Here is a 72089-nt window from a genome sequence, read left to right on the forward strand (position 1 = left end):
CCAAGTATAGAAGCTTGTAAGCTTCCCAGAACACTGTTCAGTGCCCTGAATTAAGAACAGAATTTGATGAGCTGGTGGATCTTGGAAACTGTGACTCAGAAACACCTGAAGGAAGATTCCATCCTCTTTCTTCCAGGGATTACAGATTGGGAACAATCAGGGCTGCACAGTTTGCATTTAAACAAACACAAACCATCCAAATTCAGGTTTAAGGGAAGCCAAACTCTGCAATGTGAATAAAAAAATTCAGATTAATCTCCTCTTTGTATACTTCTTTAGCATCACTTCTTTTGTTTCCCTTGCTTGCTACAACTTTGCACTGCTGTAACAAGAGTTTAGGCTCCTTCCTCTTGGGGATCCTTTGTATGAGTCTTATTATATTATCTGAAAGTTTTACTGTTCTTGAGGGAACAGTAGGGATGAGGGAGGAATTAATTCAGTTTGCATTCGGGTGCAAACACATCCAATTCACACTTCGCGTACCAATGCGCAAATTGAAACACAGCTCCCCTTTGAAATTTGCATTTCTCTGAATACTGTGATGGCATTTTGCCAGCAAAAATGTGTACAAAAAAGGGGGAAAGCATATATTAGGAGGAAGTGTGCACAAAAACGCAATAACAATGTCATACATGGATATATAAGGAAAAATGCACGCAAACGTGCATACAATTTTTCTTGAGGACTTCTTTCTTTTGAAAAGAAGTTTGCAAATGGATCAAGAAATGGAGTGAACTGAATTTAAGACTGGTAAAGTGAGAAACTGAGAGAAAGCAAAACTGACAGATTTATCCAGGAAACAGGGAAGGGGGTCTCTAAATGCTGCTCTCAGGTCCAAGTGAGATGTTCACAGGATACATAGTCTACAGTTACACACCTAGGTTCCCCCTCCGCCGACTTAATTACAAGCAGTGGAGCATGACCCCCAACATGTTCAGAAACTTCCCTTGTGGTAGGAACCTTATTTTAAAAGTCCCCGTTATCTCTTAGCCACATGCATGGGGGAGAGTTTCATTCCAGTTGTGCTGGGGAGGGAAGAGATAAGCTTCTCCTCTCTCTGTAGTATTTATTTATTTTTCAGTAGTAATTTATAAGAGTATTTAGAAACCAGCTCATGAAAAATATCATGGAAGGGTACAATAAAATAATCAACACAGAGTTATAAAAGCCTAAAATACAGAAGACCTGGCCAACATTGAATCAAATTAATGCACAGCTACAGGCCACATATCTAGCAAGTTGCAGCTGACAATGTGGTACCACTGATATGTATTTTATTGCTCATGAAGTATACAATTAAAAGAGTTTAATTTTTCTCTCTACCACCCCTCCATCCTTCATGCCCAGCTCTGTTGTGATCTAAGGCAGAGAGTTCAGGATGCTTGAGAATTCATGGCAGGAGATGGATGGGGGGGGGAAATGCCTTCATCTGCTGGGAACATTTATGCCCGTAAATATCAATTAAAGGGCACAACATTCACATTGTATCCTCTTTTCCCAAATCCAGAACCTCCAGAGCAAGCGGGCATAATGTTTTGTGGTACGAATGAATATATTCGCAATTTGATTGTACAGCTTTATATAGTAAGTGCTATAATAATATAGCATTACTATATATTACATAGTGTATGGTCTCAAATGCAGCAGTCCAGAGATCCACCCAGGGTGGAGAATGTGAAACAGATACATTTTCAAGGGAAAGAATGCATGTTGGTGACCTGACATTTATCAGTGACCCAAGCTCTCAAAACCAAATCCTTCCTATCATGTCATCGAATTAGATGGATGGCTTCGTATTTATGGACTGTGAGTGATTTCTGTTGAGACATAAAGGAGATTGTGGGACAGCTTTATTTTGTCTTAGGGTTAGAAGTTAATTACATACCATACACACACACACACACACACACACATTTCTTGTACGTCTTCTTTCTTTCTTTCTTTCTTTCTTTCTTTCTTTCTTTCTCTCTTTCTCTGAACTTTAGAGCTCTGGTGACAGTAGAAAAGCAAGTCATATTTGTTCAAAAAAGGGGAATGGTGGGGAATAAGTTGGGTTTGTTACTGACTCTTAATTTTCTCTTCTTTCTTTTGACTAACAGCAGGCAAAACATAAACATGTTACAGGCCAGACTAAAAATATAAGATTAATTGAGAGTGTAGCCAAGCCACTGAATGGCAGGAAGACACTAAAAGTTATTTGCAGCAGTTGCTTAAAAGCATGGAATTCCCTTGTCTGTGGCAGTTATCAAAGTCCAAGCCTGAGTATTTTTTGGCTAATACCTTGTTTGGTCTTTTTTCTAATGACTGGGGTAAAGCAGAGGAGGAGGAAGAGTGTTTGGAAATGCAATTGAAATAATTGGCCTGAACATCCCATCCTCTCTGTCTCTTGCTAAAAGGTTAAAAAGGTCCACTACTGGTCTCTGCAAAATCCTGAAGCGAGCTGTTTTTTGTTGGAACCAGCCCTAAATACAACAGTGTGACTTGAGGAAGTTTGATTTGAGAAAAATCCATGTTTTCCCCCAGACCCTAATGTCAGAGTGCATGGAATTTGGTTTGCACAAAGGAAAACTTGTTATGTCAGAACTATTATGTGAAAAAATATGCTTCATTTGCTTGATCATTTCATGAAATATGGAAATGTTCCCTGGGTGATTCTGCAAAACAGTATAGCAGATGTTGAAGTCATGATTACTAAGTGTCCTGTGCTCTTGTACATTCAGAAACAGCTGCCATACCTGCTCATATTAGACAGATGCGAGAAAAGCTTTCCACCTAGCATAAAAACACTGCTTGTTGACATATGGCCTGATCCTATGCAGTGCCACTCTGTGAAATAAGCACATAGGCTGAAGCATGGAGGATTTCATGGCGGACATTACAGTGTTGCAAGGCAATGGCGGATGTTACTTTGGCTGTTACTTTGGATATTACTTCTGGTTCTGAACATGAGCCACAGAGCAGCGGGGGGGGGGGGGCATCGCAGCACCACGGACAGCTCCTAATGAACAACTTGATCTGACATCATCTGGGACCAGGCTGAAGCCTTTTATGCATCGACATCTGAAACCCATTCTCAGGCTCTGCCCCCTTCCTTGAAAAGCGGCAGTCCTTCAAGGGGCAGGCTTCTATCCTGGAGCCCAACACCCCATTGTCCTTCTAGGTGTTTGTGCCAGGCACATTGTCTACCTTGTCCTCTACCTCTATAGAGTGTGATGTCCTTGGCATCTCACCAACGTGGTTTCAGGGACTGCACTCTCTCATCCAGGTTCAGGAGTGGTGTGGGATGGTTCCTCAGGCTTGCCCTAGCCAATGTGATGTTCAGTGTCAGGGACTAAACAAATGGTAGCTGCAAGTCATCCTAGAAATGGGGACCCAAGGTGTTACATTCATGGCACAATATTAACCATATCTACTCAGAAGTATGCCCTATCCACTAGTCGATTCAGTGGGGCTTTCTTCCTGGTAAGTACAGCCTGGATGGAAGCCTTAGTTCCAAATGATTTCTGTACCTAAGAACACTTGAATCCTGACTCTCCATGACACGTCCATCAATGAAAAGGAGTGTGCTTTTATGTTTCAAAATAATGGTGGGAATAAATGGGGCTTATGTCCTCTTATTTTACTTTTGCATAATCCCCTTTGCTATGCCCTGCTCACAGAGTTTGCTTCAAGTCTTCAGTCTGTTTATATAAGCACCTTGTTAAAACATGATAAAGTTGGCTCCCAGTCAGCCATTTCTGAACAATTTGTTTTCAATCGGTTATGATGACAGGGAAATCAAAATATTTCCTGACCAGGAGGGTGGGTAGTTTATCATACCACCAAAACATTACATTTCAAAGTAAGATCAACTGCATTCCTAATTAATCTGAATGCCCTTTCCTCAAACAGTCTGCAGTGTTGTTTGCTCTGTGGTTTAAGGAAGCTGGCAACTGGGTCATTATTGGATTACCCTATTACGTTCACTTTTAATTAACATTTGGAGGAAATCTGATAACAGTAGAAGAAAAAGCTGCCATTATATGAGCCACTGAACTGCTTAGTTTCTTATCTATAATAGCTGTGTTTGGGTTGTTTGGGTTCTCTCTCTCTCTGTATGTGTGTATATATATATATATATATATATATATATATATATATATATTCCAGATTCCCCCCACTATGGTAAAATAGGGGAAAAGGGAATTTGTGCTTTGATTAAACGTAGGCTGTTTCATTGCCGACAAAAACATTGTTTTGTGATTTATTTTTTTAAAAGTATCTAATTTATATTCATTCACAGTATTTTACAGCCCATTCAAAAGCAAAGAAAAATAATGAAATATGAAAGCTTGTGCTAAGTGAACCACTTTGCCGCTAAGGTAACTTAGCCTGGTGGAAGCCAACTTGCTATGGAAGTACTTGAAGGACTGAGGGTAACACTATTCAGTTTTTGAAGGCCAGACTTTTTTAATTGTTAAAAATAAAATAGACTATTACAGCGTGAGCCCTTTGTGCAACATAAGGAAAGGTTCAGCGGATATGAAACTTGATCAGAGCTGCAACTGAAGGACTCATGTGCCTATGGACGTATAATGCTATGCTATGCTATGGTACATAGAGCTCTGGGACATTGTGTTACAGAATCACATAGCAGCCTGCAGACTTGTACCACTTGATTGCAGCCTTTGGCCACAAACCAGATTGGAGCATATGTGCAGAGTCCTTTTATGTATATCCTCCTCAACAGCTAGCCCCACTTCCACTAGGGTCAAATCTGGCCATTTGAGAGGTACTCCTTTTCATTGTTGTTGTTGTTTAGTCGTTTAGTCATGTCTGACTCTTCGTGACCCCATGGACCAGAGCATGCCAGGCACTCCTATCTTCCACTGCCTCCCGCAGTTTGGTCAGACTCATGTTTGTGGCTTCGAGAACCCTGTCCAACCATCTTGTCCTCTGTCGTCCCCTTCTCCTTGTGCCCTCAATCTTTCCCAACATCAGGGTCTTTTCCAGGGAGTCTTCTCTTCTTATGAGGTGGCCAAAGTATTGGAGCCTCAGCTTCATGCATGAGTTTGACCAAACTGCGGGAGGCAGTGGAAGACAGGAGTGCCTGGCATGCTCTGGTCCATGGGGTCACGAAGAGTCGGACACGACTAAACGACTAAACAACAACAACAACAACAACAACAACAAACAAGATCCTGTGACTGGATCTCCAAACATGACATCTTCCCACTACCAAAAATGGGGAGAGGAGTGAGACCCTGCCAGCCAGTTTGTTACCAGGCCATGTAATAAATCAGTGTTTTAGTGTGGCAGCGCCTGCACTCTTGACACCAGGCAGGAGGAGTCTCTGCTGTACTTTCTTCAGGGCCTGCTTAAAACATTTTTGTTTAGGCAAGTCTATCCAGACGCCTAGATATGGGTGTGTTTTAATCTCTTTTTAGTCTACTGTTGATTTTAATTACCTTATCTACACGAATGTAAGGCACACATATGTTGGGTAAATTGCTTTGTGAAAATTAGGGTGCACATTAGATCTGATGGTGCATTTACATTCGCCAGCAAATACTTATTTGGTTTCAAGGTTTTTGAAAATTGAGGTGCTCATTAGATTGGATGGGACATTAGATTCATGTAAATACGGTAACCTTTGTTTATAATTACTTGCTTTTAACTGTTTTTATCGATAATTTTAGTATTTCTTGTAAACTACTTAGAGGTTTTCTTGTAGTCAAGTGGTATATGACTATTGTTAAATAAGTGAATTAAGAAGAGAATGGCTGAAATCAAAACAGGTGGGGTTTTTTATATAAAAAAAACACTTGTCCTGGTAGACTTTGAAGACGCAGTATCACTGTAGAGAGGGACCCCTGCTTGCATGGACCGAAGGAGTGTGAGGGGCAACATCCAAGGCATATTCTTCTGCCACCCAGCTCTCTTGGCATATTGGCTGCTCATTTGTATATGAGTTGTATCTTTTTTGATCTGAGCAGGATACCGTTTGTCATGTCCTGATTTGCCAGGTGCCATCCCAAGGCAAAGTGAATTGCGAAAAATTCTACACGGGATGAATAAAGCCTTTTGTTTCCTCAAAGGATTTTCAAAAAGTGACCTTTACTCTCAGATGTGGACATCTTGTCATTTCAATTCCAGCAATTACGTTAATGTGCCAAGGGAAGCTGAGTCTCAACGTGAAACAAACATTCTCCAGTACACATGAATAGCCTGTTAAGTCACACTTCCGTTCCACCACCGGTGACTCAAACAGAACACAAAATATTGCATATTTGTAATTGTCTAAGTGAAACGAGATTGTGGACATCCTCTTCAGTGAAATCCATCAAACATTTATTGTTGCAATAAAACAGAGAGCAGGAGAGAGAGAGAGAGGAAGAAGGGATTAATGGCCCATATGCACCAACGAATTCTTCCTCTCTTGAATTCTTAATCTATGTTATACTGCACATGTTTATGTCATATGAATGTCACTGTGTCTTGTCAACTTCATAATGCACACGGCTGCAGCATTTATGCTGGTTCTCTGTTCACCATGCATGGTTTTGCGTGAATTGTCCACACACATGAGAAATAGCCACCATTTTGTATATTACTGTAAAAAATCGCAGTATGGGTTCAGAAGTGAGGTGCAGTACTTCAGTTTCTCCCCAAGGCAAATGAATCAGATATCCTGTTTGCTACGAAGGAGTAAAAGGCTATTGGCTGTCCAAATGACTATAAAACAGTCTGAGAGATGTTCATTAGATCTTTTACAATATCATGCAGGAAGTAGATACACCTTCTGGACAGCAGAGTGCTGCTTCTGTGCCCCCAGAAAGGGATGCCTTGCTTGGCAGTGCCATCACCCTATGAAGTCTGAGGAACAGCAGACACTTTCTCTAATCAGATTAATTTCCTCGCTTTGTAGTGCCTTTTGTTTTGTTAAAGCAAAGTAACATTGCTTTTTAAAAACACATATGAAGTTTTCAACTACAGTCATGCCTTGGATCTCAAACACCTTGGCTCCCAAACAAATCAGCTCCTGAATGATCAAAACCTGGAAGTGAGTGTTCCAGTTTCCGAACGATTTTCAGAAGCCAAATGTCTGGTGTGGCTTCCGTGGCTTCTGATTGGCTGAAGGATGCTCCAGCAGCCAATTGGAAGCTGCTCCTTGGTTTTTGAACAGTTCCGGGAGTCGAACGGACTCCCAGAATGCATTCTGTTTGAGAACCAAGGTACCACTGTATTTTAAAAATCTTCCCTTGCTATGTTTTAACAACAACAACAACAAAACATCCTGAGCTCTGCAGACAGCATTTGAGACAGCTTCACTTCTTGGAAAGTCCATTGGGCTAGAGAAACACAGAGATACAGGAAAGGTAGACCTGTGTTGGTACAGAATCAATAGAGCAACAGAGTGACACAAACTTTTGTGGACCCATGATCTAACTTGAGGAGCGGGGGAGATTCTTGCATTTGGAATTGGCAGAAGGGAAAGCACACTGAAGTGTCCTAATTTGCCTTAGTATTTGGCTCCCACAAAAAGCCAATGCACACCCCATGTAATTATTAGTATAAATAAATGAATCCACATGCTTTTAGGTGTCCATTTGAAAAAAGAAAAAAACAATTATGTGTATGCCTTAAAAAGTAATAATATGCGAAGCGATTTTCAGTGCACCAGTGCAGACTTTAAAGACTGCATCTGTTCAAAGGACCCAGAAATGTGCATCCAACAAATCATTAAAATGCAATGAGTATTAAATCTCTTTGGAGAGAAAGTGACAGAGCTTTCCCATTTGGAGATCTTCCTGGGAGGCAATATAATTTCCCCATTCCTTTTGAAATGGGAGAAAGGTTCCTTTCTGGGCCCTGGTATGATCTTCCTTCATCTCCAAATGCCTGGTGTGATTGGAAAAAAGTGTAAAGCATGCATAACTTTCAAATGATGCATATGAATGAAGTGCTAAAGCAGGCTTCTGCTTTACTCTGGCTACTCATTCCCTAACAGGTGCCAAACGGAGCTGGGGAGCTCATATTTGAGTAAGCTGGAAAAAAAAATCTCATCCAAGACAAGTAGACCTCACTTTGTATTTATTATTTCCCTACGCTAGTCCACCTCTTTAGTCAACATGTAATAGCCAAGTCTAACAGTCTGCATTTTGACATATTTACAGAGAAGATTGGCAGCCAAATCAACCTTGCTATCTCCCCATCCCAAGATGGAATGACAAAAAGCTCACCGAACAGAGGCATTTAGTTTTATCTGGGAATGGAGAAGGCCAGGATCTTACACGTTTTGCAAATATAGTCAGCTCCGGTTTATAAGTAATTCCTGACAAGCAAGCAACACATAATTTGCCTGAATTATGTCCTTGTATACGGTGGGTGACTAAACTAAATTCTCATATAAATCTATGCTGTCTTTTCTAAAACCTTTTCAGTAAATGCAATGTTCTTGCTAGGAGTGGCCAAATTCATCAAAGCTGAGCCCAAAATCCATGTAGTTTTTATTAGCAGGCTTCCGAGCAGTTTTATGTCCCATGTATTTCAATGGGAAAGACTTCAGCACATCCTTAACTCTCCTGTTGAAATTAATGGGGCTTAGAAGTGTGCAGCTCGTGGCCTATGTGGTCACAGACCAAAGAAGGACAGCGCCTGCCATTTGTCTCCCTCCCTCTGCTGGCACCGTTCCCACCTTTAACCACACTTGCTGTTGCCACTTCTTGCTCTCTGCCTCCAGCCAGGCCTCTGATACACTACAGGGATTACATCTGGTCACTGAAAGCCAACAGGAAATTTATTAGAACTGCCAGGAAGTCTGCTGGCTGGCCCGAAAATGATTTGTTTTCAGAAATTCTACAAAATGTTCCTTTTGTAACTTTTTTTTTTTTTGCTGTTGAATATTCTTCAGATATTGTTTCTGTGCCCAGATAGTCGCTGACATATTGCTTCACTGTCCCTAGGTAGAAATAAGCTTCAGAGAGAGAGTGCTTATCTAGACTGGGTTCCTTTCAGCAAGAAGGGTCACTGGAGAGCTGCAGCAGTTTTTCATGCTTGGATTTACTGTATTCAAAAATATGGAAGGTAAGCATGGCAGAGGCACATAGCACTGCTGTCCACAACAAATCCTGCCAAAATCAGAAGTCCTTTCCCAAGCTCTAAGCTGGCCCTCTGCTCTTTCTTAATTCACACATTAAGTAGGAGAAACACATTACAAAATTCAGAGAGGTCTGAATTTTAAAGGATTGGGGCACTTTTTCAGGAAGGGTGAATTTGGCAAATCTGCATAAAAATACAAGCTAAATTAATTTCCATGCCATCCCTATGCCTTCAGCAAAAAAAGAAGAAGAAAAAGGGGTCTGGCCTTCCACAGGTGTTTCATTTCCTGGCCATTGCCTGTAATGTGCATAGAAAACTACCTTGTCCGATATACTCTCTTGGCTAAACTTCCAAACTTTTAAAAGTCTGGTGGCCTGAAAGTTCTTTCTTATTTACAGCTACAGGGCAGAACGAAGTGTAAACATTTTAAAACAATAACTTAAAGAAGCATTATTTAAATTGAGCATATTTCCTTAGCTTCAGCATCGTCTAGTTATTTAAGAACTGCTTAAGGTTTAATTTCTTCTGCAACATGCTTTCTTTTTCCATCCCACTGTTCATCATGGGTCAAAGTCTAACTGCACATTTCAGCTGGATTGCACAGTTTAGGGGAAACCTTCCCTTCATGCCATCTCTGGCAATTTCCAGGTGCTCTGGTGGGCTCTGATGTGGCTCTGTTTGAACCTGAAGGCTTGTGGCTTTGGACACCTTGATGAAAACACCTCTAAGCATTAGACTGCTAAATGCTCAGAGCGAAGGACAGAAATTGGAACATGCTGGTTTTTTTATTGCATGCTTCCTCTCAGCAACCAGTATTCTCAGTTTTGGATGACAGGATTTTGGTTGACCCAATCAAGTTGATATTATATTCCTATGTAAAGACTGGGATCCTAATCTGTGTTACCTTAGAAGTTTCTAGTAAGCTTGGGAAATCAGGAAGAAACTTCAGCCTCATAAAGGATAGGACAGCACATGAGCTTCTTGTACTGCCAGTTTGATTCTTCCATGCATTAGTGTGCATTCTGAAGTGGTGGGAGTCATTCTCATTGGCTCCAGCCATACTCTAATGACTACAACATACTTTCCTCTGTTGTGGAACCAGCCTGAAAATGGGGGATGATTCTCTACCATGAGCAGAAGCTGAATGTTGCATACAACTGCAGAAGAAAGTTGGACAAGCCCAATGCCATCATATACTGCCATAAGCAAGGAGAACAAAATGGCGCACACAGCCAGTGGTAGTGCACACTAGCCATTAGAGCTCCATTGTATGGGAAGATGGAAGTCTCTGTGCTGACACTGCTAAAAATCAAATGCCAGAATAGTTTTGGTCTGCAATTGGGTTTACCCTTTCATACCTGCATCAGCTGAAATTTAGTATACTGAAATACAAAATTATACAAATGTATAATAATAATAATAATAATAATAATAATAATAATACAATCCCATTCATTTTTACTTAGAATGAAATCTTAATGTATTAAATTGGGCTTACTCCCAATAAATATGTTCAGGACTGCAGCCTGAATGGTGCAGCAAGATCTTTTAAAGCATTTTCCATAGCAGGGAATTAGCATTTGGTTTCTGTTTCAGGCATGTGTGTATGTTTGACTGCATACAATTTAGGATCCATTTCAGGAAGCAAAAAGCTGAAACTATTATTATTATTATTATTATTATTATTATTATTATTATATTTTGTATACCACCCTATACCTGCAGGTCTCAGGACGATTTACAGGACAAAATAACAATATAAAAACACAAAATACATAATAAAAACAAAAACAAGAACAACCCAGTAAACCCCACCAAACACATTTTGAAAGGGCATTGAATCGAAAACACATCTGTTTTTTTATTATTTATTTTTAGGTTAATCCTCCTGTCTCACTATCTTCTCTTTCTTCTGTTGCACTTGCATTGTTTGCAAAGTTAGTCACATTCAGAGTTTACCCATTGAAATTAATGGCTATAACTAACTAAGATCCTTTAATTTCAATGGGTCTACTTCTGAGTAGAAGCTAATTGGAGCCAACCCGTTGTGAGTCTAAGAGGTACTGAAATGGAAGGACTAAGCTCCATAATTAGAGCTGTGTGACAATTACTTTGAACATTTTAGGAAGTCCCACCAACCCTATGCAAACTGGCAGGAAGTGACATATACACCCTCCTAACAGTGACTGGCCCAACTGGCTGGCAGTGCTTCCAGTCATGTCAAAAACCACTTTGGCTGTACCCTAAATCTGTAGTCAATGGGAACAGATCTACCAGCTTTCGATTACAATGGTGCTGGAAATGAACAGGTAGCTCTACCCAGTATTAAAAAAACCCGGTTTGCTTATATTACTGCATAATCTTCCCTAATCTCCACTTGAAGAAAGGAAAAAGAACACATCAGCAAACAGTATAATACAATTCTAAATGATTAATTTCTGATTCTGAGCTGTAACAGGAAGGAAGTTGAAGAGGACTGTGGCTGTGTGTGGGTGGGTGGACAAATATTATCTAGCACCTGCCTATGGGATGACCTTGCAATCAAACAGCATTAATCCTTGCTGTCCTGATTATAATATAGTTTGAAAAAATAACAGTAGTGCTGGAGGGTCATCTTTGGTAGTAGAATGAATAATGGTTGGCGTCAGCTGTACACCTGCAGCTGGTCGTTTCCTTTCAAATGTCAGAGTTCCTCTTCTTTCATGGGTGTCATAACGTGAAAGGTTGCAACAGCAGTGCTTTAACATATTGCAGTGCTTTGTAATGGACATTAGACTGACATTGTTTTCCCCCTCCAAATATTATAAATAATCAAATGCCAGAATCATTCATTTTTATAGATGCAATGTCATTTTTTAAATGATTGGCATGACGTAGGTTTTTTGGAATTATCCTTTGGGGCAGATCATGCAAAGTCATTAAAACTGGCTGTGCGTACAACTCCTTGGCCTTACTCGGCCTTACTCTGCTAAAAGATCACACTAATTAATGGATCCCCCTAAGCCATTTGGTTACTGTATTCTGGCAGACATGTGTATGAAACCGCACAGACCAACAGAAGCCTAGGCAGGCAAAGTGATTAATTAAACACTTCATTGCAGGGATCACCAACCTATTTAGGCCTGTGGATGTTTTTGGATTTTTGAGGAAGTGCTGCTGGTCACTTCTATTCCTCATAGAGAGACAGAAATAGTGCACACACAGATTTAACTTTTCTAAAGGACCTTTATCAAAAGTGGTTATAGTAGAATTAATCAAAGTTTTGAAAAGCACATAGAGCTGGAAGAGGAAATAGTAATCCAAGTTACAGATACATTCTTGTGGTTGTTATTACTACTACTACTACCCCAATCACTGCTACCACTACTGTTATATTTATTTAATAAATTAATTAATATAAATATGTTATGTTGGTCACATCTTCTAAAACACATTATCATCATCATCATTATAAAACACATCATCATCATCATTATAAAACACATTATCATCATCATCATCATCATCATCATCATCATCATGTCTTTCCCACAGATAAAACAGAACAAGCTAAAAACATAGAAAAGGTGTAATTAAACACTAATAGAATTAAAATAGTATAAAAAATCCATTAAACACAGGCAAAGCAAGCTCTTTGGCAGACTTATTGAAGCTCAGGCCTATTAAAACACAAATAGTGTAATGTTAATTGGAGTGTGATGGACGGACCTTGGGTCTGCCTCTTGAAGACCCAGAAGCGATCAGACCCAGGTGGTGTGTCATCCATTCTGGAGGCAGTTAAAAGTTAGAGCCTGACAGTTAAACTGTCAGATGGAGCTTAGAAAGTGCCTAGGCAGGGCTTAGGCAGGGCAAACCAGATGACTAGCCTGAGGGGAAAGTAAAGACCCTAGAAGGGACTGGGAGTGCTTTACTGTCTTAGCAGAACAAAACAGCCATTCTAGGAGGCAACAGTTTATTCAGAAGCAGGTTAAAGTGAGAGATTTAAGTAAAGTTTTTAATTATCTCTGTGAAAAGTTTTGACTGAAACACAATGTTGTTCCTTATCAGAGTCATCATTAAGCTGGAACCCTCAATGAGTGTGTTTAGATACCTCTCAAGTGTTACTGACAAGGAAATGTCTAAATCTTAAAATGCCCAAATCCAGTCATGTTAACTAGCTCCCTCCTTTCTTGAGGGAGGTTGCCACATGGAGTTCAGATAGCACTAGGCAAAGCACAAAATTTGAAGTAACAGAGCTTACAAATGTAACTTTGGTTACTACAGAATTCCCCAATCACGCAATACATAAATTGTGTGATTAGCTATCATGTGGTGCAAAGGTGGGTAGCCTCAGGCCCAGTATGGGTGTCAAATGTGGCCCCCGGCACATCTCTTTGGCCCTCAGGACTCTTCCCAGGCCATTCCCATCCCTAGGCCATTTTTCTCCCTGGGCTGTATCCCTCACCAGCACTGCATACCCTTCTTGAGTGCTTTTCTGTGGTAGGACTGTGTCCTTGAACTGTGACCATTTTAGTTATTTATTTCATAACATCTATACGCCGCTTGATTGTCAAAGAACCTCAAGGCCTCTTGCTTGCTTTGGAAGACGTTCTTAGAGGGTGTGTGCGTGCGTGTAGAAAAATCTGACTTTGTGTGACCAGAATATAGCCTGCTGCACAGAACTAAGAATCATGTTCATTGCTATGCCAACTTTTGCCTTTGACTCCGCCCACCACAGCCATGTGACCCTTGAAATTTTTTCCCCACACAGGAGCGTGGTCCTTGGGAACTTGTGAGAGTCAGAAGGTGTGAGTCATTTGTGCTGTGGCATATGGAGAGGTGAGTTTTAAGGCAGGGTCTTAGTAACTCCTCCCTCCTTGCATGTCAATTAGTATTAGGGTGGAGGGGGGGCTTCTATTGGTGGAGGAGGCACTAACAGGAATTGCATGCTCCTCTTCTGTCTGGAAGGCGTTTGCTGCAAATTCAGATGGGGCACAAGCTTCTGTCCTTTCTCTTTTGCTTTTTAAAATTATTATTATTGAAAGCTATCTCTGTGGTATTACAGCTTAATGTGCTTGACCACACATTTCTTCCTTATCTCTGTCTTTCTCTGACTCATCTCACATATATAGATGGTTTTGTGTTGAATAGCAAAATATTTCAAGGAAGGGGGCTAAAATGTTTAAAATAACTTTCTGTCTGTTTCCCTCATACACACACACACAAAGTATGCTCCTTTTTTAGCCAGCCTTTATATGATTTGCCATTGACTAGATCTTCCCAATTTCCATTTCCATTTCTCCATCAAACATTCATGATGAAAAATTGCTTCCTACTGAGTATCCATTAGTTACTGACGCTGAGGCTAATAAGCAAACTGTGAGTGCACTAGATAGCAAATTGAAATGAGTCACAAAATACACTTAGCATGCCTTTCCTGTTGGTGGTGGTGCGTCATTGGTAGAATGCTTGTTCCTTAACAACACGCATATAAAGATCAGCAACATGGCCTTTTTAAAAAAAGCACACACACAACGCACAATGGTCAACAGAACCTCCATTAACAAGGCTAACTGATTTGTTTATTCTCAAATGAATAATCTCAGTACAGGATGAACCATATCAGATATTACTTTTTACCTAAGATGTTTTCAAGGTCTGCCTACAAATATACAGTAGTTGTGTGAATGCAATGGGTATCATAAAGTTATGGTCACCTGGGAATAAGAATTCATTGTAGTTCTCTGCTGAATGCAGTCCAGACCTACGGTGCTAGCTTTGTTTTTTATGCAATAGCCTTTAGGTTATAATCCTGGGCACAATACTGAGAAGCAAGACTGAATGCATAGTGGATCAATCAAAATGGAGAATGAGGTGAAAAACCAACTTAATATTTAAGACTAGGAATGGGGAAGAAATTTGACTTGGTTCACATTTAAAGGGGAAGCTATGCACCTAATTCATAATTTCCATTACAATGCAAGGACTGAAACACAATTATTGGTTGAACTTGAGAGTTCAATGAAGTTTGCAATGCAATTCAGCAAAGTAATAAGTACAAAAATGCAGAATAAAACACACACAAAATCTGAAAGTAACTTAGAACAATGTGTTGTACTGTGGAGAAATTGGGTTGCTCAAAATAAAAATAAAAATGGGTATATTGGGCAGAATTGCATGCAAAAGTGTACATTAGAGGAAAATCCATGCAAAAATGCTGGTTAAGTTTCATGATACTTAAAAAATAAAATAAAATGCAAACTCATGTGGAAATGTGAAGAACTGAACTTCTCCACTGGAAAAATGAGAAATGGAGAGGTAGAAAAATTGTCCTATTTGCCAATCCCTACTTTGGGTAAATGTGTTGCAGACTTGGCTGTAATTTATTACTTGGAAACTTAGTGATGGTTGGAGTCATTTAACCCTAATCATCCCCTTCCTAAACACATTTGTCCAGATGTTTGTGGTATTCCCACTGTCACTGAACAGATGATTGTCAAGAAGGAAAAGGGGATTCTGCCGGGAACCTCTGACCCCTCTGGACGACACGCTTCAGGCCAGCGGTGTCAGGTAGAGGGGAAGGAGGGGGCTTCAGCTCCCCCAATATTTTTGGGCAGGGGGCAGCACCCCCCATATTGAGGGGGCCGGCCACCCCCTGCTGGGCACCCTCTGCATGCCCCAGCCCCAACCTCCACCTGGCAGCCCAGGGGCCAGGCAGTGGCTGGGATGAGCGCAGGAGATATTTGCTTTGCTCGTTCCAGCCACAGCCCAGCAGCCTGGCAGCCCGGCGGGGGCTGGGACGAGCCTCCGCGCATCCCACCCTTGCCCACCACACGCTGGGTGGCATCATATGATGCATCACATGACACATCACATGATCACGCCCCCTCAAGGGGCAAGTTTAGGCTACCTCATATTACACCCTGCACATTTCTGCAAAGCAACTTCTTACATCTATAGTCATGGCAAACCACTTCAGGAAAGCCTTTTGCCCCATTCAAATTACTATTCACTTGACTGTGGTGCTCAGATGCAGTCTCAAGAATGTTATGTATAACTATGCCCCTTTTTAACTTGAATTCAAGTCCTATAGATTTTCTCTGGATGCAAGCATACCCATCTTCCCATTATATCAACATAACACCCCGTATATGGCTGTAATATGGACTGCATTGACTTCTTCTTCAGGCTTCAATGTGTTTAGACTGCAGTCTTAATAAACTTCTTTTTCTCTTATCTATGTATCATTAAGAAGCAATGACACCTTTATTGCTTTTTGCAACTCAGAAGCATTATGATTTATCATAGTTCAGTGTTGGGCTTTGTGATGTTTGCTCTTTAGTTTCTTACACCATGCTAATTGCAGGGGGAACTGGAGCAAAGCACATTTGCCTTCTTTTATAGTGGCAGTGGCTAGGTAGAGCCTCTTAATATTCAACAAGGAACAGATGGGTGAAGCAAAATATACTGATTAGTATCTCATGGAAAAGAAAATCCGTGTGCATGCAAACAATGCCTCTGTGTGCCATCTGTATGATCTAAATTTGTGGGAAGTCATGAGTGCTAAGAAAATGAAGCATTTTCCCATGAATAGAACCTGGATTGAGATTTGAATATGCATCAAGGAGAAAATGTATAATTTCCAACATCTATTGTAATCAACCAAAAAAGCATGCTGCAATGTCTTTGAATGTACTTTTTACCCCTGTGACCTGAAATGCCTACCCTGTAAAAGAATTGGTTTTCCTTTTCCAACTGGAATTGTAGATTGTAGGAGATGTAGAAAACTCTCCACTCCTACCCCATAGCACCTTAAGAGTATTTATTTTATTTAAAAGCAACTATAAGCATTTTAATGAGGGTGAAAGAGGAGAGTGCAAAATATGGTCTGAAGCTCAACATCAAAAAAACGAAGATCATGGCCACTGGGCCCATCACCTCCTGGCAAATAAAAGGAGAAGAAATGGAGGCAGTGAGAGATTTTACTTTCTTGGGCTCCATGAACACTGCAGATGGTGACAGCAGTCACGAAATTAAAAGACACCTGCCTAGCAATGACAAACCTAGACAGCATCTTAAAAAGCAGAGACATCACCTTGCCAACAAAGGTCCGTATAGTTAAAGCTATGGTTTTCCCAGTAGTGATGTATGGAAGTGAGAGCTGGACCATAAAGAAGACTGATCGCCAAAGAATTGATGCTTTTGAATTATGCTGCTGGAGGAGACTCTTGAGAGTCCCATGGACTGCAAGAAGAACAAACCTATCCATTCTTAAGGAAATCAGCCCTGAGTGCTCACTGGAAGGACAGATCATGAAGCTGAGGCACCAATACTTTGGCCACCTCATGAGAAGAGAAGACTCCTTGGAAAAGACCCTGATGTTGGGAAAGATTGAGGGCACAAGCAGAAGGGGACGACAGAGGACGAGATGGTTGGATAGTGTTCTCGCAGCTACCAGCATGATTTTGACCAAACTGCAGGAGGCAGTGGAAGACAAGAGGGCCTGGCGTCCATGGGGTCACGAAGCGTCGGACATGACTAAATGACTAAACAACAAGAACAACATAAACATTTCAATATCTCTAAGCTGTAGTAGTGGCACAGTGGTGGAACTCTGAGAATCTCTTTGCTCAGAATTGTTCTACTAACCTTCCTACATCAGTGGTAGCAGCTTAGAACCATGTGGAATTGGTTGCATGCCTGTGTGAATGGTATATTTAACGCTTCTGCCCCACAGGATCTAACAAGTGCCCCTTACCACCACTATATTTTAATCAGTGGACCACTTAAATGAAGCTTTGATTGATTAATAGGTGGGTACAAATTTCAATCCATGAGTTAAGGGAACACTTTGAGGCTACTTTAGTTTTCATGTGTCATTGGGTACATTTGGGCATCACAGTATACCATAAACCATGGCTTACTGTGAATGAGCAGGGTGTGGCATATGATGTCCAATAGCCAGCACGGTGTAGTGGTTAAGAGCGGTGGACTCGTAATCTGGTGAACTGGGTTCACTTCCCCGCTCCTCCACATGCAGCTGCTGGGTGACTTTGGGCTAGTCACACTTCTCTGAAGTATCTCAGCCTCACTCACCTCACAGAGTGTCTGTTGTGGGGGAGGAAGGGAAAGGAGATTGTTAGCCGCTTTGAGACTCCTTGGGGGGGGGGTGAAAGGTGGGATATCAAGTCCGAACTTCTCCTCCTCCTCTTCTTCTCTTCTTCTTCTAGCTCCCATTGGCTCCCACAACCCTTGGCTTACCATGATGTCCAAAGCAGCACTTGTGGTTTGTTTCACTCGACCCACAATCAAGAAGCCAAGAACAAACCTTGGCTTCAGATCATGGTTTGTTTGGAGAGAACCAAATCCATTAGCACCTTTTTCAGCTGCCAAGATAAGTGAAGTGTTGTGGTATGTTGCTCCCACTCATGCTAGTGAAGAAGCACTGTTGAGTAATCAGGCTGCATGCACTTGAACACTGCTGATACACAGTAAACCAAGGACTATATGATCTGAAAACAGAGATGATGTATGTGCTTTCGTAACCCATGAATTATTATTATTTAAATAACAGCTTGTCATGCCATCCAAACCTGACAAACAGTGGTTAATATTAACTCTGGTTCATTTGAAGCAAGCCAACTTCAAACTTTGGCTTATGAAGTTGGCATGCTTCAAAGAACTATAGTTAAGATGAACCACAATTAAGGGTTCAGATTTAATGCTTACCTGTGATTAATCAAAATCAGAATGAGAAGCTTCCACACTCTTCCTTGTGGCCATCCCTGAAGGAGGAGAGGGGAGAACAAGGCTCACCTTGGCTCATTTTCTTCATGCTAAACTATCATTTAACAAGGTGTTGAAATGCAGGTATAGTAAGTAACTTAAGAACAATGGATGAGCTTCAAATGGGAATATTAGCCTCATTCTCCATTGTTGAAACTTAACATTTCATGCACTATAGCAAAATGGCTTTCATTGGGGTTATTATTTTTTAAAAGTTTATGGCAAGTAACAATACTCCTGAACTCCTTGCCTCTGCTTATGGTAATAATGGGCAGCCAGTTTTATGTATTTTAAATAGGATATACATGTCCTGTATATGTTTAAGTACTGGTGCTTGTTGTTGCTGTTACATAGGATCATATTATTATTATTTTGGGTCATACGTGGATACAAAAATGCTAAGAAATGTGAAAACGAAAGAAAAATGCTCCGCAAACAGTTTTTGCTCTCAGGAACGTTAATGTACGTTGCTCTAAATGAAGAATCTGGTTTGTTCTAATTTTAGTTAACACTTAGTTAACATCTGAAGCATTTTTAACATTTGTTCACCTCTCCCAGAGGGCCACATGATATGCTTACAGCTCTTTGCCAGGAAATTTCATGAGAGACTAGGTCTGCAGCAGAGCCCATTTCTAGCCCACATTTATATACTTCTGTTTCCAACTCATGTGTCCGGCCAGGTCATTGGACAGGAAGATGATGTTGGCTGGAGGTTTCTGGGAGGCATCCTGCTACTGTTTTCATAATAACCCACAACCCTTGCAGCACTGCCAGTGGAGTTCCCAGCTGTAAGCAGCTGCAGAATTGGAACAATGTAGGCAACTATGCTGAAAACTAATATATATTTAGCAATTGCACTGGTGATGTTGAAGCTGTGGCCCTTCGGATATTGCCGATACACAGCTCTCATTATTCCTGACCGTTGGCTGGGGTGTAATGGGAGTTGAAGTCCAACAATATCTAGAGGGCCACAGAGTCCCCATCCATGGGTTACACTGAATTGAGTGACAAAACACTTTGGTTTAGCTGTTCGTGAGCTGCTGAAATGCCTTTAGCAGTTCTGAAGGGCAGCAACCAAGAAATCTCTCTGCAGCAGTCTGAATTTGACAAAGGTAAGCATAAGATGGTGCTCTTGATTGACTTTTTAGAAATTGTAATGGGACATAGGAGTGAAAGCTGTCTCTCAACAGCGGCCATTTGGGGTTATAGCCAGCACCTTTATTTGAACCTTGGTGATATAGCAGGTATATTTGTGATGTAGATGAATTATGCATCTGGTGATCTGCCACTATACTATTCACAAGTGGATATTCACAAGATTACAAATACATAATGAACAGTACCCACAAAATATGCTGATCTCTAGTGATAACGGAAGGCCATTTTTCTCTGTCTCTCACAAGTTTTGCAAACCACCATTTGTTTCAAAGTGCCCAGTCACTAAACAAGGTAAGGTTTGGGACCAAAGGGTAAAGGGTGACTAACAATTTGTAACAACAACAACAACAACAACAACAACAACAACACCCTGGGTAAGCTCTAGAGTCTAAGGCATCAGGATAGGGGTCAGATGGAAGAACTGGGTGTTGCCAGTATACAGTACAGGCAAATGGCAATTATCCATGCTATGTAGCCCAGTGGCCTCATTGAATGAATATGGGATGGAATGAAGACCTTGATGACCTCAGCAGAGGGATTAATGAGCAACTGACTCATCAATATTTTGGGGGGTGTTGCTTGCAGCTAGAAATAGGAGAACAGTTACCTGGACACCTGCCAGATCTTGTAATAATGACATCAGTGCATGTGGCACCTTCATCATGTAGTTTCTGTCATATGCTGAAGATGTGTCTCTTCGCTGTGTTGACAACTAAGACACATGTTTTCAGGACCCATTTCCTGTGACTGTAAATTGTTTTTTTTAATAGATTTTACATTGTTGTAACTTGTCCTGGGACCTGATGGTGAAGGACAGGTAATAAATTGAAATAATAATAATAATAATAATAATAATAATAATAATACAGTGTGTAGACCCAATAATATGTGTGTTGACCCAATTTTGGGATTGGTAATAGTGAAACTATTCACATCAATGAACTGTAGCAGGGATGCAGAACAATATTAGCAGAGTCTGAAGCAGTGGGAAAGTTTGCACAAGAATTTCCAGTGCTCTGGGGGAATATTTTAACAAGTCACATGAATTGACTAGACTAGAGGGAAAATCAAGGTTGGAAGAGAACACAGCATTTTAGGATAATGAACTTGTGCTACCAAGACCTCTTGTCCTTACATATGATTTGGGAAAGTGTGATGTCTTGAAGATGACTCACGGAATATGGATTTTGAATAATCTTTAAGTAATTTCTCACAGACGTAAAATACATTTTCATCAGGAAAAGGGACACAGAGGCAGATGTAATCATCATGATTAGGAGCTTCTTCTTCTTCTTCTTCTTCTTCTTCTTCTTCTTCTTCTTCTTCTCCTTCTTCTTCTTCTTCTTCTTCTTCACACCACCAAGTTCTACTGGAGCTCATTAAACTGTGATGAGCAGACCAACAAGGATGTCGCTGCAGCAGAAGAATAATGCTCTGCTTGTTAAGGGGGGGGGGGGAACATGGCAGTTAATAAACCCACACTAAAAAGCAAGTTTTGTTCCAATGGCTCTCAACATTCAGTCAAGTATATTTTTTAAAAAATCAACTGCTGATTCCTGTTGGAAAAAATATATACAAATGCTGCTTTGAAGAGAGGATTATGCAGGATTCAACTTGTTTTGTTAATTAATTTTCCCTAGGTAACAGCAGAAAATCACTGGTAGGGAACTTTTAGTAAACTAAGAGCACAGACCATTAAGACTGGATTAAATTTAGATTTTAAACCCACATGATTCTCGGCCTGCCTCCCTCCTCTTCTGCATCATGTTGACTCACAAATCTTTTTTTTAAAAATCCCTTCCAGGAGTGAACAGCCAAGAACAAAAGTAACACCCCCCCTTTTCTTGGTTCCTTGTTCTTTACAATGAAACGTATAAATTGACAAGATGGACATGATGTACATATAAAATGACAGTAGGTCATTTAGTGCCATTGCACATATTTCAAACTATGACCTTGTAATTAATAAAACCGGCTTGCACCTGATTTTGAGCTGCTGTTATTTGGATTAATTAAGAAAATGAAAACAAACCTTTGGACCAGAAAATGGCATCCTACTGAAAGATTAGTAGCATTCACTGAAGATTAATATGGGATGGAAAGTGAAGTTCCTACAGAGAACAAAAATGAGGATATTTTCGAACAAAATTCTCCCATAAACCAGACAGTCTTTGTGAATGTACTAACAACGCCATCTTATTACTTGTCTCACTAGCAAATCAGTGGCTCATGAGCTACAGCAACACCAGTGATTCTTTCCCATTATGGTGGTGTGCCTGGGTGGTGTCAGGCCGCTGTAATAATAATAAAATTTTATTTATATCCCGCCCTCCCCAGCCAAAGCCGGGCTCAGAGCGGCTAACAACAGTAAAAGTAACACAGTTTACATAAGAAACTTGCATGGCTGGTTGCCAAGAACATACAAAGACAAGGAAAAGTTTCTTACCGTCCGCTTTTTATTCAATATTTACAGAGAGAGGCCTGGCCATTCCTCTGATTTAGAAGTTTTTTGTTTGTTTGTTTCATTTGCTTAACAAACAAAACAAAACAAAACAAAACAATACCCCAACTAATTTTCAATGGACGGCTTGCAATAAAAAACACATAACAATAATTCATTTACAAGACAACAATATAAACAATTTCAATGCAGCAGACAATAAAATGATAAAAAACTCTATATGTAAAATATATATGAAATAAAATGTTTATATGTAAAAAATGTAATAAAATGAAATAATAAAAATGAAACGCAGAATGAAATTGCATGAACCTTTTCCCCACGGTGAGAGCAGGATTATACCCTTCTGACAACAATGCACCTGCTAGCAATGCCTTGTGGTAGCCATGGATTCAGCCTCAATGTGAAAGGTGGGCTATGTGTGATGTAAACAGAGTACAAATGGCAGCATGTGTGGGTGTGCAAGAGTCCAGAGTCATCAACACCACATACGGACAGGACACATTGTGGCTAGTGTGTGAACGGGCCTTAAAATCCAACAATGACAGATCATATGGCAGGCAATCTATCCCGCAGTACTGTCCAGACGAGAATATTTTGTGTCTGTTATTTGGGCTGGAAATTGCTAGAAACTCACAAAGTTGCATAATTCATCGGAAATGGTTTTTCTTTCATATTTAAATTCCCAAATATGTATGTGCGGCAGCCTCCTTGCAAAGCTAGACAGGAAGTCTGGGGAAGCCCAACATACCTCTCCACACCTATTAGCTGCTCATCTGAGGTTCAGTCCCCTAATAAAAAGACCAGTGTCTGCTCAACTTTTCAAAATTGTATTTATCCAGACAAATATTGATTCTGTGTTTTGACAGGCTACCTGGAAGGGCGGAAATGAAGTAATCTGCAAATCCGAGTTGACCTGAGAATGTTTGATTGCTCGATTAACAGGCGTCTCAAAGGCATTCAAGCAAAGTTAAAGTTATCACCAGTATTCCCGCATGCGCTCGACTACATTTTTCCAAAGCAGAACTTTATAAGATGCCAAATGTAAAGCTATGACTCAAATCCTAAAATACTAATAGCTGCTCTCATACACATCAAAGAAAACATATAACCCAGGAAACCTTTGGCTTCCCAAACATTTTCTATAATTTCAGACACAAATATGACATTTATAGTTTGGCCAAACAAGTATTTCCTAATTAGTAAAGTCAATTACCATTACATATTCCTCACCCTGCCACCCCTCCTGCAAAACCTGGCATTACTGCAAAAAGAAAGGCAGTGTGCAGCAGTTATTCCATATCCTGAAGCTTCCTGGCACCATGCACATTTCATTTATGGGGCTGTTGACTGTTTGCTACATGGCAATGGTATTAGTCACCATCACATGAGGTTCCATTTTCAGAAGTGGTCTAGAGTTAAAGAATTCATTCTGCTTCCTAAAGAAAACCCCTCACTGTCCCCTCACTGACCTAAATCTGTGCGTTGCTATCACCCTGCAACCTTAGCCCAAGTTTACTGACAACTGTGGCATTTTCCTTTGAGATGTCATACTGTATATACCCACCTACAGCCAAGTAGAGCTCGGGTGAAAAAGTTATAAGAGAGCATGTGTGTTTATTCAGCTGGTGGGAAACTGAAAACAGGACTCAATGATTAATCATATAAAGATTGGAATGATGGGTGGCTGGATAAAAAGGTAGTTTGAAACAAATGGTTTGAAATCACACAGAAGAATAATTGGTTTCTCTGCCTGCTATTACCAGTGCCTGTAGGTGGAGAAAAACAATCTGGCAAAGGCTGTTCGTTGATAGAAATCTAAAATTTCTATTATAAGTCAAGCATAAAGCAAGCAAAGAATTTATTGCATATGGGTTGGGTCCAGATTCGCCATGTGTGGAACTCTGTTGATGGGACTAGGGCTGGCGTTGAGGCTCGCTATCGTTGCCCACCCTGCAGCCGGGAACCCGCTGAGAAGAACTCCTTTGACTTGCCCCTCCTCTTCCCCACTGCATTATGCTTGTTCACCTGCCTCTTGCTCTGGGCTGCAGTGGGAAGATAAAACTGCCACTGCCTGTGCTCCCATTGACTCTATCAGAGAAGTAAGCAGGTGGTAGCAACACTGAGGCCAATGAACAGCAGCAGCTGCCAACAATGGCAGCAAGGAAGTAGCCTCACTTGTCAACTCTTGGCAGAGGATGGGGAAAGTGATTTTCACCAATTTCTCTTTTCTTCCATACTTCCCCAAATCTGAAGCTCTGGAGGTGGAATGGAGGACTGCAGAGGGAAGAGGGGATTGGTGAATATCCCCTTTCTTCTTCTTCCTCCAATGCAGCTGCATAGCGTGGGTTGCCAGTGCCCGGGGATGCATGGAGGGAGGGAAACAAACAGAGTATGCATGCACATTCAACTGCCTGACAGCATCTGCGTCACCCAGATCGGAGCTGCAGAGATAAGAAAAGAAGAGTTGTTCCATTGTGTGCAGAGCTTTCTTCCTGGTTCGCATGGAACTGCTCCAATGGGAGTGTCTGCTGCATCTCAGTGCCTTCTTCCATTTGCTGAGCAGCAAATCTGTCTCCAACATTTTACATGGATGGATGGATAGTTGAATGGATAGATAGACAGATTTATGGCTATGTATCACACCTTGTCCAAAGCCATTTTTTTCAGTTCCCACAGTTTTACATGTAAGCCCATGGCCATTTCCTCACATTTAAGTGCTATTCCTTCCAACTATCCATTTTTCTAATATACGTATTTTTTAAATAAAAAAAAATTTTGCTTTTTTTATATTTTTCTGAAAGTAAAGTAAAGTAAAGTAAAGTAAAGTAAAGTAAAGTAAAGTAAAGTAAAGTAAAGTAAAGTAAAGTAAAGTAAAGCATAGACAAATCCAGGCACAAGGAGTTATAAAGGACACCATTTTAAAATGTACATGGAGGCGGGTGGCTACCTTCGTTTAGCTGATGCTAAATGTCTGTGGTGGCATCATGGTTGCTTCATTCTGTACTAAACACTTCCTTGCTAGAGAAAAGAGTCTCAAGGTTAGGCTGTAAAAAGAGTCTTCAGGGTCTTCTCATTTTCCTACCCAAAGGAAAGCATGGTGTGGATTCAATTTATTCACCAAACAGTCTTTCGGAAATTGTTGTTGTTGTTTAGTCGTTTAGTTGTGTCCGACTCTTCGTGACCCCATGGACCAGAGCACGCCAGGCACTCCTGTCTTCCACTGCCTCCCGCAGTTTGGTCAAACTCATGCTGGTAGCTTCGAGAACACTGTCCAACCATCTCGTCCTCTGTCGTCCCCTTCTCCTTGTGCCCTCCATCTTTCCCAACATCAGGGTCTTTTCCAGGGAGTCTTCTCTTCTCATGAGGTGGCCAAAGTATTGGTGCCTCAGCTTCAGGATCTGTCCTTCCATTGAGCACTCAGGGCTGATTTCCTTAAGAATGGATAGGTTAGACCTTCTTTCAGTCCATGGGACTCTCAAGAGTCTCCTCCAGCACCATAATTCAAAAGCATCAATTCTTCGTCGATCAGCCTTCTTTTTCGGAAATTAGGAACCATCAATCCTTTGTTCATGGATGGCTTGGTTTCAGGGGTGCCATCTCATTCTCAGGATTGTGGGTGCCCGCCACCACAATGCAGACGTGTGACATCACAGGCACACACCTCTTTCTCCTCCTACCCACAGCCAGCAAGTCTGAGCCGCCCCCTCGGGAAAAAGGTGCCTTGTTTGCTGGCTACGAAGGGCGGAGCTGAACTGCTTCTCTCTCGGAGGCAGCATCACTGCCGCCTGCCAGTTTTTCTCATTGACTTTGTGGGTGCCCTGCCCCCATAATTATATTATTGGGAGTGCCCAAGCACCTGCAGCCTCCTGGAGTTGACTCCTATGCTTGGTTTCACCCCAGAATGCTCCTTCCCTTTCTCTGTTGTACCATATTCAAAAGAAAGCAAGCAAAAAGGAAATAAATCCTTCTTCTTCTATTGGTTTTTTGCAAGCAGAAGGACACTCCACTTCAGACTGCTTAACAGGCTGTATTAGCACTGGACCAAATCCCATCACTTGCTAATGATGTCAGCAGGATCTTTCTCTGCTGGATGATAGCCGAGTTTTTTTCTTTATTTTTTTGCAGGCTCTTGTGAGCTCATTTTTCCAGGATTTGAATTTCCAGACAAATACTCTGTCCAGCTCCATTCCTAATGTCATCATCTTATACTTTTGAGAAATAAAGTTCGGGCCAAGGACACATTCTTCATTATCTTCAAGGGAATCCATTTTGCCTGTCTGCACATAAATCTGAGCAGCTCCATTAACTTGTGCCTGGGTTTACATGATGACTCTTGTTCATGTTTCTCGTTCTGGATGGGAAGCTGCAGCAATTGGTCCCTCACTGGTGTTCTTCTAGCTGAAATATATTTATATATATGCCAAATGTGCTATCATAAGTAGGGACAGACAACTGTCAATTTTGGTTTTCCTCAGTTACTCATTTTCCTAGTCACAAATTCAGTCCTCCACATTGCTGAAGCAATTTGCAACTTTAATTTTTGAAGATCCTTGTGAAAATTCACCAGTATGAATTTCTCCTAATATATACATTTTTGTATTCAGTTTTCATTAATATATATATTTTTGCAAGCACATTTATCTCATATAATACATGTTATTTCCACTAATGTATGCATTTGTAGATGTGCTTTCCCTCAAATATTTGCATTTCTTTTTTACACCTTGTTTGGTTGGGCAACTTTAGTACAAAAAAGAGAAGTGTTAATTTCAAATGATAATTGTGTTCCAGTCCCTGTATTGATTCAAAACATGTAAATTAAGTAGTTTCAAATTAATACGCAAATAAAATTACATTTCTCCCTCATCCCTAAGACAGGAAGGGAAATAGTTTCCAAATGCTCAGAGGCAGCCATTGCTAAGTCCTGGCCAACAAAAGGATGTGGAAGACCATATTTCTTAAAAATATCTATCTGCTGTTTTTATAGTCCTGCTGGAAGCTTCTCATGAAGACAGCTAGCATGACTGAGATCTCCAGTACACACAAAGGACAGAGGAAAAATAACAATGATAGGGCTGCTCCCCTGGAAATTATTTCAAATGGCATGATCTGCAAACCTCCACTCTTATATTTAAGCTACTTCAGTTTACTAGAAGATTGAGGAAGCTGTTGCCGTCCAGATATTGCAGGACTACAACGCTCATCATCCCTGGCCATTGGTCATGCAAGCTGGGGCTGATAGGAGTTGTAGTCCAGCAACATCTAGAGGACCACTAGTTCCCCACCCCTGGTTTGCAGTTAACTATTGTAAAGTACAAGTAGGCCAGCTCAGCACTTCCAGTGTGGTGTAGTGGTTAAGAGTGGTAGTCTCGTAATCTGGTGAACCGGGTTCGCTTCCCCGCTCCTCCACATGCAGCTGCTGGGTGACCTTGGGCTAGTCACACTTCTCTGAAGTCTCTCAGCCCCACTCACCTCACAGAGTATTTGTTGTGGGGGAGGAAGGGAAAGGAGAATGTAAGCCGCTTTGAGACTCCTTCGGGTAGTGATAAAGCGGGATATCAAATCCAAACTCCTCCTCCTCCTCCTCCTCCTCCTCCTCCTCCACCTCCTCCTCCTCTTCTTCTTCTGTCATTCTGGACATCTGTCAGATGTGGTCATCTGCTAGTCTGCAACAGGCAATAAGAATGATAGTGATTATATCAGCTGTAATAGACAATAATATACTACAGTGGAAGCTCGGGTTGTGAATGTGATCCTTGCGGGATGCACGTTCGCAACCTGCAGCACTCACAACCTGCAGTGGCACATCTGCGCACGAGCGGGTTGCGATTTGGTGCTTCTGTGCATGAGCAAAGATCGATTTAGCGCTTCTGCACACGCATGCGCGACTGCTGAAACCCGGAAGTAACCTGTTCCGGTACTTCCAGGTTTCGGCGGCTCATGACTGTAATTTCCAATTACAGTGGTACCTCGGGTTACATACACTTCAGGTTACAGACACTTCAGGTTACAGATTCCACTAACCCAGAAATAGTACCTCGGGTTAAGAACTTTGCTTCAGGAAGAGAACAGAAATCGTGCTCTGGCGGTGCGGTGGCAGCGGAAGGCCCCATTAGCTAAAGTGGTGCTTCAGGTTAAGAACAGTTTCAGGTTAAGAACGGACCTCCGGAACAAATTAAGTTCTTAACTTGAGGTACCACTGTATCATGATGATACAGGGTAAATGTCCCATGGTGTTTCATCATTGATGGATTTGTTTTCCAAATTGCAGAAATGAGGTTTATAATATGTTAAACTCAGAAGAACAGAAATCTTTCAAAGCTTTCTCTATTTCAAAATTTAAAGGTCCTTTTCATAATGCACATTTGAAAATATCTATTCACTAAGGCCAGTTCTTGATTTGAAGCATCTATTAAACTGTTTGTGTTGAGTCATTTCTCCAAGAAATTCAAGATGGTATTCCTTTTTATTCAGAAAACAACTCTATTGTATTTTGATTTGTTAAAGGCGAAAGGAGAAGTCAGGCAATTTTCATGAATACTTCCATCATCATTGAAAAGTGTCCCTTTTGGCTGTGTGTGTACTGCTGTGGAATTGATGGAACATTCAGGATGCATTGTTCTGAATTGGCTATACCCCCACTAAATGAGCTTCATTTGCCCTCAGCGATAGCAGCACTGGTTACCCACATTTAATAAAAATGTGTTATTAGGCAAAATAATGCAGACATGTATATTATATAATTTGTTTAGTCATTTAGTCGTGTCTGACTCTTTGTGACCCCATGGACCAATACTATATATATATATTATATTATTAGGCAAAATATGCAGACATGTATATTAGAAGAAATTTGCAATAAAATGCTGGCAAATTTTCAAGAGAACTCTTTTTAAAATGGAAACTGATGAGGGAATGTGCAGAATCAAATTTAAGACTGGGAAAGTAAGAAATAGAGAGAAATAGAAAAAGTGAGAAACCAAAATGAACAGATTTGTCCATGCCTACTGCAGAGTGAATAAACCTCAGTCATAGCACATATCCTTTGCATGCAGAAGCTCCCTGATATGCAGTCCTTGCCTTGCCGGTTAAATGGCCCAGGTGATGAGAAACCCAGAAAACTGCTACCAGCCAAGTAATTGGTAATAGTGTGCGGGATCAACATATAGTCTGCCTTGATATGGCACAGGTTGCTGTGTTCTTAATTACCATGAGGTCCAGCGAATCCAAATGGGATGCAGAATTCAGACTTTATGGATCAAAAGATTATTCTGTCTCACAGTTACAGCTGTTTGAGGAATTTGATTTATGAGAGAGTAGCTCTTCTACTTCTCCAAATCTTGTGATACACTTCTGAGTTCAAACATACAAAAATGCCACAGAATATGTATTTTTAGGACAATATTAAATATATATTGAAAGATAGCCACACCAGACCCTGGAGCCTTCCAATGGTTTGACTTTACCCCTGATAGCACACTCCTTCATTGTCTTTTGAGGCAGACTGGTGCCAACATGCCTACCCTGAAATACATTATATATGTTTGTGTTGATTGTCTTTTTTATGGCAGATTATTGTAGAAAAGGAATGGGATGTATTTATGAATGAACAGAAACCAAATTGACATGGACCAGAAAAAGACCAATCTCTCCATCCCTAAACAATGACTCTGTGTGTGTGTGTGTGTTTCATTGTGACTGATTAATGGCATTCAGCTGGCTTAGTTCTTTAATTAAAATGTCACTCTATTCATAGATGCCTTTTCCCAAGGACAGCATGTCATAACAGACTGACAAGCAAAGCACAAGGCGAGGGAAAGCCGCTGAAACACACATGGAATCTGACAATAAACAATTATGTCCAATAATGTTTTTCTAAGAACTAACTATTCTGTCACTGTAAAAATATTACAAACAAAATCTAAGCTGACTGGCTGTGGGTCAGGTATAGGTCTTGGATGCCTCCTTCAGGCTATGGAAAAATGATGAAAACAATGTCCAGATGTGAAGCGGAGCAGTACTGTTTCCCCATACTCAACTTGTTGCCCATGTGCTGCTTAACATTATATGAATAGGGATCTCAATATGACAAAACAGCATGTGTATGTGTGGCGAGGGGAGGCTCTCTTGAATGGTCATTTGCCTTGCATAGGTACATGCTGATGCTATTTGGTGTGAATCATGTGAGGGCAGAGGCTGGTTCTCCTACAATTGCGACGTGGGTCACATTTGTCTCAGAAGAGGCTGAAAAATATGCACTTAGTATGCATATTGTGCTTTTGATCTTCAAAGGGTTTGCAGAAAAGCGGAACCCTGCAACACATATCTTTTTAAAATAGATTAGATGTGATTAGTCACTAGTTTATGAACAGCTATGAAAATTGGTTTGGCCCAGAGATCCTTGTACAAAGAAGTAGGTTACATACATGTAGTTGCACATGAGAATCTTTGAAGTCTGTTTGGTTTGTAGTCTTGATTCGGCATATAGGGCATCAATCAAAAGGGCCATGCACAGAAAGATGATCTGTACGTTGAAGTTTATTTCAGGGGCAAAGGGTATCCTGGCTAAATGTGGGAAGTGCGGTGCTTTGGAAGGTATTCAGACAGTTAAAATGTCATTTTTTTAATCATGCAGTTCTACAGATGTCTACTTAGAGTAAGTCCCATTGAATTAAGTGGCACTTACACCCAGGAAAGTATATTTAGAATTGCATCTTAACATAGCAATTGGAACTACCTTAGAGTTTAATGGAGTGGGAGTTGGATTGGAAGAAGGTATTCCTCCATGATGCAGACCTCCCTCTTCTGCCTGCTGAATGTGGTAGAATCTGCCAACAGGAACCCTGAAATGAGTTCTGGGCAGCTCTGGCCCAAGACATTTTGGCACCTGAGGTGGACCTCTAAATTGTCTGGCCCCCCCCCCAATGCAAGGGAAGAAGGGGTGAAGGAATATCTACATTAGAACAAGTGAGGGGAGGAGAGAAAGATCAACATCAGGATCTGCTGTCCTGGTGGATGCTGCCATCTGAGGCAATTGCCTCACTTTGCCTCATGAGTGAGCCATCCCTGGTTCTCGGACAGGGAAGGGGGGGGGCTGAGCCTGGCATTATTGCCCTCACACAACACCATCAGGCTCCGTTTGGGCTCAGTTGCTGCTCAGTTGCCATGAAGTTCACTGGGTGACTGTTATGTACTGAAGTTCCCACCCTGGGCCAGCAGGGGATACTGTAGATAGTTTTCACTCAGGTCCACATATACAAATAAGGGATTGAAAGTGACGTTCAGTGATTGGATAGTTACAGAAAATGGTTACTGTTGCGTTCTAGTGGAGCTCTATATAAGCAGGCTGGCTGAACCCTTCAGTTCAGTTCTGTTCTGGCCTGTGAATAAACAAGAGCTGTTTGAAGAATCACTGTGTCGTCTGATATGTTCACCCACAACTTAACAGTGACCATGGGCTAGTCCCTGCTAGTCCCAGCCAGCATGCTTGATTGCAGATATGGCAGTGGCTCCAGTCTTCTATAGCTTAGTTATAGGCGGAGACCTCCAGGTATCCCACCTGAGGGAAGGCAAACCAAACCTATGCTGTTGGAGCCGCTCCAGATCTAGGGGCTGCGTGCGTCCACGCAAAGGGTGCCCCCTGTTTTAAGCGGGGAGCGGTCATTACTTTAGACTTTTAGCATTCTAACCTCCAAACCTCAGGGAGGCTAATAGCATTTTTAAAAAATAAAATAAAATCAGCACAAACAGAAATACCAGATAATTCCCAATTACCATATACTTTCAAAATGCACATTGCTTTTAGTGAGACAAGAGTCTCCTCCCCCCCATAAGTAAAACAACACGTGCAATTATTTGAGAAGCTCAAAACCAGCCAGAAAACGACAGCAACAAACTGCTGGGCTACTGTCAAAGGGTCATAATAGGATTGGAGCAGAACACAGAATAAAGCTAAAAATATATCATAGTATATTGTGGAAATGTCAGAAGCAAGCACAACTGTTCTTGTGGGACTTCCATTAGCGTATGTCCTATAACAGAATAATCTGTGGTGTGATTTGTAATCTTCTTGAAGCAGTTTGGGAACATCTCTCTGTTGTCTCATGATCTAACCCTCATGCAAGGAAAAGGAGCTACAGTAGGAGGTGGCATGTCTGTGGAGCCACTTCGTTGCCAAACAGATGTCAACTCTTATCTCCTGACAGGAAGCAAGGTAGGGAGTGGAAGAGGAGGACGTTGCAAGGCCTCTCTTCCCCCCTCTCCTAGCCTAAGAGGTTATCTGTGGCAACACCAGCCTTTCCATTAGGCAGAGTGAGGCAACTTCCTCAGGTGGCCGATGATGGTCATCAGCCTCCTGGGTACCCCATTGGTTAAATGCTTATATTTTTCTAAGTAATAATAAAACATATTGTGTGCATTTTTATCAGCAAGATGCAGCTCTCTGCTGCATCCGAATTAAATAGCTCTATTGTGATGATAATACTGGAGATGAACGTGAACATCAAGAAAGAACGAGTCACCCCACCATGAAGGAAAGCCATTGTTTTTGTTCTGCTGAGCACAAAGGGAGTGAGTGCACTTGAATGTCAATGGTAAATACTTGAAAGTTAAGTGTTCTTCCCAGGACATTCCTTTCCATTTTATTTTTGGTCCAAGTTTATGAAGATGTCTTGAAGGGATAAATCAAACCCAGTGCAAACAGATCTGAAATCAGACATGAAGTGGAGCACCCCTCTCCTTTTCAGGACTGAAGTCACTCAAGTACATCTTAAATGTCTTGTGCTTTGCTAAAAATAACTCAAAAGGAGTTCAGCAATTTAACTTGGAACTCTGGGTTGAGAATAATGTACGACTCTCCCACTGTATAGAATGTGTTTACAAAGCCTGTGATCAGCTCTCTTACTGAACCTCTGGTTATTCAATATGTACTATTATGAACCACACTTCTACCCCACTCTTCTTTTTATAACAAAATTTTATTGAAGCTTTATCATAATACAAGAAACTAATCTAAATAAAAACAAAAAGAGAAAGAGAAAAAAACCAAAGGAAACCAAAATCTATTACACTCTTCTGAGTGGCACCTCTGCTGAACACGCCCCCCCCCAAGTAGAAAAGGTGTTTCATGCTCCACCAACTTACACCATTAAGAGTCTCATGCTCTACCTACTTACACCAAGTCAGACCATTGGTCCATTGAGCTCAGCACTGTCTACACTGATTGGCCGTGGCGGCTGGGAAATAGCTCAGTTGGGCGAATATATGACTCTTACTCTCAAGGTTGTGGGTTTGAACCCCACGTTGGGCAAAAGATTCCTGCATTGCAGGGGGTTGCACTAGATGATCCTCACGGTCCCTTCCAATTCTACAACTCTATGATCAATAAATAAAATGAATAATTTTTGAATATTTTCTGTTCCTCACAGAAATAAAAAACCTTGTTGTGTACACCTGCCACTGCCATATCTTCTCCTATTTATCCTGCTTCTGCAACCCAACAGTTCTCGTTATTTTGTACCCTCATCATTTCCCACCTCCTCACCCATGATGACACTGTCCCCCTGAGTCCTTGTACTGACTCTCCCTTCCTCATGTTGTCCTCAGCCTGAAGTCACTGGCGCACAGGAACCATGTTCAGTTTTGTTCTCATTTGTGTTTTATTTGCTGCCCACTTTCCTCCCAAAAGAGGCGCCTCTTTCTTGGCCTTTGACAGTTAAGGTCTTTTGTCTTGTGTGACCCACCTCTTTTGTTGAAACAATACTGTTCTGTTTTGGTTGGAAAAGTTTGAATGATAACTGTTTTGCTTCTTTCTTACAACTGTATGATGATATTATTGTAACCCGCTGTGAGACCATATGGCGAAGGATTACTAAGAAATCTTTGAAATAAATAAATCCAAAGTTAATAAATTTGGCATTTATTTATTAACATAATTTATAATAGCTGCCTCAACATATGTTCTATGGGCGGCTCACAGAACAAATACAGTTAAAACACAATATGAAACAATAAAAGCTATCAAAAGCTAAACGCCCAATGAAACAATAATATTGAGATCCAAAGCTTCACTTCTATGTGTTAGTGATTCCATTGCAGCCCACATTTTTGCTAACCTTGTACCTTTATGTTTATAGACATATTAGCAGAAAGACATAAAGGAGTGTTGGAATCATGCTGTCAGCCCTTGGTGTGGGAAACACTGTATAAAATTACACAAAGTGTGGTTCCCGCAAAATCTTTTAGGCTATTGCTTTGTTAGAATCTTCTCTCTGTTTGTTCCTGCTCTTGGTCTACACTTTGTTTTCATTTTGGCTTATTTTCCTTCCTTTCAGTGCAAAGGTCCTCGAAGGCCCATGGGTTGATAGTGTGATAAGTTCAGACATCTTACTCTTTAAAATGTGTAGGATGATCCTGAAGTGCTGACACCAGCATGTTTTAGAAGCTGAAACAAAAGACAGCGTGTTTTGGACTGAGTCATAATTATATTAGCAGAGGTCTGACAGCAGACACAGGTTATATATTCCATTAGTACATTCAGTCATGTACTTTGCTATCTACAAACAAAAGGCACCAGTCGTTCTATTATAATGAGCCCTAAACTTCTCCCTGTTTGTTACCAGTGATTTTTTTTAAACAAAACCTGTGAAGAACCAAAAGTTTCTATTTCTACTAAAACTGAATGTGCGCTTAATTGGCGATGGTATTTTGAAATAACAGTATTTCCCTATCCTGTGGTCACCTATGTAACAAATTATAATGTTTTTCTTTTTCTTCATGAGACAAACACAAGCACCTATTTTGCTCTTGACATTAAAGCTGCTATATCTTTTCACTTTTAATTGGGGATGTGTTGCTTGGGAGGGGGGAATCCAAAAAACCAAAGCCAAATGCTGGAAGGTTCTTTACTCTGAGCTGAAACTGAAGTAGAACTTGGTCCTTCTTCAAACACTCCAACCCACCTTGTCCTTCCTATTACTCCTTGCTCCCTTTTATGCCTTGACTCACAACCCTACGTATGCAAATTACACATATATGCCTTTATCTAAGAAGAACCAACTCCTGCAAATATATTTAAGCATATAACTGCAATTGACAACCAATCCAGAATCATCAACGTTGTAATTTAACTATTGTCCCCTGCTCTATTGAAACTGTGGGGCAGCAGATGTTCTGGTTGGTGACTATGTGCAAGAGACCAGATATCAGTAGATGCATCATAATCAGCAGGGCCCAGGTGTGTAGCCTGTCTTATGTGGCCATTTGTGGCCGAATCATAATGGGTAGGAACCAGATGCTAGGCACTTCATAGCCAGCCATCTGATAATTCATAGTGTACTTTCCTATCCTTTACCTTGAGAGGTAAAGTGAACCTTGGTTCTTTTTTCAGCAGGATGCTCAGTTTTCCAACCCACAGAAGTGAACTGTGTTGTATTTCTGGTGCCTTGGCTACATTATGGTGACCCATATACTTCTTATATTGTTGTTGCTTCTGTTGTCCTGTTTGTCTTCTGTCAGAGTGCATTTGGCTTATGCATCTGTTGCCCAGCAACAGTGAACTTGCATTGTAAGTATTCAGCTGGTGACTTGTGTTGCGGCATTTTGTTTAGCTAAATAGATTTGTAAGAAATCTGTGGTGATGGGTTCCTTTTCCATGTTTAATCTTCTAGGCCAGCTGTTTGTAGACTTTGGGATGTATCTGATGTTAATCGTATTCAGACTGGAACCACTGAAATTAATGACTGGTTTAGTATATTGGATATCCTTTTTTGACAGGAAAGTCTCAAATTCTACAGAAGAAAACCTGAGTGCTATTATCTAAGATCAATTCCCTTGGGGTCTTCTTCTCTACTAAAAACTGAAGTAAGAAACTTGAAAGCAGTAACAGAAATAACATGTGGAGTAAAAGGAACTTCAGGCCATTTACTAGAATAATCTGTAATGGTAACAGCATAGTAGCAGGTGCCTTTTCAAATGGACCATCGATGTCAATTGTCAGCTTCCCCGAGGCTAAATCAGGAAGTGTGATAGACTATAACAGTGGCATGTATGTGGTTGCTATCTTGTCATTAAATTGGCAAGTAACACAATATTTCTACCTGCTTCCAGGACGCCCATAAAAATAACACAGTCATTGCCTGGTTTATACAATCCATTGAAGTGTATCAGTTGTATTAATTTTACTTGTAATTCTGGCGGAACGATGATGAGTATCACAGACCACAAGACCATCATGTAGGAACAATTTGTCTCATATCTGAAAGAAAGGCAATAGGGCTGGATCTACATTATGCATGTGACATGGTCATTTTACTATAAGCAGTGTTGGAACTACTGTTAGGAAATGGCTGTCAGACCATATGTAATGGTCCACATCATAGCCATGGTTGCTATCCGAGGATGACAAATGTGGCCAGGATATCACAATAAAAAGTGAGAATCAAAATTACCCCCCCCCAAAAAATAAGATTTTAAGAGACATCTAAGGCATGTCACAGTCGACACTTCTCAGTTTGCATGCGGAGGGATGTTCCAGAGAGTTGATGCCACTGTTACTAGGTGTCTATTTGGCAGCCAAAGCATGACAAAGAGGACCTTCTCCAATGACTGTAAAGAGCAGCTGAGTCTGTTTTCATGTAACAGAGGCAACACTGATAATTGTACAGATAAGTGCACATATTATCTCTGTCTGTGATCTCTTCTGATGCTGCATACTGTGCTCCCATTGTGAAAATGTGTGTAGAGAAACAGAAAATGGTAAGGACACATCTTTGTAATGCTTGGGTGTTCTGCCATGAGTAAATTGACTCTAAATAAGTCATCTTTGGAAGTGCTAGGAAGTTAGAGATGTTACAAGTGCCTGTCCCAAAATGCTTAATGGAAGAGTGCATCTATTGTGTGGAAAGTTTTAAGATGAGGCATATCTCTTCACAGGCACACATTTGCAGGACTAGAGTTTGAAATGTGACTATATTCCATGCCTTGCTGGAATTGGTGTGGCCCCTAGAGGTCATCAAGGCCAGTTTGTTTGTTACTTCCGTCCTTTAACATACAGCAAGTTGTGTATTAGCAAAAGCAGCACAATGTGTGAACTGAGCATTAGTGATTTAAACTATTGTATTCCTATGCCACTTTTCATTCAAATGAATCTCAAAGCAGCTTCTAAACAATAAATACCAATAACGTAATGAAACATAATAGAACATCACAAATACAGCATGAATCATATAAAATAATTAACGTATCAATAAAACAATTACAATCTATAAAACACTATTAACAAAATAGCAACTAAAAATGAGCTAAAGATCACAACTACAACAGAAATCATATTATATGATTAACAAATCAATATGGCATTTCTGATTGCACATGTTGTCTTGTCTTTTGACTAGGAGAACCTCCATCTTATAACTTGGTTATAGCTAGGCTGCACCAGTTTCATCTCACTTACACTGGCAAAAGCCAAATGTGTGTTTTGTCTGCTGTACAATTAGGAGAACATGCCTTTTTGCTTTCAAACTCGGCTTTTCTTTTCTTTAAACACTGCCTTTTGATGTGAACTCTCAAATCAGCTTTGGTGATTTATGACTCGTTCTTCCCTTTAATAAAACTCCCTGTATTGTAAAAGTCCAGGAAAGTTAAATCTTCCATGGTTGCTATAAATTATGAAAAACTTCAAAGAAATCCTAGAGAAAGAAAAGGCATGATATTGTGGTTATAAGGCAACAGGAATGGGTTTCAGAAGACCAAAGCTTTATTTTTGGCTCTGTCGCATACCACACAATCTTTGGCAAGTTGTTTAAACTCTTTACCCTTATTTCACAGATCAATAAAACTGGGAGGGGAAAGAGGTTTCACCTCACATAGTGTTGAAAGGCTAAGACTGCAAAGCTAAATGCCAGAAGCAATTTTTACAAGCTTTGCTCTGGAGTAGTCACACAGACATCCATTGCATTTTTCTGTTAACTAATTGACTTTCGAGTTAGTCTGGCAGGCTTCAACCGAGATTCATTGAATTCATGGGAGTTCTACCTTGATGAGATGTGGACTTTCAACTGAAAATTAATTAGTGATTACATCATTTCCCCATTCTTAGGCAAACTGGTTTATATGCCAGATAATTGTGACTCATAGCGCTGACTTGTATTGTCCTTTTTTCTTTCTAACATATTCATGCATTTCTCACATAAAGGATCAATAGCTATTTTGCTCACTGAATTCCTAAAATGTTTGATCCACACCATGTCCATGTCATAAGATATTCTTGCTTGAAAAGGAAATGTGAACTTGGTCCAAATGGCTCCAGTTCAACACAGGGCACAACATATGTGAAGTTACACATATACGTGAAGTACATACACAAACAACTGGGATCTCACCACCAGTTGTTTAGTGTAGAAAGGGAATGGAAAGCAGAGTTAAGTCCAGCTCCCCTCACCCCCCCCCTAAAAGTACAGATACCCTTTTCTGAATTAGGGTCTGTGTCACCTAATGTCAACTAATCTGGGGGAAAATAATCTTTACAAATAAACCAAGGCAACTGGAAATCTTGTTGTTGTTGTTTAGTCATTTAGTTGTGTCCGACTCTTCGTGACCCCATGGACCAGAGCATGCCAGGCACTCCTGTCTTCCAGTTTGGTCAGACTCATGCTGGTAGCTTCGAGAACACTATCCAACCATCTCGTCCTCTGTCGTCCCCTTCTCCTTGTGCCCTCCATCTTTCCCAACATCAGGGTCTTTTCCAGGGAGTCTTCTCTTCTCATGAGGTGGCCAAAGTATTGGAGCCTCAGCTTCAGGATCTGCCCTTCCAGTGAGCACTCAGGGCTGATTTCCTTAAGAATGGATAGGTTAGTTCTTCTTGCAGTCCATGGGACTCTCAAGAGTCTCCTCCAGCAGCATAATTCAAAAGCATCAATTCTTCGGCGATCAGCCTTCTTTGTGCTAACTCCCACCCAAAAGTGGTTACTTAAATGACCTGCAACTCAAGTAGCTGTTAAGGTTCATGTAGAACAGGGATAGCTAACCTATTGCCTTCCATATATTGATGGACTCCAACTCCCATCAGGCAGGGCCAGCATGGCCAATGGCCAGAGATGACAGGAGCTGTAGTCCACAACAACAGCCAAAGACCCATAGGCTAGCCATGCTGCATACAGAAGCAGGTTAAACTTAAAGCTCTTTAGACCTCAAGATATTTGGAAGTTAACCACCCAGTCAAAAATGAAACATTTTGAACTTATCTCACTTCCATCTGATAAATTGTGCCTGGCCAAACTACCAATTCTGCATAACTATTCTAGGATGAGGAACCACTTTTTCCTTTCATTCTGATCACCCTAATCAAGACTGGTAAGTCATTTTGGGTCTCCTTTTAAGGCAGTTTTTAAATTGTTCTCAATTTTGTATTTTACATTGTTGTGACACTCACTGAGATATTATAGTGAAGGACGGGTAACAGTAGTAGGAGTAGGAGTAATGCACAATGCAAACGATGCACTTTTAAAAAGAAGATACACTCTTTTTTCTGAAGCACATCAATGAAAAACAACACCTTTTGTTCTGTCAGTGTTGTTATTTAAAAAACAAAAACACGTTAATCACAGCAACTTTACATAGCACTTTCAGCCCAGAACTATTTACTCCCTGCTTGTGGGAAATGATGCTTTGAAAGTATGGAATGAAATCATAACTTTGCGTCAAAGTTATCAGGGCTATTTATCAAAGAAAAACTTCTCTCTGTTTTCCACAAAACCCTTATTTAGAGATTTCTGTGATTATTTTTTTTAATGGTTGTCTTCTTTAAAAAGCAAGCCAATGGGTTTTCCCTTGGTACTATTACCTGCAGCAGTTTTGTTATGAATAATATTTTTCTGAATTACAGACGCTGCTGTGCAAAGGAACACACACACACACACACACACAAAAACAAATATCACATGCTTTCAGTATATCTGTGAGGCCAGGATGGATTCTTTAATTCTGGGGTGTCCCCACTCAAATTGGGACTGTTGAGATGCATGCCACAGTCTTAAGTTCTGTATTGATATTTGCATTTCATCCCCTCCCAGAGTTTGCCTGGCCTCATGTCTGTTCATGTCAGCAATACATAGATAGACAATGTTGTTTTCAAGGCCTCTTGTGAACTGCCTTAAGTGCTACTGCCTCCTTTTAAGGTAGAAAGAACTGGAAACTGGGAGTTGTGTGTGGAAGGGGAGATAATTTTAATGAAAGAATAAAGCTTAATTTAATACTAAACCAAGTCTTAACCAAGTCAGTATTTCTTTATTTTGGCTAATGTCAGAGATGCAGAATCCATCTTACACGTATAAAATTTAAGAGCCTTTAAAGGCATCAATCACTTCACATCACGTTTCATGGTGAATTTAGCTAATCCACAGTTTCCAAACAATGTGCAAACTGAAACACAGTCATCCTTGGAAATCTGCTCTTCTCTGAATTTTCCAGTGCGGTTCTCCCATCACATAATATGTACAAAAATGAAAATTCTGTTGCTTTCTAATGCTTATTTTATTTTAATATAGCTGTATTATTTTTACCATTTTATTTATTTTATTTTCAACAAGTTTCACAATCTCTTATTTATTGGTTCATTTAGAAAAAATATGCATATACCCCTATTCAGAAATAGTATCTGAGCAGTTTACAACAATTATACATGAAACCAAACAGTGAAGCCATATTAAAATGTTAAAATCAGAAATCAGCTAACAGCTATTGAAAGACGTATTGTTTTAATTGTCTGCATAAGCCTGACAGAATAGAAAAGTTTTCATTAGGGGTTTAAAAATCGAAACTTTACGCACATCAATTAGAAACACTAAAAAAAATGAATTAAAAGTATTTCTGTTATATGAAAAATATAATCAATGAATAATTGTAAATTGTGCTAATAAAGATTTTTTTATTTTCATGATTTTATTTCTCCTGTTACATTGTCTTTCATTACAACCAATATGCTTCTGATAAATAGAATTCTCAGAGTTTGATGATCTAGTCATTGGCCAAGGATAGTTTTGCAGCTTTCCATTTTTTTTAAGCATACATCATTTTTGCTACCACAATCATACAGGAGGTTAATTCTATATGTTATTAAATGAGACATATATTTTAATAAATAATAATAATAATAATAATAATAATAATAAAATAATAATAATAATAATAATAATAATAATAATAATAATAATTTATTTGTACCCTGCCCATCTGGCTGGGTTTCCCCAGCCACTCTGGGCAGCTTCCAACAAAGATTAAAAATACATTAAAATGTCACACATTAAAAACTTCCCTTCAGATGTCTTCTAAACATCAGATAGTTGTTTATCTCTTTGACATCTGGTGGGAGGGCGTTCCACAGGGCAGGCGCCACTACCGAGAAGGCCCTCTGCCTGGTTCCCTGTAGCTTTGTTTCTTGCAGTGAGGGAACCACCAGAAGGCCCTCAGTGCTGGACCTCAGTGTCTGGGTAGAATGATGGGGGTGGAGACACTCCTTCAGGTATACTGAGCCGAGGCCGGTGGAAACTGTAATGTATTTATCTATCTATAATATCAAGCCTTTTCTGGTGCCTCAGGACAGCTAAAAGCGCTTAAACTCTATTAGAAATTATAATTCAATTTTTTTAAAGAAACAAAACAGAGAAACACTCCTCTGAATTTTGCAATGCAGTTGCCCAGCCACGTAGTGTGTTCAAAAAATGCATATACTAGGATAAAGGATAGCCTAAGTATACATGTACGTATTAGGAGAAATTTACATTACAATGCTGATAAATTTTCATGAGGACTTCTTTTAAAAAATCATAGGCAGATATGGAAATAGGCAGAACTGAACTCATGACTATAAAACTGAGAAAGTGAGAGAAACAAAAAATGACAGATTTGCCTATCCTTAAGCTAACCAGAAAGGTGGCCTACTTGTTCGTATGGCCATGTGGCAAAACTTCAGAGCCTTCTGAGCTAATTTTATATATTGAGAGAGATTGTATCCCGGGAATAGGTCAACATTAAATTCAGTCCATGAGTTCAATATCTGCAGGTTTTACAGATCATTTTTAAATCAAAAGCTTATTTAGATTCTTCAAATGTTTTGGTTTAATAGCTGGAGTAATAATGAGACTTATAAGCTTTTGCACTCTCAGCCCCCCTGTTAACCAAAGCAATTTAATCTGCTTGGACTTTAGTAGTCAGTAATGTCCTTCATTCTAAGGTTGATGGTAGCGCAGTCCAGTTTTAAGTATTAAGGATCAAGAAAGGCTTGTTCTGGATTAAAGAGTCACCTGCTATAGATTAGCTATATGACAAAGCATTTCCAAACAGAAGTTATATTAAACTGTTTTTAGCCTCTGCTCGCAGCTGCTCTGATCGTAGCTGGAAAATGTGAATATTCATCAGGAAAACACATCTGCATCACCAACCATGCAGTCACATGGATAACTGATCCAAGTCACAAAGGCTGACCCTTCTGAAGGCTGAGATAAAGCAAAAGTCAAACAGAAGAGCTGGCAGAGAGCTCGTCTTTTCCATGACTGAAATGACTCTGCATGATGCAGACCTTCTGTGCATTGTTCACCTATAGCAGCAGTCTGTGTTGAAAAAACCCAGTAAGATTGGCCCAGTTCATACAGTCCCCCCCCCTCCCAGAGTGGTCCCATGGCCATCACTGTGAAGAGAAAGTAATTTATGAGCTGACTGGGCCTTACAGCATCCAACTGATGATTCACATAAGCTTTTAAAAATGTTCTCATGGAAATCATTGCTGGGAGACAGGGAGAAAGTGGATTGTTCTTCCACAGGGATTTTAACATGTAATCACTGGGCTATCAACTCAGGTTTATTCTCCTGGTCTCCCCAGTTCACGTCCCAGGGGTCTTATAGTTTTGGACACTACTAGAGATAGTGGAAGGCCTCTGAGGTTCTTCAGAGTTTAATTTGGCTTTAAAAAAAGGAGACATTCATAAACCTTAAGTTCTGCATTGTTCAGACTAAAAAGAGTGTTGGGTCCCAGTGCGTTATGGTAGCTTCAGTTCTTTCTAGAGTGCCTATAATACAATATAGGCTCTAAGGTGTCCTTAAAAACTACAGCACCCAGAATGTCTTACTAACCAGTCAGAGAAAAACTTTTCTAAAAGGTTTCTACAGACTCTCCAAGTGTCCCTATTTTCCAGGGATGTCCCTGATTTAGAGAAGCTGTCCTGGTTTCTGATTTGATCTTGGAATGTTCCTCTTTTCCTTAGGAGCTCCCTCTTTTCCTTAGGAGCTCCCTATTTTCATTGGAAAAATGTTGAAGGGTATGGAGTTATCCGACCCCTGAGCTGTCTGAAGGCAATCCTATATAGCGAAGGGTTTTTTTTAAAATGTCTAAAGTTTCATTATGTTTTTATATATGTTGGAAGCTGCCCAGTAAGATGTGTGGGGTATAAATAGTAAAATTATCATTATGGAATGGGATGTCCCTATTTTCATCGGAGAAATGTTGGAGGGTATGCTTTACAATGCAACTGAGAATTATGAGATGAAGGGATTCAAGTTCTGATGCTGGAAAACATGAACTTTGGGGACTACACTATTATCTCTCCATATATACACATTTACCTGTCTGAGCTCTTATCCATCAAAAGGTTTTGAAGAATGATTTGAAAACCATGTGCATCTTATGTTTTATTTCCCTTCTTCAGCCTAAATTAACCTGGAGGTGAGACATTCAACCTATCTAAGAAGGAATTTAGCTGATGGCAAGTTACCCACAGCCAAAGGCCTTGTGTCTTCTCCATTTTTATGGATGCAACATTCTCTTTCCATGTGCTCTGGATTTAAGCATGGACCTATCAGGTTTCTTTTTGCCAACTCTTCATCTTTTCTTCAAAAGTACGTTTCCCCTTCTTTGCACTTTATGTGGATTTAACCCACAAATATCTCAGAATTCAATAGAAAGCCTGGAAGTCTAAGCCACAATTCTCATTTGATTCTTGTAAATTGAAAAATAGAATCAGCTGTCCTTAACAGTACATCTTGATTGGGAGTTAAAATCAAATGGTGAATACTTCTCCTTGTCAACAGATCCTTCTCTCTGATTTTATCAGGGAAGACGATCAGGAACAGCTGATGGATTGGCCACCTAGATGGCCATGTGTATTACTTCAGTTTTAAAGCATATATTAATAATGCTTTCCCTTTCCCAGAAGCACACCATTCCGTGCTTTACAACTGCTTCTGCATTACTGACATATAGAACAAAACACCACAGAGAGAGAGGATAAAAATCGTTTACCAGGGCTCATTTTAAAAATGAAATACTCTGAGCATGCACATTTTCACATTTTAATTTCACTTAAATCAAAACACCATCATGACTACACAAATAAAACAGACTTTGCTTCTGCTACTCATTGTAGAAAAGGACAGTATTTTTTTTAAAAATAACCATAATAAAATCAGCATCAGCAATTATGTACATGACCAGTCATCTGCTCCCTGACTCTTATATATAGTAGTACAGTATGTTGGTCCAAGATGCATCTGCTGCTGTTTGGGTGATCATCTGGGAGCCCTGTGGGACCATGGACTTCGGCATCAAGGTCTAGCCTTAGCTGATCCCTCCAAATTTACAGGTTGAATCTGGCAGGAGAATGAGAGCTGAGAACGCCAAGAGTCTTAATTCAAGGGTAACTAACACGGTGCCCTCTGGAGGTTGGGCACTACAACGTCCATCAGCCCCAGCTAGTTAGCAATGATGGGAGGCGAACTCTGAAACATCTGGAGAATGAGTCAGTTTCTTTCATTTTCTTCTTTTCCCATTGTTAAGTTTTGTTCTCCACACATCCACATCAGTTTGTTATTTTATTTTCTTAAAGTTCGTGTGAAAATTCATCAGTGTTTCAGTGCAATTTTGTCTTAACATACACAATTTTGTATGTTATTTCCACTAGCATATGCATTTCTATGCACATTTTACCAGAGTATATGCATTTTTGCACACAATCCTTGACTGGATTTAGGACTCAGCTACATTAGTAAAGAAAAAGCATTTTATATGGGTTATAACACTGTGACACCAGATAGTGCTGTGGAGTCCCGTCTTTTGTCAACGTGATTTCACACTAGGAGGTTTATAACTCGTTTTCCTGAACACATTTTTGATGTGTCTAGATCCAGCCCCAGTTTGAATGCACTGCAAAATTTGGAGAAGTGCAAGGATGGCTCCATTTCAGTTCGTGTTTGTTTCAGAAAGTGCATGGTACATAAGTTCACATTTAAAGGCAAACTGAATCATATTTCTCCCCAATCTGAAGGGCTACATTGGCTACCCTTGCTCAGGCTTAGAACTCACATTTGATGGGAAATGTACAGTGCAACACAGCTTTTTCTGTGCCCCAGCAATACATCTTCAAAAACACATGCTTCATTATACCTCCTGCACACATCCAGCAATTCTATTCATCTGTTGAATACAGGTGTGCAGCCAACTGGCAGAGCAGACTTGAAGAAAGAAGTGAAGCTTTACCCATATCTAGCTTGCCAGACCACATTCCCACGGGCCAAAGCCATGTTGGCAGCAGAGGGCTAGCCTGTTGTTGGCCTCTGCCTGTCTCAAGAGACAACAGAATGCGCCTCCATGGGTGAAGTAAAACCACTGTGGTGACATCACTGAAGTGACCTCCCCAGGGTGCAAACCTGGGCATTGTGTATGGCGGTCCTGAGCCGCCCAGATGGCAAGACCCCCCTCTCGGCTATACTGATGTGGTTCAAAGGAAAGCAGATGCCAGGAGTCCAGATTCCCAGCTTGATAACACAGTAAGTGTGGGTAATTAAAAAGGAGGACTTATTGCAAAAACAAACAGATAGCTCTGGACGGTTATGACAAAGCCGCCGGCATCATTACTCAAGATGACCCTTCTGAAGACTCCTTCTGGCCGCGACAGAAGATGTTGAACTTACGACTCTTACATCTCTTGTTCAGCTTCCTATCTTGAAGCCCTCCCATTCGCCGACTTTTCAGACTTAGTGGATCAGCTCCAATTTCCTCCTGTGCTGAGAGGCTGAGTCTATTCATGCCTATTTGTGCTTCCTGCGAGCTTTGGTTGTATACCTGCCTGCTCTCAGCTACTGCCTTATCAGTCGGTTCGTCAAGGTCAGGAAGAGCCGAAGTCTGCAGCTGCCTGTCTAACATCTAAGCCTCTCTGTTCCTGGCTGCTTTCTGCAGTTGGCTGCAAATCTTTGCTCGGAGCTGGCTCATTCCTGACACTAGCTTGTCCGCAGGAGTTGCTGGAAGGAGGCATTCAAGGCACCATCCAACTGTCTTAGGGACACCACTCCACATTTATTTAGGGTTTACTCCTTAGCCCTTTCTTCTCCCAAAGATGCTCCACAAGGCAGCAGAGCTTTAGGATCAGAGTTTTCCTTCTCCTAGATGAGCTGCCGTCTCAGGTTGATGAGCCCCATCTGCCCCTCACTTCCCTCTACAGCACATGCAGAAACAGCCTTCTTGACCAAGGGACCCACTATGGTTCTGTACCCAACTCTAATTTGTCAACCTTCCTTGCAGCAACCTGTTCCCCACTGTAAGGGGGGAGACTGCACTGCACATTCTTGTTGGGAGTTACTGCAGACAGCTGTGCACTAGTGCAACGTGGCTTGTGGAAGCAGGGTGTGTTGATTTAACATACTTTGGAACCTTTTAAAAAACATCTCAATGTAAACATGCCCAGAGCACGTCAAAAATCAACAACTCTTGAACCAAAGCCAGGATTTCTGGGGTGTATTAGAAAGAAATATCCTCTGTAATTACTTCAAGGCATAGAAAATCCATCATAGCCCAGTTATATTATCACAGCAACTAGTTAGCCGCAATTAAGGGCTTCTTTCTTATTTCTAATTAAGAGTTTTCTTCGCTTTTAGCTGGGCTTGGTGATGCCATTGTTCCTTTTAATGCAGATATGTTTCTCCCCAACCCCCTTCTCCTTGGAATAATTAAACAGCTTGTAATATATTTCCCGAGCTGAGTTCCCTCATCTAGCAAAAGTTTCTTCTTTCCCCTACAAGATGGTTGTCAGCAATAATCAGAACTAGAATAAAAATTGAATCTTGAATTAATTTGAATTGTAGTGCCAAATGTTGGCAGGTGGTAAAATCAAAATATCTGAAAAATATGGAAGTTGGATAAACAGATACTGACACTGCTTTCCAGGGCAGACAAAAACTTGGATCTATAAGGGAGCAACTGAGGTCTGGATGCATAAATCATCTGACTTCAGTGGGAGAAATGGGCCAATTAACAATTTAAGACAATTAAAGCATTTCCTTTTTTTAAAAAAAGCTTACTGTTTATAATTATGGAAAATATTCTGCTTTCTGTGGAGCATTAATTTTTGTTCAAGTTACGTTCCTTTTATTTCAATGACCATTTCTGTATATAAGGACTTTTCCAATATAAGCAACACCCTAGAAAGATTAATTGCTACCTTTGAATAAATATTGTGTTTGAAATATAGTAGTAGCAGTAGTAGTAGTAATAGTAATAGTAGTAATTTATTATTTATATGCTGCCCACCTGGCTAGGTTGTTCCGGCCACTCTGGACCGCTTCCAACAAATTAAAACATTAAACAAAGTAAAGCCATCAAACATTAAAACTTCCTATACCGGGCTGCCTTCAAATGTCTACTAAATGTCAGATAGTTCTTTATCTCTTTGACATCTGATGGGAAGGTATTCCATAGAGCAGGCACAACTACCAAGAAGGCCCTCCGCCTGGTTCCCTGTAATCTCGCAATGAGGAAACTGCTAGAAGGCCCTTGGAGCTGGATCTCAGTGTCTGGGCTGAACAATGGGGGTGGAGATGCTCCTTCAGGTATATTCATTGCTCAGATTTTTCTGCAACCAGGCCTGGGATCATTTTAAAACAGGGATGGAAAAATGCATCAATTTTATTTTATTTTTCTCCATTTCTCATTTTTCCAGTCGTAAGTTCAACTCTTGACATTTCTTCAAAGTTTCTGAATTCTTCTTTTAAAAGTCCTTGTGAAAATTGATCAGCATTTCCCTTTATAACACATATTTATGCAAAGCAATTTATGCAAAGCAGGCAAAGAAGAAAAGTCTTCCCCCTAAAAAAAGCTAAAGAAAGGTCCACAAGTTCCCATACCTCTTTTTCTAGAAAAAAAGAGCCCTAAATTTACTAAATATGCATATTGCTAAATATGCTAAATATGCTAAATATGCTAAATATGCAAATTTACTAAAATATGCATATTGTAATGATTTCATTTATATATGCCAAAATAGCTTCTAAGCTGTTTGCAACCATAAAATCAATCCATTTAAAAAAATGTAAACCATAAAATCACTTGTTCAGTTTGGAAAAATTCTTGCCTAAACTTGTGTGTCAGCAGAATGCCAATGCATTCTGCCAACACAGAGGGGGCATTTTATATTTCAGCAAGGCCCACCTCCATGTCACCACAAGCTGATATTCATCAGGCTTTGGCAAAGCTAAGCATTAACTGACCATTGTGTCTTTACTGGGCAGTGAAGAGGAAGACATTGTTTCAGGTAATCTGGTCCTGAGTTACTTAGGGCTTCGTGTGTAAGTAGCAGAACCTGGCTTGGTGGCAAATAAGCAGTCAGTACAGATCCCTTGAGGGGACACGGGTGGCACTGTGGTGTAAACCATAGGGCCTTGGGCTTGCCGATCGGAAGGTTGGCAGTTCGAATCCCCGCGACAGGGTGAGCGCCCGTTGCTCGGTCCCTGCTCCTGCCCACCTAGCAGTTCGAAAGCACGTCAAAGTGCAAGTAGATAAATAGGTATCGCTCCAGCAGGAAGGTAAACGACATTTCCATGTGCTGCTCTGGTTTCACCAGAAGCGGCTTAGTCATGCTGGCCACATGACCCGGAAAAACTGTCTGCGGACAAACGTTAGCTCCCTCGGCCAGTAAAGCGAGATGAGCGCTACAACCCCAGAGTCGTTCGCAACTGGACTTAACTGTCAAGGGTCCCTTTACCTTTACAGATTCCTTGGCACAGCTGTGATGTGTGTCTCTTAAGAAGCTGCTCTCTACCTATGCCATGGTGTTCAGTCAGCAAGAGGCATTATAAGTACACAGCATACTTATGAGGACGGAACAACACAATGAAGGAGAGAAAGGTTTGCTACCTGGAATTTCACTAACGATCTTAATGCCTTCTCCAGAGCTATTTTGGCTGCATGCTGGAAAGCAATGCTTATGGATCACAGGGGATCTGGTTACTATTTCGGCTACACAACAGAAAAGAGGAAATGTGTGTCAAAAGTTCAGCCACAAGGTGGAGGACTTTAATGTTGTTGTGGGTTTCTTCTCCTCGTTGCTTGCCTTCTCATTGCTAGGACTACTTGCTTTTACATTAACGTAAAAGTGAAGTTGTAAAATAACCAGGCAAAGATCTGAAATTAAAAATTATACTCTACCGCTGCACTGAGAAACATCTGAAGAAGAATAGTGTCCAGATCAGTGTCTCTGTGTGTACATGTTGCACATCCTAAATATCTGAGTACATATTTCAATAATTTTGGCAAAGTTTCATTATTGAGAATAAGTAGATATAATATGTATACCCAAATGACATGGATAGATAGAAATTTTTTTGAGGGGGACTGTATTATTAAGCATCATTTTGCGTGTAATTATAGAACAATTAATATTAACCTTCCCTGGATGTCTGCTTTAAGCTAGTCTATTTTTAAATGTTATTTTAGGAAACCATGTACCATCTAAACCTATTAGAGTTCTGTGGTTTGGAGTATCAGGAGAAACTATTCTGCGAACAAGATCCCTCTCCATTTTCTGCCTTGAGGATATAAATGATGAAATAAATGAAAGCTTTTAATCTTATGTAGGATGGATTGCTTCACTTTCACCCCCATGGATTAAAGTCACCAAACCAAAAGCAGAGCTCTGTTCACAGTGCATATTATAGCTGTAACATAAATCAGACCAAAGGGCAGAATAATAAAAAGGATAAGCAACAGTGAAAACTAAAACCATAAAGCATACTGCTAATGAACTAAAGACTTATTTTGTAATCTAAGAATCTAGTGTTCTGCAGTTGTCTTACTTGCCTGTGCAGAACTGTCCTATTGGCACTCATACATCTGAGATCTTTGCTTTCAGCTTGCCTGTGGGCATTGCTATCTGTGTTGGAAACTCAAGACAGTTGAGAAAGTTTTGTGCCTTTATGAAACCTTCTTAAAATGCTTGCTACAAATGCTTCCCTGTACCCACTTACTTGGAAGTAAGCCCCATTGAACTCTTTGAGTTCTCAGTATGGTTGCATTATACTCATGGATGTAGAAATATCTGAATTTACCTTTGGGCTTTGGATGGTTTGGATTGAGTGGTGGCATCCCTCTGCTCGTTTCTGTCGCGTCAGCTGGCCTCCTGCTGGCCACTGCTGGCAGAATGAAGGCAGCATCAGTGCAGGCCATCACTACATCCTGGACAAAAGCCCCATCAGTGGAAGCCAGTGGGCACTCCTGAAATGTGGCATTCCTGGGGTTGGGTTAGGGCGGAGCCAACCTGGGATCTGCTGAATCCTGGATTCAGTTAAGAGTTGGCCCAGGGATCAGACCCAACTTCCTGCCCCCCATCTTCCATCATGAGTGGCTGGGCTATATATGGTGTGGTGGTTCTGCTGTTACACAGAGCCTCAGTGGCCGTAGACTGCAATTTGGATTGCAGTGCCCGATTTCCAGAAGTAAGATGGTCTAGTCAACAGACTTCATGGGAACCACCACATAGTGACTCTGCTACAAAATGAAGAGCTATTCTGTTCATAGAATAATAAAACTGGAGAGCTGCAAGGGATCATTAGGATGAGACTGAGATCCAGCGCCAAGGGCCTTCTGGCGGTTCCCTCATTGCGAGAAGTGAGGTTACAGGGAACCAGACAGAGGGCCTTCTCGGTAGTGGCGTCCGCCCTGTGGAACGCCCTCCCATCAGATGTCAAGGAAATAAGCAGCTATCCTATTTTTAAAAGACATCTGAAGGCATACATAGGCTTCAGGTTACATACACTTCAGGTTACAGACTCCGCTAACCCAGAAATAGTACCTTGGGTTAAGAACTTTGCTTCAGGATGAGAACAGAAATCGTGCTCCGGCGGTGTGGCAGCAGCAGGAGGCCCCATTAGCTAACTGGTGCTTCAGGTTAAGAACAGTTTCAGGTTAAGAACAGACCTCTGGAACAAATTAAGTACTTAACCCGAGGTACCACTGTATTATTATTATTACCGTCAGAAAGTTATTCCTGATGTTTAGTTGGAATCTCCTTTCTTGTCATGGGAATCCATTGGCTCTGGTCCTAGTCTATAGAGCAGGAGAAAACAAGCTTGCTTTATCCTCCATGTGACAGCCCTTTAGACATTTGAAGATGGCTATCATAATGTAAAATTTGGGCTTCTGCTTCAACACAAAACAAGAGGCACTGACTATATATTCACAGAGGAAAGAAACAAGAAGCAGTAAATGACAACAAAGGAACAAAGAGAACTATTTCAAAACTATGGATTGCACTATGGAAGCTGCTTTTTGGAACTGCTTTGTTGCTGCTATGAGCTGAGCTTGAGAAGTATTTCAGTTTCAGAGTAAGGTATGAGGACAGTTTTATAGCTGGTTCAAAGGATATATTGACAATTAAGTAGAAAAACTGTAGCGCATTTCATGAGCATTGGTTGTAGAGATCTTCTTTTCATACCCCATAACTATAGCAATGTTATCAACACAGAGCAAACATAGCACCTTTTTTTTTTCCAGTTCTGGAAACAAATAGATTTGTGCTGTTGGCATACACATTTGAAATATAAACCCATTTAATTCTTCATAAGAAAGTGCTCGGTAAGTAGATCCAACAAGCTGGCTGCGGACAGATGTTCTTGAGAAATAATCACATGTGGCTTGAAATGGGGAGCGGGATGGAGAGCACTGCTCCTTCTGCTGCCTTGAATGGATTCTTGAAACACAACCATGCCATACCAAATCTTATTCACAGAGGGTCACAGGAAAAGTCCTCCTAACTCAGCCTTGACCAAGCTGGTGCTCACAAGATGTTCTGGGCTGAACTTCCCATCAACTTTATATCCAAGCTATCTCCAAGACTGTATTCCTGCATAAGAACTTGTGTAGGTTCTGAGATCTTCAGGGGAGGCCCTTCTCTTGGTCCCACCACCCTCACAAACACACTTTGTAGGGACGTGGCAGAGGGCCTTCTTTGTGGCTGCTCCCAGGTTTGGGAACTCCCTCCTTAGAGAAGTTCGACTGGCTCCCTCCTTGTTGTCCTTCTGCTGTCTGGTGAATATTTTCTTGTTCCAACAGGCTTTTGGGAACTGACTGCTTTTTTTGTAATGAGGGGACTGGTGCTGTTCTGTTTTTGCTGTGATTGTCTCTGTGTTTTTAATAGATCACAAACACGCCCCCCCCCCCAGTTGTAATTCTATTAATTTCAAATAGTTTTTTAAAAAAATTACACCTCCAATGCTTTTAGCTGTTCTTATTTTATCTGTAAGCCGCCTTGACTCCCTGTCAAGGAAAAAGGTGATGTATATATAAGTATATCATCATTGTCATTGTTATCATCATCATCTGACCCAACCAACGCTGTTTGGGCTGATGGAAGTTGTAGTCCAAAGCTTCTTTGGCTCCACAGAAATAGAGGAATCTAAGGCGCAGGGTTACCCCCAACTGCAATAGCATGCGTCTATCAAATCAATTCTGTTTGTTGCTACACAATTCTGGAATTTGCTTTTCCATTTAAGCAGAATGAAACGAAGGCCTGCAGTTGCATTTTGGAGACGGTGCCATTCCCCAATAAATCATGATATGGCATTGTTTAATGTAAAAATTATTTTAAAGAGATTAATTGCTTATGTAACTCGAGCTATCTTTGACTCCAGTTTAGCACAAGCCCCTTGGGCGACATCTGTGAAAATGAAAACTGAAGCTGTTTTCCATAGTGTGAACCCCACCCACCAGATGCCTGAGGTAACAGGCAGCGCTGGGTGGGGCCCACTTACGTTCTTTTCCAGTGCAAAGAGAATCCATATGCATGCTGCCAGAATGGTACTTATTTTAGATTAAGAAGAGAACAATAAAACAAGACGAAATGAACAGGCTTAAACAGGAGACAGAGCCGAGGTTGTGCTTTGCAGCCGTAATTCCAGCGAATGCAAAAATGTCTGCCCCCACCAGCCATCGAAAGCTATGGCCACAATATACTGAAAGTGGGAAAATAGAATTCAAACAACCAGAGATACCACCCATATTGATGGACATTTTAAGTACCCATGATTATATCAAGGCTTTCTTCCTGACCATACATTTGGGAAGACATGCATTTAGAGTTAAACCAGCCTTCTCCAGTCAGAGGCCTTCCAGATATTTTGGACTACAACTTGCATGAGCTGGCTGGGGCTGATGGGAGTTGTAGTCCAAAACATCTGAAAGGCTTTAATAATAATAATAATAATAATAATAATAATAATAATAATTTATTTATATCCCGCCCATCTGGCTGAGTTTCCCCAGCCACTCTGGGCGGCTTCCAATCAAGTGTTAGAAACAATACAGCATTAATATTAAAAACAGGGCTGGGGAGACTTTAGACTGGGGCAGGCTTTAGACTGGGGCAGGCTGGTTTAACAGCATTTAGTTAATAGTTTTCGGAACAATTTGTCTTTGCCTCCTTCTGAGGCTGTGAAGTGCATCAACAGCAGCAGTTCCTGATCATGGCTGAACTATTTTAGGGACTGCAGAGCTACTAACTGTGGCCGGTTTTTTGTACCTTTACCTCATTGTATAGGTTTTATTCATATTTGCTTCTGGACTCGTTCAATATGTGTGTGACCACACATATGCACATCGCACAAAAACTGGAAGTGAATTTTAAAATGGCAAAAATGGCAAACCCACACTGGAAAAGAAATTGGAAGTGTTGGACTGTGTATGGGATGGCACCAGTGTATGTGTTGTGGCACACAAGTTTGGCAGGTATGAGTCCAGCATACATGTCTTTAGGACACAGGAGAAGGAAATCCAAGCATCAGGCAGTGAGCAGCTCTGGAGCAGCCAGGTGTAGGACAAGGCCACTCAAGAAACATGAGACACTGAACCTGTAGCTAGAAAGATATGAAGCACCAGCACATCCCCATGAATGGCAGCGACTTGTGCAAGAAGGGTCTCAGGCTGCATGCCTTACTCCAAACTAGGGATGGGTGAATCTGCCAGCTTTGGTTCTTCCAGTTTCTCATTTTTTTCAATCTTACATTCAGCTACCCAAGTTTGTGCAGCAATTTGCAGTTTTTTCTTTTTAAAAGAATCTTCATGAAAATTATTCAGTATTTTAGTGTGAATTTTTCCTTTGATTATTTAGAAAAGCTTTCTCCTGCTTTATCTCGCTGAGAGTCTCCCAAAGAAGCTTTGAAAAGATGGGAGAGACCGTCATCATATATTACAACATTTTAATTTTATTTCCCCCACCCTCCCCACCAAAAGAAAAAGCATATTTAGCTGTACAAGAGCCATTGCTCATTGTTTTAAGTCTTAGCCTTTTATTGAAAGAAGTTCTCAAGACGTCTTATATCGCACTACAAAAACAATATAGTAAAAGAATATTGCCATCTGTTCTATAGATTCCTTCGTGTATAATTACCCACAAAAATGTGTTGGCGTACTAGATTCCTTGTACTATAGGCTATAAAATGGTGCTTGGATCACAGTTTCTATATATAATTACATTTTATGTGAAAAGGGAGAAGAAGCTGAACCTTTGCTTGTTTTTGTCAGACACATTAGGCTTCCACCTTTTACTTCATCAGAACCTCCCAACTTCCTTTTCCCCTTACTACTTGACAACATGCTACTGTCTGGCCTGTCAAGTCCCCCGCAGTGCTCCCTCCTCTGGTCCACACGGTGCTGTTCATCAGTAGGGCAGTTTACGCAGGAGAAAGCTATCCCTGGCTGCTGGTTATGACAGCTGAAGGTGGCCTTCAGGATTGGTGGTCCTGTGCCTCTGAAGGCCAGCTGCTGGAAAACTCAAATGGGGCCAAACCCTTGGTCTCTTGCTCTGCTTGTGGGGTCCGCAGAGGTATCTGATTGCCACTGAGGGAAAACAGAGGCTCAACCAATAGGCTTTTGTGTTGAACCAGTGAGGCTATAGTTGTGCTCATTCCAGAGGAAAATTCTTAGCAGACTTAGCTCACCAAGACAGTAGCTAAGTTTCTCTATTTGATTTTTTGTCGCTGAAGTAGGCTACAGGACCCTACCCTTGCTGGAGACCCACAGAGGTGAAATATAGTGCTCGCCTCCTCTTCTGCCCTTTGGCAAATGACTGTATCATTGAAATGGTGATGAGATTGTACTGGTCTATTTATTCTGAGGGATGCGGGTAGCGCTGTGGGTTAAACCACAGAGCCTAGGATTTGCCGATCAGAAGGTCGGCGGTTTGAATCCCCACGATGGGGTGAGCTCCCGTTGCTCAGTCCCTGCTCTTGCCAGCCTAGCAGTTTGAAAGCAAGTAGATAAATACAGTGGTGCCTCGCAAGACGAAATTAATTCGTTCTGTGAGTTTTTTCGTCTTGCGAATTTTTCGTCTTGCGAAGCACGGTTTTAACGGTATTAGCGGTTTTAAGAAAAAGGAAACAAACTCGCAAGACGTTTTCGTCTTGCGAAGCAAGCCCATAGGGAAATTCGTCTTGCGAAGCAACTCAAAAAACCAAAAACTCTTTCGTCTTGCGAGTTTTTCGTTTTGCAAGGCATTCGTCTTGCAAGGTACCACTGTAGGTACCGCTCCAGTGGGAAGGTAAACGGCGTTTCTGTGCGCTCCTCTGGTTTGCCAGAAGCGGCTTAGTCATGCTGGCCACATGACCCGGAAGCTGTACGCTGGCTCCCTCGGCCAATAAAGCGAGATGAGCACCGCAACCCCTGAGTCGGCCACAACTGGACCTAATGGTCAGGGGTCCCTTTACCTTTATTTATTCTGAATGTTTGTAAGTGATGCCAATAAAGGTTTGATGATGACATTCTTTGCCATCACACTGAGACTAGACTATCACATTTCTACGTGGCTGGCCCCACCTGAAAGGATCAAAGGATGGCACAGATTCACATGCTAGGCAAAAACAGTGGTGGCCCCAGAGAGGGCATCCTCTGTGGCAGCCCCATAGATGTGGAATTCCCTCCCCACAACAATGTGTCAATGGCGTGAATTTACCCAGCCAAAGAGTTTGAAGCTTGCTTAATAGTTTGCCATTATCTCATGTATGCAGATCCTCCTGCTTTTAAGTAATAATAATAAAAAACTGACTCCAACTCTAAAAATGCACTCTGGATGGAAGAACATGGCTATAAAACAATTAATAATCCATAACAATATTTAAATCAGACTCATATGCACATCTCTGTGTAGCCGGCTTAATGGCACATCTGGTCCATGGCACTGTAACCTTCTTAAGGAATATTTTGCCAGATGTTTGTGGTTTGTTAATTAGAAATTTTGTGAGAAGATAGATGATGCTTCTATCAGCTCCCCTTGGAAACAGATTACTGCCAGCACTAAGCCTTCTAAAATATATGTTTCTACTCCAGGGAACATTGCCATAATAAAGGGATGATTAAATGGCTTGCTCATTGTTGATATGAGCTTGAGTCGCTAGGCCATACTGCATCAATGTTCGTAACTCAAATATTTTAGATTCTCAACCCTAAATTTCAGATTTTTTTCATGGCCAGTTTCCTCACTGGGGGAAAAGCCCATCATGGATTCTCCCCTTGTGAACAGCTACAAAGAAAAATAAGTGTATCCCTCTCAAAAAAATATGACAATTGCTAAATGTGAAATATATTTTAGAGATAACAGAACTTCCATTGCAATCTAGAATAGATTCCTCTGTAGGATTCAGCTAAGTTGTGGGATAGCTCAGTCGGTAGAGCATAAGACTTTGAATCTCAGGGTTGTAGGTTTGAGCCCCACATTAGGCAAAGGATTCCTGCAACTCTACAATTGTATGATTCTATGGGTGGAACAAGGTCTGCTCACCAATGGGCCCCCCTCTCTTTGCCCCCTGTGCCCTCCAAATCTTCTCCGGAGGGCTGGGGAAACTCCTAGAACAAGTTTAGGGGTGCACATGGGGAGCAGGGAAGTGCCATTGCATGAGTTGACCTCATTCCCCACATGCATACTTCATTTAGTACTATGCTGAATCCTGCTCCTTGCTTTCTTCTTCTTGTGGCCTCCTCTGTTGCACCGACTAGAGGAGACCTTGTATATACAATGCTGCATATACACCGGTGCAAGGGACTTGTGAGCATGCACACCCTCTTCCTCACCTGTCCACCCCAGCACGCCGCACCTTCTCAAAATTAGCTCTGGAGGGTCCAAAGCATAATTCTGGTGTGCATGAACAGGGAGGAGAGGAAACAATTGTGCCAGAGAAATCGCACTGGCATAGCCTTGGACATAATCCTACTCATGGATCCTGCAGAACCAATATGAGGAATATCTACATAATCTCCTGTCCAGCTAACAGCCATTGCTCTTTCCATGTACTGCCCCCTTCTTAACTGTAAGAGTTTCTTATACTGATCCCATTAAATCGGATAGTTCTGAATTCGGAATTTGACACCAGCAAATTAGTGTTTGAACTCCCTCTGTAAAGCAAAGAAGATCAGGCCAGCATAGATTTTTTTTTATAAAAAAGAATTATATAAATGCCTTGTCAGTTGAAAGCCCAGGATGCTGTGTTTTCACACCTTTGGTATTTGTGCGCCTGAACACTTTCTCACCAAAGAAAGTGATTCACCTCCCTAAGTACGATGGGGCGTATTCAACTAAGTTTTACTCAGAGTAGACCCACTGAAATGAATGGGCCTAACTTAGTCATGTTCATTCATTTCAGCAGTCTCCTTTGAGTAAAATTTAGTTGAATACCACCCTGTGTTTTCATTGGTTGCATTAACAATGCAAAATTATCAAGTGTTTGCTTTCCCTTTAGTGACAATACTGTTTTACATTAATCCAGAGGCCCATGTGTTTGTTCTATTAGGAGCACCTTTTTTCGTTATCACCAGGAAACCTGTGATCAAAGATGGGCTACGCCTTCCCATAGAAACCAAGGGAACAATTTGTTTTTGAAACGATAAAGTATCATTTATTTATTTAGGTTGCTGATAGATGCTCTCCTCCCTCTCAACCTTGGTGCCTAATTCAAGCTCGAGGTTTCCTTACTGCTTCCCTTCTATGGGATTTTGTTTGTTTGTTCCTGTCTGCAGGCCATGTGGAGGGCTTGCTGTTTCATTGCTTTCAGCAGCTGAGCAACTCTGAAATGAAACTCACTCATGGCAACTCTGATTTCCCTCAGCTGGATTTTCACAGGGTTCCAGTTTCAGCACGAAAACTTGCTGTTTGGGGAGAGAGGTAAAGCTTCCAGCAAGTAAAGACTGAACCGCTTTTCATACTGAAAGGATTGTGCTGTGCGTTATATAGCATTTAAAGGAAATGAGAAGGTAAAAGGAGATGATGCCCAGCGCTATCAACGTCTGCCTGTCTTGATAAAGCGGTGGGTGGGAGGCAGAAGAGGGAGAAATTATAGGCCTCTTTTCAGATTGCAGCGGCACTAACCACCAAAGTAAAGAAAGCAAACCTAATCTTTCCTCATTTTCCCAATCTTAAGTATATTTTTTCCACATTTCTGCATCAGTTTATTTTTTAAAAATAAAAAACTCACAAAACTCACCTGTATTATAACATGCATTTATCCTCATTTACACATTTTTGTATGCAGTTTTGCCTAAAATACACATTTTTGCAAAACTATTTTCTTGGATATAAATCATTTTGTATGTTATTTTCACTAATATATGTCTTTTCCCCCATGCACCTTTTACCTTAATATGCACATTTTGGTCTGTATCATTTGGTTGGAAAACAGCAATGCAAAATTCAGAAAAGTGTGAATTTTGAAGGATCGCCACATTTCAGTTTACATATTGTGAAGCAGACCAAATTACTCTCCCCCCCCTTCCTCCCTCATAGCACTTCAGCTGGCTATCTATCATGGAGCATTTAAATGCTTTGGATGTCATTTAAATGTCATCGTGTGTGTGTGTGTGTGTGTGTGTGTGTGTGTGTGTGTAATCACAGGTGGTGCCCAGTACAGCCAACTGGGTCTAGGTCTACTTGGTGCTTGAATGAGAGACATTCCAGGAACTCTCTGAACACTGTCTTAAGTTCTATCACTGAAGACATATGGATATCCAATAAGAATGGTTACATTCAGCATAGCACTAAATCAATCCTTGTGCAACTTCAGCTTGGGCAATGGGGCTTTCCCCCTCTTCTCCCCCTGTGTGCTCCCTTATATTTGTTTTGTGGGTTCCCTTAACCCCCCCAGAGCCAATCAAGGGATGACACAGGAAATGCAGAAGGAAAGAAAGTCATTCTGCTCATGCAAGGACTTCATTTAATACGGCCCCAAATACTATGCATTCTAAAGCTATTAAATCCCCCCCCCCAATCTTATACTCTGAATTTTTAAACAGAATTTAGTTCCATTCATTTCCATCTTTTTGTGTGCCCCCTCCAAGATGTGACATATATAAATGTAAATCAAGTGTGTCTTTGCTTTATTATTTTCCCCTTGTATAGCAAAGCTTGGAGCAGTAAAAAAATAAATAAAAAATAGGCATATGGAGGTATGCCTGTTTTCATTTTTTTAATTGTCACATTCAATTAATGTGTCCTTTGGGGATGCAAACAATGTCCAAATCTGCGTATCATCATGCTGCTGTCAGCAACATGCACACCATTCTGCTCTTCCTTGTGTTAGGCAATAAGCAATTCAGGCATTGCTAAAGAGGCACTGGGACTTAGTCACTGACTTCAGGGTTGTGCTCAGTGACCATGGTCTAGCAAGGGGAATACTGCGTACTGCATACTGAACATTTTTTCTACACATGACACTCCCTTTGGCCAGCCTTACCATCAAACAGTTATCACATGTGGCACACACTCCATGCTGCAGGTAGCTAACATAACTGTACTCCCTCAGTCTTTATATTCTATTAAAATATTAAGTAGTGGACCAGCATTTTGACTTTGCCTAAGGTGACCACTAAGGTGGCAGGGTGATCTCCTTCCTGCTACCACTATGGGTGCAAAAGACTGCTACGAGTGTAAAATGTCCTCCTGATTAATGGGGCTATGCAGATCATATTGTTGCATAGCTTGGGTAAAGGGACCCCTGACCATTAGGTCCAAGCGTGGCCGACTCTGGGGTTGCGGCGTTCTTCTCGCTTTATTGGCCGAGGGAGCCGGCATACAGCTTCCAGGCCATGTGGCCAGCATGACTAAGCCGCTTCTGGCAAACCAGAGCAGCGCACAGAAACGCCATTTACCTTCCCGCCAGAGCGGTACCTATTTATCTACTTGCACTTTGACATGCTTTTGAACTGCTAGGTTGACAGGAGCAGAGACCAAGCTATGGGAGCTCACCCGTCGCGGGGATTCGAACCGCCAACCTTCTGATCGGCAAGTCCTAGGCTCAGTGGTTTAACCCACAGCACCACCCACGTCCCCAGAAATGTTGAATCATAGAATCATAGAATCATAGAGTTGGAAGAGACCACAAGGGTCATCGAGTCCAACCCCCTGCCAAGCAGGAAACACCATCAGAGCACTCCTGACATATGGTTGTCAAGCCTCTGCTTAAAGACCTCCAAAGAAGGAGACTCCACCACACTCCTTGGCAGCAAATTCCACTGTCGGGAAGTTCTTCCTAATGTTTAGGTGGAATCTTCTTTCTTGTAGTTTGGATCCATTGCTCTGTGTCCGCTTCTCTGGAGCAGCAGAAAACAACCTTTCTCCCTCCTCTATGTGACATCCTTTTATATATTTGAACATGGCTATCATATCACGCCTTAACCTCCTCTTCTCCAGGCTAAACATGCCCAGCTCCCTTAGCCGTTCCTCATAAGGCATCGTTTCCAGGCCTTTGACCATTTTGGTTGCCCTCCTCTGGGCACGTTCCAGTTTGTCAGTGTCCTTCTTGAACTGTGGTGCCCAGAACTGGACACAGTACTCCAGGTGAGGTCTGACCAGAGTAGAATACAGTGGCACTATTACTTCCCTTGATCTAGATGCTATACTCCTATTGATGCAGCCCAGAATTGCATTGGCTTTTTTAGCTGCCGCGTCACACTGTTGGCTCATGTCAAGTTTGTGGTCAACCAAGACTCCTAGATCCTTTTCACATGTACTGCTCTCAAGCCAGGTGTCCCCCATCTTGTATTTGTGCCTCTCATTTTTTTTGCCCAAGTGCAATACTTTACATTTCTCCCTGTTAAAATTCATCTTGTTTGTTTTGGCCCAGTTCTCTAATCTGTCAAGGTTGTTTTGAAGTGTGATCCTGTCCTCTGGGGTGTTAGCCACCCCTCCCAGTTTGGTGTCATCTGCAAATTTGATCAGGATGCCCTTGAGTCCATCATCCAAGTCATTGATAAAGATGTTGAATAAGACCGAGCCCAAGACAGAACCCTGTGGCACCCCACTAGTCACTCTTCTCCAGGATGAAGAGGAACCATTGATGAGCACGCTTTGGGTTCGGTTAGTCAGCCAGTTACAAATCCACTGAGTGGTAGCATAGTCAAGACCGCATTTTACCAGCTTCTTTACAAGAATATCATGGGGCACCTTGTCAAATGCCTTGCTGAAATCAAGGTAGGCTACATCCACTGCGTTCCCTTCATCTACCAGGCTTGTAATTCTGTCAAAAAACGAGATCAGGTTAGTCTGACATGACTTATTTTTCAGAAATCCATGCTGACTATTGGTGATCACAGCATTCCTTTCTAGGTGCTCACAGACTGTTTGCTTAATGATCTGCTCCAGAATCTTCCCTGGTATTGATGTCAGACTGACTGGGCGGTAATTATTTGGGTCCTCTCTTTCCCCCTTTTTGAAAATAGGGACAACATTTGCCCTCCTCCAGTCTGCCGGGACTTCGCCTGTTTTCCAGGAATTCTCAAAGATGACTGCCAGTGGTTCTGAGATCACATCTGCCAGTTCTTTTAATACTCTTGGATGCAGTTCATCTGGCCCTGGAGACTTGAATACATCTAAACTAGCCAAGTATTCTTGTACTATCGCCTTAGTTATTCTGGGCTGTGTTTCCTCTGCTGAATCATTTGCTCCAAATGCTTCAGGTCAGGCATTGTTTTCTTTATCGGAGAAGACTGAGGCAAAGAAGGCATTGAGGAGTTCAGCCTTTTCTGTGTCCCCTGTTTGCATTTCACCATCTTCTCCTCTGAGTGACCCCACTGTTTCTTAGTTCTTCCTTTTGCTACGAACATACCCATAAAAACCTTTTTTGTTGCATAGCTTACACACCATCAAACAGGTCCACTTGGGTTCTTATTCTCTTAGATGGGAAGTTCAGTCAAGGTGTGCCTTAGGATGATCAACAAGGATTGATCTTGTGTTGTTGAATTAGGAATGCATGATAGTGTTCCCCAATAAACGTAAGTAGTCCTTCCCAAAGTCTTCTGACTTCCCCTTGAATTCCTCATGTGGAGAAATATCTATATGCATTTTGAATCCTATGGTGTACTTCATGACCATGGGATTGGGCCAACCATTCAACTTAGCTCAACACAATGCAGATGGCATATAATGGGCTGTTCCAAAATCCCATTCACCAGTGCTTTTGCAGATAGGAATGAAAGACAGGCACTTGTGCCCTGGACATATGTTCTCTCCAATCTTACTTATGATAAGGAAGTAGAGTGATAAGAAAGGCTACTGAAATAAAGTCAGCTTGGGGGAAAACGAGATAAAGGTAGGATTGCTTGAGACTGGGGGAAGAAACCTAGTGATCAATAAGCAAAAAAGTAAAATAATCATAATCAACAACAACATATTACTTACTTATACCCCGCCCATCTGGCTGCAAAACACAGCAAAGCAACAAACATTACAAACTTCCTCATACAGGGTTGTCTTCAGATGTCTTTGGAAAATTGTGAGGTTGTTTATCATTTTCACATCTGATGGGAGGGCAATGTCCAAGCTGAATGATGGGGATGGAGATGCTCCTTCAGGTATACCGGGTCAAGGCCATTAAGGGCTTTAAAAGTAACATCAACAGTTTGAATTGTGCTCAGAAATGTACTGGGAACCGATGTGGATCTTTTAGGACAGGTGTAATATGGTCCTGGGGGATGCTTCCAGTCACCAGTCTATCAGATGCATTCTGGATTAGTTGTAGTTTCTGAGTCACCTTCAAAGGTGCAAAAATGGAATTCGAGTCAACCAAGGGCTAGAATTTCTGCCCAATCTTAAGGACAGATTGCCAACGGGTTACAAATTCATATGAGAGCCATATCTTCAGCTTGGGAGCTTTCCTATGTTGGTGCATCCCATCAAAATGCCTGCAAGGTTTCACACTTGGACTGGAGCTGAATCTACTCCTAGGCTTCTTATTTGCCTCTCACAAGCTAGGGAGCCCTGCAGGAGCCAAAGGGTCCTCCTTGCAGCATTTGAAACAACATGCAGGAATTTACTTGACATGAAAATCCACCAGTTCAAGCTAGCATTGTCCAATATGTTTATCCCCCCTCCCTGTTTTAAAGTTCTTGCTGACTTCTTCTTTGAAAAGCACGTTTCTTGATTTATAGCTCCTCTAAGCACACCCTGGTAATTTTTGGCACTGAGGATAACATTGATCTAATCTTGGCAGAAGCCAAGTCATTCATTCTTTTCCTGCTGCCTATCAATATCTCCTGCCATGGAGAATGAAGCTAGCCAAACAACTCCTTGTCTCTGGACCAGATTAATTTTTTTGCTTGTTTGTTTGTTTCTGGCTTCTTTTCTTGAAGCATGTACATGTGCATGAAAACACACACACACACACACACACACACACACACACACACTTTGTCTATGTTCCAAAAAAGCTCTCAAGATTACATTCCTAGTCATGAAGTTGGGAACCAATAGTTATGAAACGATCAAAGCCCCTGTCTCCTCTCCTCTCATGTTTAGAAGGTAGCAGAGTGGCGTGTCCATACTTCTCCAGGGTGCCAAACTCACAAAAAGATCCAAAGAACTTCATGGCTTCATTTATTCACTTTGTAAGTGCACATTTAATTTCCTGAGTCATACCGAAATTAACGAAGTAATATATAAAACCTGACTGCATATTCTTTAGCAGTATGTCCTTATTCATCAGTTTAGGTCTCTTGTTACTAATGCATTTACATCTGACACAAAACGGAACTGGCCAGATGTGGAAACACAAGGCACATTAAAACAAAGCAAAACAGCTGCAAAGACAACTTTCCACATCTGACTTCCCAAATGTGTCTCTGAAAGCTGTCAGTGATATGGACTGGACTCTTAAGTCTTCAGGGCCTCTTTATTCAGTGCTGGCAGATTGCTGGGTCACCCCTTGAGAAGGAGATTAAAAATAACAATCCAAAAGTAACAGTAGCACAGCAGATTTAATAGGAGTGGAACAATGAAAAGGTCCCAGAGAAGTCAGCAAGCTCTCACTGCATCACAGTGTTTTTTGTTTGGTCAGGCTGGACCTTAAATTACAAAGCAAAAGCCAGTGTTGGGAGGAGAAGATAAGGACATTTCTGGGTAAGACGAAAAACAACAGCAACAACCCTGATCTGAAGTTTGTAATAGCCTTAAAATGGAACGGGGCAGGTGTTGTACTTACATAAGCATGCTTAACTCTGTTAGAATACAGACTCAATATGTGGGGCATAGACACTTCCGGCTTCTGATTTACAGAGACCAGCGATTCCATATTTTCCACTGTTTCCATTAAACTATACCATGAAATTTCTGATTACATTCTTCAATAATTAACAAAATATGAAGCCTGTAAATGCAGTATAAGCTCCTTTTCAAGTGTTTCCAAAATGGCCAACACCCAGATTCTACAAAGAATTGTAAATTGAACACTCATTTTATTTTCCTGTTACAGTTTCTTTATCTTACAGTTAGCATTCATGGAACACTTACAGAGTGCTAGGTAACTAGATCCTTTGATGATGTGCATAGTAAACTGCAGTGGGTCAGAAGCATTAAAAGACCGTTTCTAAACATCTTCTCCTCTTCTCTGAGAAGCTGCCTTTCCCTTTAGGGAAAATGTGGAGGGAATCCTTTACTTTTTAAATTAAAACAAGAGAAGGGAAATTTCTCCAAAACATTTTCAGAGGCAGTCCAGGCCACAGTGAAAAACTCTGTATTTGTGCATGTGTGTTGTAAGGGGGGTTTGGAAAGTCACCAAAACTATTGGAGTATTACAGTTCATTGCAATTTCTAAAGAGAAAGAACGTTGAAAATGTTAATGTTCAGATGTTTCAGTGGGATGTATTATCTTTGCACAAGTTTGCAACCAGAAAGTGAATGATGGAGCCATTATAGAAATGGCTGTTCAAGCACAACAACCCCATCATTAGTTTGCTGTAGTGCAATTTCCAAAAAAATTGGGAAATAACTGTGTTTATTCCACTCCCAATTCTGAAACTGGGAAACCTGTCATGTTTGTTTGTTCCATTTTTCTGATATCAGTAATTCTGGGTAATGTAAAAAAAATAAAACATGCTAAAAAATCACAATTCCGGTTTATATGGAGAAGAAATAATGCAGCAAATAAAACAAGCATTTTAAGAAACCACACAGCCATCTCAAAGCAGAGGCTTAGATGATGTTCTGAGAGTATGGAGGCCTTTGATACTTTCCCTACCCATCCACCTTCATGATTCCAGTCAACCCACCTGCTCCAAGCTCTGCCCTAATGCTTGCACCCCTTGACTTAAACTTAGCTGGTAACAGCTGTTTCTTGGAAGAAGACTGGGTGAGGACTTCTTCCCTCATACCTAGAATGCTACCATAGCATTCAGAGAGCCTGGGAACCATAGCTCCCTATGGAAAGTGGTCCATTCTACAGACCTGCATGCTCTAGAAAAATGTTTCCCAGGATTCCTTGACCTGGAAGACACCTGGCATTACAAAGGAAGGGATGGGACTTAGCAGTCTCATCCTTATTTTAGTCTGTCCACAAGATGCTGCTTCTATGGGAAATTGGAACATTAAAGACAGCTTGTGACAACATTAAATTTACAAAGGTATATGGAGGTAAAGAATAGTTTGACACCTGGAAAGCCAGCTGTATCATAGCAATCTGTGCTTGCATTATTTGGGGCTTGTGCAAATGGGATTGTTTAATTAATTTATCAGAATGGCACACATGCCCATCATTTACTCAAAACTACCCACCATACCCACCAGTATCCCTGCGATGGGGTGAGCTCCCATTGTTCGGTCCCAGCTCCTGCCCACCTAGCAGTTCGAAAGCACACGGGCCAAGTAGATAAATAGGTACCGCTCTGGTGGGAAGGTAAACGGCGTTTCTGTGCGCTGCTCTGGTTCACCAGAAGCTACTTAGTCATGCTGGCCACATGACCCAGAAGCTGTACGCCGGCTCCCTTGGCCAATAAAGTGAGATGAGCGCCGCAACCCCAGAGTCGGCCACGACTGGACCTAATGGTCAGGGGTCCCTTTACCTTTACCCACCAGTATATGAAAATCATATACATATTAAAAGTTTACAGAGTTCTTTCAAAATAATAGAAATACATAAAGTGCAAAATTTACAAATAATCCTTTACAAAAAGTAATCTTACTTTTTAAAAGTAACTCACTAAAAAATTAGGCAACTATGCATGGTATTCAGGACTAGTTCTGATGTATTTATTATGGAACCTAATGACCATAGCTGGACATCAGGATCTGCATCTCCTTAGTAAAAAACATATCACATGAATCCATATGCCCAGAATTCTGTCATGGCAACCCCAAAGAAGTTTTTCCACTGCAGTCATAGCTGGTATAGCCATCTGTACAATAGTCACCCATAGTAAGTATGGACAGGAACGAGACAGAGATGGCTATATCAGGCAAGGGTGGACTGGATAGACTTGGTCTGATACAGCAAGGTGACCCTTGTGTTTTGGTGTTGCTTTGGGTGGTGGAGTCAGCTGACATAATCCAATGCTTAAGCCAATACCTTTTCACTTGCTGTAATCAATAAAGTTGTGGCCTTTTCTTGCCCATTAACCTTATATCACGTATCCTTGTGTATTCATTCCACTTTGCGGGGATCGGGTCCTCGAACCACAACTACGTCTGGTCATTATCTTCTATCCCAAATTCCATGCCAATCCAGAGAATTACACATCCAGCTCAATTTATTGCTTCTGAAGATGCAGCGACTGTCATCCCCACATGAGGGAACTGATTATTCCCATTTCATTATGCTGCGCAGCCACCTCACTTCCCACTGGCAAGTTATTAATTGAAACTTCCTAACCCGAATACTGCACAAGAATTAAATACTGTACTCATTTAACAAGTTCATAATGCCAAAACGTTTTAAAGCATAACAAACTTCATTGCTTCATCTTCTGCGTGGCTTTTTTGATTATTTTGTTAGTAGTATGTAGCTTTTTAGAAAATGCTTTTCACAATCCTAAGAAAAGCCTAGGTAGAGTTACACATGAGTTTGATTGCACTGTGTTAATTGGACTTTGTCCCTTAACTGGTGGAGAGGTTGTCAGGAGAGATGATTGCTGTGTCAGAGATGATGGGCTTGCCTTATGGTGACTTAGTTTTGGGTATAGGAACCTTTCCATGGATGATAAGAAGCTGCCTTATACAGAAACTGACCATTGGTTCATCTAGTTCAGAACTAGGATGTCTACGCTGACTGACAGTGGCACTCCAGGGTTTCAGGCAGGGGACGGTCCCATCCCTACCTAGAGATGCCAGGGATTGAACCTGGGACCTTCTGGATGCAAAGCAAATGTTCTACCAGTGAGTTATGAGCCTTCCCCATATACAATCCATGAGTAATCCAGAGACACTGTTAGCTCTGTTGATCATCACCTTCTGCCTGAAGATTAACAGCACAATCCTAATCATGTCTACTCAGATGTAATTCCTGTTGAATTCAATGGCAATTACTCCCAGGCAGGATTGCAGCCTTGGTCATCCTTCTCTGGCAGCTGCTAGGATCGAAATAGCCAAACACTGGAAAACTAGAAATACAATACCAGACCGATTTGCCCGTTTCTGGCAAATTCTGAGAAAACCTCACACATGAAAGCAAACTGGCAATAGGGGTTTTTAGACAAAGGACTTTTCTTCAAACATGGTTTCCATTTTTCACAAACATTAAGGGGGCACCGCCAAAAATTCAGAGATCACTGTGGAGTTCTGTACTTGAGTGAATAACACAGAGCATAACATATTGTGACCAGCCTAGACAGCTTTCTTTGTCTGCATAAATGAACAATGCAGACCACACACACACTTTATTTCTTATTGTTTGTTGTTGATATACACTTCTGTCCTATATACGGGGGGAGGGGGGATATATATACACCATATGTGCTCTCCTGAGGGAATTTTATATAATTTATCGATTTTCTACTCTTACAAGGGGGGGGGGGGATCCTAGAAAAAACTAGGGTAATGGTTTTATGTAATATTAATCTTTATGCATTGTGCACTAAAAACAAATCACTAAAGAGTACTTTGTGCTCTGGTTTCTGATGCAGTTCCTTAGCAATGCATTTAGCTCAATCGGAATGGTAATTTGGTTAAAACTGACTAGGACAGCAATCTATAATAATAATAATTGTTTATACCCCACCCACAGTGAGGGAACTGCCAGAAGACCCTTGGAAGTGGACCTCAGTGTCCAGGCTGAATGAAGGAGGTGGAACCGCTCCGCTCCTTCAGGTATACTGACATATATATTCCTTTCAAGAGGGTCACTAATATTTTAATAATTTCCAGAGGGCTTACCCATGTTAGGGTTCACTCACATTTACCTTTTGCCCTGTGCTTTTCAGGTCCATGTCAAAGCACTTTCTTTTTGGCCAGGGCGAAGGCCACTTATATACCTGCTGGGATTGACAAGGCATCTGACCCTCACCTGAATCTCATAACTCTCCTGACAGGTGATTTGGTCTGCAGCCACAGTGTGGAAATAAAGGATGAGGGGGACTGTTGGCAAGAGTAAAAGCAGTGATATTGTCCTATTCCTATTCATGGTATTTAGCAATGCTGATGGAAACTTCCTAATGTTTTATCTTTAAATAAAGAAGGAACCATCTCTAATCAGAATTTGGCTATTAAAATTTCATTCACAATCTTGAAGTTTTCCATGTGCTTCTATTCTACCAAAATTCAGCTACTACCAAATTCTCAGCGCATTGCTAAACTTCCATTGGAGCTAGTTGTAATTAGGGATGGAAATGAAGCTTAGTTTGGTTCAAATTTTAATGCAAATCTACTTAATAAAACAATATGTGAACAGAAATTAGCTATCCTTTGAAATTATCACTTTTCTGAATTTTGAGATGCAGTACGCCAGCCAAAAAATGTGCACGAAAATGCATCTGTTACAGGAAACTGCATAATAACGCACATATTAAGACATATTGCTTGGAAAAAGTATGTATACTAAGCAGATTTGCATACCAAAATGTACATGCTAGAATAAATGTAAAGGCTTAAAATTTTCATTAGATTTTTTTTTTTAAGTCACAAACTGATGTGCAAATGTGGAGACAGAACTGAAATCCAAATTGACAGATTTGCCCTTCCTTAATAGCTGTTGAATTTTACAAAGCAGTTCTGTGCTACCTCCTGTCAGGAAGCAAATTTCAGATGGCCCAGACTAAGCAAATGTCATGGTATTATTGAGTGTAGGTGCTGAGTAAATTCTATAAACCATTCTCTGACTCATCAAACCTGGCCAAAGGGCCATTTCTGTTGCTTCGAAAAAATAAAAGGAAGTAGGACTGAAAAGGGTAACTGATGTATTTGTCTTCAAGCTGCGCTAAAGATTTGTGACACGTAACAAGCAGGAAGCACTCCATCGCTCATCATTTTGTGCGGAGATTAAGTGGGCAGTAAACAACCCATTTTTAGTTTAAGGTGCTGGGGGCTGTGACGACGATTGATGTTAAACTGATATGCAAACAGGTGCGGGTGAACTTAGTCATGGTTTACAAGCATAATTGAGTAGGCATTGAGAAGACACGAACATTTCCCATTGCACCACCATGACTGTGTGTTTGCTTTGCTCTCCACATATTCAGCATTAACTATGAAAGCAGCAGAGATCCTCAGGAAATCTGGAAGCCTGAGATATGGGGCAGCGTCCACAACAAATGGAGGCAATAACAGTGTGGAGTGGGGAACGCGTTGGAAATAAATTAAGTTCCTAACTGTGGTCTGTGGTCATACAGTCTGAATCTTCAGGAAATTAGGAGACTCTTATAAATATGGTTACAGTTAAGTGTTTGGGTACACCCAAAATACTGGAGAATAAACATGGTAATGAATTTTTAAAGCTCTGGATTAAGTCGGAGCCCACTTTAAATAACAACAGAAACAACAACTTCATCTCCTAGCATTCTCTCTTGATGATCCACTAGGTCATATTGCTAAACAGTTTTGAAGCCTTGCAATTGTTATTTTCTGCTTTCAGTGCCCAGGGTGCCGGTGGGGGGACAATGCGATTAAATCTTTGGGACTAGTTGCACTGTCTATCAGTAATGTTCAGTGGTGTGGTGCAAGCAGGGTATTGTTGCCTGCATGCGTGCCTCCATAACACTGAATGTTGCTGCCACTTCGAGAGATACTGAAAGATGGGGCACAGGGACAACAGCATGGTGCAGGTGGCAGAAGCTTTGGATTTGCTCTGCTGCTGTGCCCACATCTGGCGGAACTCCCTGCATCTTGCTCCTCCCAGGAGCTGGCCGCAGTTGTTGGTGGGGTGTGGGCCCCTGCCCTCCGCCACAGATATTTGGGGATACAACCTCTTCCACTTGGGAGAGATAACTCTCTCCATTGATTTGCATTGGGAAATGGGTGGTGGAGGAAAAAAAAAACACCACAGCACAGTATTTAATATTTACTTCAAAATCCATCCCCACCCCACCCTCAGAGTGCCCTGGAGAAATGATTTACTGTGAAGAAAACATAGGTTTCTCTGTCAAAAGACCACGCACCTCTCCACCCTCTGTCTGCTCAAACTGCATTTCATTTGCTGATTCCCCACCCCACTGAAAAGTATCTAGTTATTATTAAAGGTCTGATGAGGTGATTTGAGGATTTAAAACAAAAACAACAGGAAATAGTTGCTCAAAGTGTCCAGGAAGCGGGGCAACCAGGAGTGGTCAGTAGAGAGGGGCAGTGGTACCTGGCCTTCTGGTACTGGCATATCTGCAGCTTACAATAAGGGGAAGGGGAGAGGCAATTGGGAGGTCAGTGCGGTGCAAAATCACTGGTGGGAGCATTTGATTGGCTCCACCAAGTTGCCTGCACATAACTGACCTCCCCACTGGCCTCTCCTGGGGAAGCCATCTCCCCCTCCCCTCCCTAATACAAACTCCTATTATAGCCCATTAAGATTCCCCATCATTCCAAGGGCATTTTCAACTCACAAGGTATAAGCCATGCTTTCTAGCCACTCTGGATAGCTATTACTGGTTTAA

At 41.1% G+C, this 72089-nt stretch overlaps 1 long non-coding RNA gene across 1 annotated transcript; it reads left to right on the forward strand.

Annotated features, from left to right (window-relative positions):
- The first annotated feature begins 3225 nt into the window (after positions 1 to 3225).
- On the forward strand, positions 3226 to 52101 carry LOC308473410. Its single transcript, XR_013984076.1, has 5 exons — positions 3226 to 3352; positions 12708 to 13053; positions 13832 to 13899; positions 49494 to 49628; positions 51961 to 52101. It is a non-coding gene; the product is annotated as an uncharacterized lncRNA (long non-coding RNA).
- Positions 52102 to 72089: the final 19988 nt, after the last annotated feature.

This window comes from Podarcis pityusensis (assembly GCF_964106645.2).
Source record: "Podarcis pityusensis genome assembly, chromosome: 3".
NCBI lineage: Eukaryota > Metazoa > Chordata > Lepidosauria > Squamata > Lacertidae > Podarcis > Podarcis pityusensis.